Raw genomic sequence first — 72089 nt, 5'->3', positions numbered from 1 at the left:
AAAGCATCCAATTCATAGATCTGGGGTCCTAGGACTGATTTCACACGTAAAGTTTCTAACTTTACGTTCATGCATGCTCATGATAAGCTAAAATGCCCAATAAGGAGCTAAAAGAGGAGATCTAGGTTTGGAATGGGTACTTAGCTCAATAAAGGTGGCAACCTTGAGCTTAAGGAGTCCTGAAGTGCTTAGATCTGAAACCCATTCGTCTTAACTACCCATAAATCGACCTCAAAGTCTACAAAAGGCTCAAAAGCAAGACTAGCAAGCTTTTATGGAGATCTACATGATGACAAGCAAAGATTCGAGCTTTATACCTTGATGGCAGCTGGAAAGACACACTAAACTCAGATCTTCTTTGCTCCTCTTGAGAACCTCTCTTCTCTCTTCTTCTTCTAACTTCAAAATGCACCAAAATTCTCCACAAAATGAGAAATATTCCAAGAATGCTTAAAGGGAGGCTAGGGTTTAGTAAGGGACGTTCTGAGGGTGATGGAGGCTGGTTTGAGGCGCATAATGATGTTTAAATAGGGTGCAAACCCTTGAAATTAGGGTTTCATTCAGACTGGCAGACTCGCCGAGTCCGAGGATATGGACTCGTCGAGTTTCCAACTTAAACCGCGTGCAATTCCCGTCTCTACTCGACGAGTCGGGCTACTGACTCGTCGAGTACCCCTTAAGAAATGAAAAATTACATTATTTAGATCACATACCAGAAATGGGGCGTTACATTAACAAAAAAAAACAAAAAAGAAAAAGAAAATAAAAGTGTGGCACCACCCCCTTGGTGTGGCAAGAAACCACACTTGTGTGGTAAAAAATGACATGACGCTTATGCGGCGGGGGAGGGAGTGCAGTTTCGGTGGCACCACTCCCTCCAGCCAAATACAAACGAAACGAGAATTTACTATATTAGAAAATGTGTCTAACATCAAACCATATGAACTAACTTCATAAAAAACGGAAATCGAACAGTACAACTAGAATTATATTTTTAGCGTAGCATGGCTAAAAACGATTACAAGTTCAAAACTAAAATCAAAATGTGAATGAAACTTACAAAGGATTAAACAATTGTTTCCAAAATGAGCATCCTAGTCAAACTAATCATCAAAATCCCCTCTCTCTCTCTCTCTCTCTCTCTCTCTTTCTGAGAGAGAGAAAGAGAGATTCTCTTTTTACAAAATAAAAAAAACAACTCAATAACTGCTATAGGCAAAATACACAGAACATATTTTTCAACTGGTGAATTACATGGCTCATGAATCATGTTTTAAAGTGGTGAATTACACAACCCATATAATCTTCAAAGTACGATGCCTTATCTCCAAACTTTTTCAAAGTACAATGTCTTTTCAGCTTAAAATCAAAAAAATATACAAACCATGTTTTTCATGCGGTAAAATAGGGATAATGACTTAAAAGAGTAATATATTTTTAGATTTGTACACATTTGGTCACTGAGTTTTTGTTTTTTTCGTCCACATTTACCCCTTCAACTTGTTAAACTGTATACATTCAGTCTTTATGACCGGTTAGTCCAGGTTAGCCGGTAAAATGACTTAATAGGGTAATATATTTCTCACTTTGTACACATTTAGTCCTTAATATTTTTGTACACATTTAGTCCTTTTTTTTTTGCAAAATAAGTCATTTTTGTTTTTGTACTCATTCAGTACTTATGAATGATTTCTTAAGTTTTTTTCACGACATCTTACATGGTACAATCATTAATGAGGCGTTTGGGGCTTTTGATGCTTATGTCCATCGTGATCTCGACTCCTTGGTTGTTTAGGTCATGTGTTCTGAACGCCAAAACTTCTTTATACGATCCCTGATTTTAACAATCTTTATATCCATGCGTTCGTATTTTAGTTTACTACAACTTTCGTTTGGATTACTCCCGTTAAAAAGTAATATATTTTTACTTACGATTTTTATATCTATACGTTTTTTTATGAATGCATGTATGGATGTTTTTTTTTATAAAACCGTAAGTAAAAATATATTACATTTTAACGGGAGTAATCTTAACGAAAGTTGTAGTTGACTCAAAAAACGAACACGTGGATATACAGATCATTAAAATATGATATCGTATGAAGAAGTTACGACGTTCAGAACACAAGACCTAAGCCAAACCACAAGACCTACGCAACCAAGTAGTAGAGATCAGGATAGAAATAAGCATCAACAACTTCAATCACCTCATCAATGATTGTCCCACATAAGATGTCATGAGAAAAACCTAAAGAAATCATTCATAAGTATTGAATGAGTACAAAAACAAAAAATGCTTATTTTGAAACAAAAAAAATATTAAAGACTAAATGTGTACAAAAATAATAAGGACTGAATGTGTACAAAATGATAAATATATTACCATATTAAGTCATTTTTCCCAGCTAACCTGGAGTAACCGGTCATAGTGACTGAATATGCACAATTTAACATGTTGAAGGGGTAAATGTGGACGAAAAAAAACTCAGTGACCAAATGTGCACAAATCAAAAAATATATTACCCTTTTAAGTCATTATCCCGGTAAAATATGACCCGTTTTTTTTTCAAAACCATTGATGCAATCTCAAAGTCTTCAAATACATTAATGTGTGTTTTCCGTGACTAAAATACATGGGTCGTATAAGCCTTCTGTTTCACTGGGTACTATTTTCTTCAAGACCATTCATTCTGTAACGCCCCGACTCTCAGGTAATAATTTTATGGCTTTAATTTTCATAAATTGCAAGGTCTACTAGACGAGTTGGATGCCCTGACTCGTCGAGTAGAAGCGGATTCGGCCACGTGTTTAAGTGACATACTTGTCGAGTCCAAGATAGGACTCGACGAGTAGGAGCTGGAGGATGAAACCCTAATTTCCGAGGTTTTGCACCCTATTTAAAGGATCAATAGCCTCCTTTAGCCCCCTTACAGCCTCTTGAGAGTCCAACAAACCCTAATCCGTGTGTGTGCTCCATTCTTGTGTGTTTTAAGCTTTGGAAGGTGGATCTTAGTGAAAAGAGCTTGGAGAGCAAGTGGCTAGAAGCAAGGAACGTGTGGGGATCTGAAATCTACCTCAGTTAGCATCTTCTGGAAGGTATCTAGTCGTTACCTTAACCTCATTTCCTTCTAGATCTCATTTGGTTGAAGATTAGGGCTTTTCTAGCATATTAAGAAGCTATTCTTGGGTATGAGCTAAGATCTGAAGTTGTAACTTCAGATCTGAACTCTCTTTGGTCTCGAAGTCCATAAAGCTTTCAGCTTTAGCAAGTATGAACCTCTCCTTAAGTGTAAAACTCCATTGCAAGCTTGGTTTTGACATTATGAGCCTTGCATGCACGTAAAGTTTGCAACTTTACGTGATAAACATTCCTTGGGAAACTGGATCTGCAGTATGGAACCTTAAAATGGCTTAAAAAGCATCTGAATGGATAATGGACTGAAGGGACTCGGCGAGTTGCACGGTCAACTCGGCGAGTCTGATGAAGATTGTCGTGCAAGGACTTCTACATGGACTCGGCGAGTCAGAGGGGGGACTCGGCGAGTCAAATAGGGTTTTCCCGATATTTGGACACGCTTGAACTCGGCGAGTTGCATGAAACTCGACGAGTCAGTGGGGGGATTTCACGACTACTCGGGTTCTGGAAGGACTCGACAAGTCAGTGACTGCACTCGACGAGTCGGGTCAACATGGACTGTTGACCTTGACCGTTGACTTTGACCTTGACCAAGGGTTGGCTAATTGACTTCTGGGGCATTTTGGGAAATTGGAAATTTATGAGTATGGTTCTATGGTGAATATAGGTGGTGGAGTTTGTGGCGGTAATCCGAGAGTTTGAGCTTATCTTTCGAGTCGACAGTTGCGAAGTGAGTTGTCCTCACTATACTAAGGGGTCTAAGGCACCAAGGTCGGACCATTGGATTCGATATCCTAGTAGTTGATTACGTGTCGAATAGGAGATGATTATGCATGCTAGTTGCTATGCTAGTTAGGTAGATCTGTAGGACTACCTCTGTTACTGTTTGATTATCAGTCTGTGTTATTAGTTGTATATATGGACACGTGGTGTGGGTAGGGTTGAGGTTGCACTGTCTCGTGTAGTGAGCAACAAACCCTGGAGTATGCCAGATATGAGTTGAGGGCCGGGAAGGCATACCTGACTTATAATGAGGACTCATTGCCATACCAGATACAAGTTGAGGACCAAGTGGTATGCCAGACTCGTACTGAGGGCAGATCAAATATGTTCCAGTTGTAGGAGTGCAGGGGGTAAGCCAGTTATAAGTTGTGGGCTTGAAAGCAAACCAGACTTATGTTGTGGGCTCGGAGGCAAGCCAGATGTGAGCTGTGGGCCAGAAGGCAAGCCAGACTCACACTGTGGGCTCAGGGGGTAATCCAGTCTATAGAGTTGTGGACCCAGTACATGCTGTTAATTGTATATGTATTTATGTGCAGTGTATCAGTATTTTGGGGGAACTCACAAAGCTTTCAGGCTTACAGTTTTAGTTTATTGTTTCGGGTACATCAAGGGATCGCGTTAAGGCAAAGGCATGATCGTACAGCTCCTCATGTTTTGTTTATGTTTCTGGGAAAACTCTGATATTATACATTTTGAAAACAAGTTTGTAATGATTTAATGGTTTTGAAATGTTCTTAAAAGTTCAAATTTGGCATGATTTTATGGGTGTTACACATTCTTCGTCCATTTTGCTTGAAACTTTGCCTGAACTCACTTCATCATGCCAAGATCAACCATGTCTTCAAAAAGCCCTACACATCAACGAAACTGCACAACTCAAAGTAATACACCAAAATACCACAAAATGTCCCAAAGATAAATATAATGCATGAAATAGGACTAAAGTTCTATACAAATATAAAGAAATAAAAGTGCTAAAAGATACATCAAATGCATCTAACAAGCAACAATTAAATAAGATTATGTTTATCATTTCAATACTTCTATTTAGTGATATATAAATACGTGAATAAATGTAAAAAACTTTTAAATAATAAGCAATCATTTAGTGTGTTGTTTATAATCGAATAATGCAAAAGAAAAACAAAAGTTAGGCTTTTTGTCCCCAGTACTACTTAGGCAAAACCTACAGGTCTAAACGACCTTGATTTTTGTTGGTGATTTTGTATCATCAATGTGTATTTAAGTGTAATGGATTGACTTGTTGACCAAAAATCAATCTTGATGAATATTAAACAAGTAAGGAAGGTGCGGAGTGCACACTTGTTTAACTTTATTCAAGATTCAAAGTAGATTGTCATTTAGGGGCGAAACCCCTAAACGAACAGGGGTCCGGGGGCAGCCTCCCTGGGAGCGGAGTCCAAGGGGCGGCAGCCCCTGGCGGGGTCCAAGGGGCAAAGCCCCTGACTGGTTTTGACAGTTGGAGTAGTTTTTGGACAAAGAAAACTGCCTTGACAGTTTTCAGACAAATGAAGTAATTAATCATTTTGGTCATCATTTTCCTAGTACAATAACAATCACAAAAATATCATCAAAACATTATATATTCTTGAAACTATTTTGAGTCTTATCCGATTAAAGATTGAGAGTACCACCCAAATACTTTAATCTGAAAGTGTACACACGATTTTCAGAATTTCAAAGCCTTTTCTATACCCCAAATTTCTAACAATTTTCACGTGAAAATCTTGGACCGACGCTTTCCTTCCTGACCGAGCTTTAATCGAGGTTGGCCTTTTGTGCCTGCGGCAAGGCCAAACACCCATTTGTGTAGTTCTTGTTTCCACATTGTTATCACCGAGGTCTTGATGGTAGGCCTAGGATTTTTTATTTTTTTTATTATTATTATTATTTTTTGAACAAGCATTTTATTAACAAAAAAAAAAGCTTAAACGAGATGCTTAAGACAAATGTACATGAAAAATAAGATAAAGGAGAATTACACCACATATGTCAATTAAGAACATTAAATTTAGACATATTCTTAATTCAATTGAGATTTGTTCTTTACTTTTTAGGGTACCATTGCGTGTATGTGTACCGTACTAGTTGAGTAATTTGTTTTAGTTAGCTAGTTTAGTTTAATAATAGTCTAAACGAGGAGACAATTTTGAGATTGAATAAATTTGATGTTAGATTTTAATCTAGCAAAATATGAGTTCATGTGAATTTGTAAAACTAATATAAAATGGTTTAAGTCATTTAATCTTTAGCGGCTTAAAATGTTATTTAATGTTTATATGATATATTTTATGTGAATTGATATATTTAATAAAAAATGGTTTTATAGATTCTTGATTTTTCTTATGTTTTTGGGGAAATTAAGTTGTTGGTGTTCGCAATGCCCCCTGATAGGATTCTAGGGGCAATGCTCGTAGTAGCGTCCAAAGGATAGAGACTCTGGCTACGGTCCAATGGTCCAAGGGACAAAACCCCTTGCGGGGCGAGAGGAAGCACCTCGGCCCCAAATCAGATCTGTATACAATTTACAACTTGATATAACATGTAGTTATTTTTCCACAAAAAATCTATAGTTGCGTTGATAATCAACATACACAAGTTCCCACAAAAACTTACCCATTTTAACCACTAATTGTTTATACAAACATATTGGTTGTTGCAGAAGAGTATGATTGATGATTGTAATATTACCAATGTTCCAAATAATGTTAGGCTTGATTTGACGTAAATGTCAAGCCTCAAGCTTTTTCGAGACGTGGCGAGCCATGTCGTTGGTATGACGTGACTTAAGGTGACAATTTTGTATATATTTAGTAATTTTATATATTTTTTCTACTATTATTCATTTTTATATACATACATGACTTAAGACGACATTTTGTTAAAACTTAGTGGCAAGTACAAGCTTTCGAGCCATGTTGAGATTTTTAGAACCTTGAATATTACTCTACAACTATTGTAACAAAGAATACGATATAAAGCAAAAGTATTTTGGGCTTTTGCAATCTTGGATTTCCCTGAATATTACTCTACAACTATTGTAACAAATTAAGAATACGATATAAAGCAAAAGTATTTTTGCAAATTGTTTTCTTGGATTATTTAGAAGTTTGAATTCGCGTAACCTAGGTAATACGGTCAAATTACACATTTCGAAAAGTATTTCGAACACAATTCTTGAAATTATACCATTTGTATTGATGTTCCGAACCTACTATTCCTAACATAAGTTTAAGCTAGATTGATGTAATATTTAGTTTAAGGCTCTTGGTTGTTATATCTTAATTATGTTCCTAATAAGCTATATTGATTATCTTGGTTGACATTCTTATTAAGTTATTATGTCGAAATCGTAGATGTAATAAATTTATGAATGATGTTACGTCTTATATTACTCTTAAATCTTATCTTTACGGACATAATATAAAAGATCAGTAAATTATATAATTAAAAATTGTCATGGGCCATAACAGAAAAACTTTACCTAGATAGGCGTGACATAATATAAAGATGGTAAGTTGTAGTTCTTATCTAGCTGTTTCAATTTTTTGCATTTGGCAACAATAGAGCACTCGAACATATTCTTACTTAAGATATGGATACCATAGGATAGGAAATTTCTACGAAATTTCATAAATTTGTCATAATAAGAAAAGTTTCAATATAAAGTTGACCCAAACATCATTGCGATAAGGACAATTTATGGAAAAGAGGGATAACGAAATAACAAGTTGAATGAAATGGCTTAATGCGCATAAATTGGTTGAAACTTGAAAGTTACATTTTTATTCGCAACTTGAATATCTAACTTGTGGTTGTCATTGTCAAGAAAGAAAACGTACCATAACACAATTGTCACAACATAGGTTTATTATTTTTATTTTATAAAATTTGTCATTTAACGTAAGTTTTAATCTTATAGTTACTTATTTATTTATAAATATTGTTACTAATATAAACGAACTGCTATTCCTCTTATTAAAAAAGTATAATATTAAGTATTTATAACATAATAAATCTTTCTATCATTAGTCAAATATATGATATGCTTTCAATATAAAAAAGAGAAAGTCATAAAAAATACCAATATTATATATATATATATATATATATATATATATATATATATATATATATATATATATATATATATATATATATATATATATAGAGAGAGAGAGAGAGAGAGAGGAATGATCATTTGAGAACTCAAAGTTTCCCGAGAATCCGAGAACTAAAAATGGAACGTTGGATCAATTTTTTGGACGGATTATATGATTAGTGGCATACTTTGTAAATATAAGTAAATTTAATGGTAACTAAAAATGGAACGTTGGATCACAGGGGTAAATATGGTATAAAAAAATTTAAAAAAAAATCAAATTACTTATTAATTGAAATATCAATCAGTATCTTCTCTCTCTCTCTCTCTCTATATATATATATATATATATATATATATATATATATATCTCAATGTATCGTGTTCTTCCCCTCTCCGTTGACCACCTCCCTCCGCCCTCCAACAACCACTGTACCTTTGTCAACAATCGACGCCTTACACTGCCACCGTAGATCCATAATCAAAATCCCTTTCGTTGATCCATTGTATCGTAAACCTATCTCCACTGAAGATCCTCGCAGATTGATAGATTGAACAACTCGGTGGCGACATCCTTCTTCCCTCTCGAAGTTCCGTGCCCTAATAAATCAACGAGTGGTCTGATCGCTCCGGACTCCCGATTTGTATCTTGTTATCTTTGATTACCAACAGACTAAACAGTGTCGCGGTAGAATTCCCCTTCGCCTTCGAGCTTCCGGTCTTGAGGACATGAATTAGAGGTTTAATCGCGTAGGCGTCCTTCTTCACCAGAGTTTCGATTTTAGTGAGATCAAGTCTTTCTTTAGTAGCAGAGTAAAACAACTCTCAGCCCAAAAGAACATTTCCGCCATATTTTATTTATTGACCTATTTCCAAATCGTATTTTGTGTTAATCTAGACTCGAATCAATCTCCGAAGGTACATCTTAATGCCTCCTCTGTTTATATCCAATCAAATTTTGTTCATCGTTAAGCCCAAGGATAAATTTACAGGTTTTAGTTTATTAAATAAGATGTTGATGGTGTTACATGGTATTGAATTTGTTCAACGATTATTGTAATCACGATTTTATTTAGTCAATAGATTTTCAACAATTGCATTATGATTTGCTGTTTGATTCGTTTCAAAATGGCATTGAATTTGATTATCTTCAAACTGAATATGTATAGGGGCTAGGGAGTGTGATGATAATGATGATATAGTATCGAGTTAGCAATAAGAAAACCCCTAGAAATTGTTATGGTGTGATTACTGATAAGTGTGATCTAAGCTTTAAGTCTACAAAAACCATTGAACAATAAGGCTAACAAAACGTTCATGCATTAGTTACATATGAACTCAACAAAGACATACAAAAGAATTTCAATGTGATTAATACATATTAAAGAAAAATGACAACTGTTTTTTTTTACAGGATCAAAAGCCATGGATGATGCATTTACCATTCAAATAAATGGAAACTTAGTCAAACAGCTAGCAGACAGCACCAACAAGGTAAAGAAAAAAAATAAGAAAACCAAAACCCAAAACTCAACTCCCAATCCCTCCACCACCACCACCACCACCACCAACTGCCGTTACATGGCCGCCATAACACAAAGCATTTCATTAGATATAGGATTCCTTCAAACATTTGAAAAGTAGTTTGTATCTTTTTTGCAGTTGTACTTGGGATACCTATTACTCTTGTCCCTGTAAACTTCTTCCAATCATGTAAAATTACGTTATTTCCCATCCCTAGTCCTTGCATTTTCTTAAATCTTACCACATGAAGCATCATCACTTGTTCCAGGTGCAATTACTTTGGGTTGATTTGGTTACCGATGGATTACCAGCTACAACTATTGGCTTCAATAAACAAGATTCACATGTTATGAAGGAAGGCTAAACCTCGAAAGGTATTTTTTCTTTTACTTATTTTTTATTCAGACCATTTGGTAACTTAATGCTGTTAAGGTCATAAAATCCAGGTGGCAATCTCTCTGCCATATCTTTAAGCTACAATATATAATAACAAATTCAATCATAAAAGTTTTTTTTCAAATTATTAACTGTAAGAAAATACCTGTGATGTAAGAGACTTTATCACGTCTTTAGCAGCATTACATTTAGTAGATTCCTTTGCAGCCAATACCATTGCTTCCTGGGATTGTTTTCTTGATTTTTGAAGTTCTGCTTCTTGAATTTCACATTGATGTATGAGGCTATCAACCTCATAAGATTCATAAAAAGTAAAAAACAAAACATTGTAATTTTAAAAAACTTTGGGAATCTACCTGCCCACGTAATTTAAGAACTTCTTGATTCAACAAATCATTAGTCCTCTTCAAACTATTCGCACATTTTTCGAGAAAGAAAGCCCCGATGTTGAGGAGGATGCTAAACTAAGATGTTGATGGTGTTATTTTATTTTTACACTAAAATCTGCAACATTTACATATTAATATTACGTATAAAATGTTGATCAACTTATACAGGAATATGATAAAAATTGCAGCTCATTTGTTAATAACATTATATTTTATATATTAGCTAATTAACCACTTCTGATTTGTGGTAATTGCTTCTATATTGAGCTTTATGAATCACTTGTGATTCACATGTGAATCACTTGTGATTCACATGTGAATCACTTGTGATTCACATATGAATCACTTGTGATACATGTGAATCATTTGTGATTTATATGTGAATCACATGTACTTCACATGTAAATCATCTTAATTATTTATTTTTTCTAACCATATAGTTTATTTTAATTGCTTCTATATTGAGCTTCATGAATCACTTGTGATTTACATGTGAATCACTTGTGACACATGTGAATCATTTGTGATTTATATGTGAATCACATGTAATTCACATATAAATCATCTTAATTATTTATTTTTTCTAACCATATAGTTTGTTTTAATTTGTTTAATTTTAGCAATATATCACAAGTGAATCACATATGAATTAAATGTGATTCACATGTAAATCACAAGTGAATCACATGTAATTCACAAGTAAATCACAAGTGATTCACATATGAATTACATATTATGCACATGTAATTCACATGTAAATCACATATGAGTTACATGTAATTCATATGTAATTTACATATAAATCACATGTAATTTACACGTAAATCACAAGTGATTCATATATGAATTACATGTGATTCACATGTAATTCACATATGAATCATATGTAACTCACAAGTAAACCTCATATGAATTACATGTGATTCACATATAAATCACAAATGAATCACATATTAATTACGTCTATATGCACACATGTATTTTTGTGAGTTTTCTTGCATTAATCAATTTTTTTTATTTTTCTTGTAGATTTGGAAGAATTTGTGGAAAATATTGAAGAGGTGAAAACTGATAAATTAAAGAAAATATGGAAATCTTGACACGAAGACATGAAAACGCTTTGAATTTTTGTAGTATTTTTTGTTTTTTTGTATTTTATTTTGTATCGAATAAACTACTTGTACTATTGTGTTTATAGATTATTAAATAAAAATGGATTTTTGTTATGATTACTTACGAATATTATAGTATAAGAAAGATCCATATATGTACTTGAAAAATATTCATATATATATACTCCTAAAACGTTGATTTTTTTTGTTTAAAAAATTAGAGTTTTTTTTTTATTGATTTTTAAAAATTTAGTTTTTAAAAAAACGCAGTTTTCAAAAAAAAATTAGAGTTTTTTTGAAAAAACTGTAGTTTTTTTTTATAAAATTGCAGTTTTTTTAAAAAAATTGTAGTTTTTTTTAAAAAAATAATGCAGTTTTTTTAAAAAAATATTTTTTGTCAATTTTTATAAAAAATTCATGTTTTCTGAAAAAAATTAAAAAATCTCCATTTAAAAAAAATCGAAAATTATTTTTGAAAAATAAATCCGAAATTTGATTTATTATGTTAATTTTTAGAACTTTTTATTAATAATCTCAATAACTAAAAAAATAAACATTAAATGAGATCGGTAAGATGACGATCATGCCCTTAATGAGTTAATTTTGATCTAACGCTCCACCTTTAGTTCTCAGGTTATCGGGAAACTATGAGTTCTCAACGGATTTCAACCTTATATATATATATATATATATATATATATATATATATATATATATATATATATATATATATATAGAGAGAGAGAGAGAGGTAGTTCATTTGTTTAAACTAATTATTGTGTTCTTGTCTGCATAAATGTGGGCCAATCAAAATTAAATAATTAAATAAATAAATAAGGGTAATTTAGTAATTTGTTTAGTAACTTCCAATAATAATTCCTATAATCATGGTAATGACTTTTAACCTAAATAATTAAGCTAGTCGTCGTTACTTCCGAATTCATCTCACTCAATATACAAACAAATCTCCATACAAGTTTCCCCTTTTACTTATCTAGAAATCGATCTGTTTTTTCTGCTAGGTTTAGGATTTGTTGATTTCCGATGTACGATTTAGTCTTTCATCTCGTGGTAATCAGTAGCTTTTTAATCTTGGTAGAAGTTTCTGTCTGATTTTGTTTACGTTTTCCGATCGCGAATTGGTATTTTAGGGTTTTAAAATTTTCGTTATAGTGAATCTTCATCGGAGTTCGGAGTGGAGATGAACGATCAAGCTCAGATGATGAATCAGTTGCAGCAGCTTCCGATAATGCAATCCCATCGGTTGATGAATAATCAGAACTCCCAGATGTTGATGAATCAGTTAATTAATCATTCTCATATGATGATGAATCAGTCACAGTCGCAGGGGATGTTGAACAATCGAGGTGGTCGTTACGGGATGTGGTCGTCGGCGCAACCAGAGCAGCTCAAGTTCTAGATCCGAACACGAAGCCTTCAGGTTTTGTTCCGTCTTCGATGTTTGGTTAGATTCGATTTTTTATATAATGAAGTAACATGAAGCTCTTTTCGAGTTAATTTTCACTTAGGGTTTTTTCCTTCCGTTATTGTTTGTTACAGGAATCGATAACTCAGCTTTATAATTCCAATTCAAGTGGAATTTGGGGGTTTTGAGTGATATGGAGATCATCTGTGTTTATTTCAAATGGTCTGATTGATGCAGCAAAGGGACTGATTCAAATGGTCTGATTCATATTTCAATTTATGTTTTTTTTATTTTTTTTATTTTTTTTTTATTTTTCTGATTTAACACTTCATTTATGTGACAAGGTTGAATTCTGAAAAGGTATCAAGTATGTTTATGTAGATGATTCAATGGATGATATTGGTGAGATTCCAATTCTATTGGAAGGGAATCATGTATTCCAATTCTGTTGGAATGGAATCACGAATTCCAATTCTGTTGGAATCACAGAAGTTGATGCTTGAAGAACGAACCACAAAATTGAAAAGGATCACATTATTCTTTTAGAATGTATTAGTCTTTTTTAGATTTTGATGTTTTCTTTCCCGTTTTGAAAGTTTTTTTTAGTTTTATTCTTTAACAATAAATGTAATTCTTAACAATTGTTACCCGTATTCTATAAAAAATAATGTATTTTTTGTTTTTATTCTTCAATTGATTGTTCAAGAATTTGTTATTCTACAAGAAGTTCTTAAAGTCATGATCAAAAAATAGGTTCAAGAATATTTTTATTATTTATTGTTCAATAATATTTTTATTTTTGAGTAAATAATTAAATAAATAAACATATTCTGTCAGAATGTCCGAATTAAAATAGTTACAATTCGTACAATTGGATTTTTAAAATTAATAGAATCTATGATCCCTTAAAATATGCAGTTTTCCTTTATTAAATCTATATTAATTGACTAAAATACCCTTGTAATTAAATTAGATGATATTTTTCAATTACATTTAATTCAATAATATATATTAATCACTTTCTTAAAATAAGTAAAATTGATTGGACCACAGTTATGCATACAATAACACAATAATTACTTTGAATAGAATAACCTAGGCCTATATATATATATATATATATATATATATATATATATATATATATATATATATATATATATATATATATATATATCATGGTTGCAGAAATCGCTAATCGGTCGTTAATCGGTGGACTAGCGATTAGGGATTAATCGGCTAGGCGGAGATTAATCGGGAGATTAATCGGTGACCATTAATTGTTAAGAAAATTATTCAAAAATTTATAAATATAATTTTAATCCTACAAAAAAAGCGATTAATCGGCGATTAGGTCCGATTAGGGCCGATTAGGTCCGACTTTGACTAGGCCCGATTAGGTCCGATTAACTCCGACTTTGACCTGTATTGACCAAACCCGATTATAGTGACCGATTAGCAATAAATCTCATCGGTGGAGGTCCGATTAGCGATTAATCGGCCGATTAGGCCGATTTCTGCAACACTGATATATATATATATATATATATATATATATATATATATATATATATATATATATATATATATATATATATATATATATATATAGAGAGAGAGAGAGAGATAGGTTCAAATATTCTAACTAATTATTGTATAGATGTAGGGTTAAATATGAGCCAATCATTTTGAAAACATGGATTAGGGTAAAATTGTAATCTTAACTTTTAATTAATTTTGGTAATTAAATATTTAAATCATTAACCCCTTTAATTTAGGCAAAATCGTTTACTGCTTTAAAACCCTACACAGAAGAAACATCGACCTTTAACAATCAAGCAGCTCTCGGTTGTTTCTCTTCCGGTTTCGGCATAGTGTGTGAAGGGAAGAGAGGTGGGTGGTTCAATCAACGGGATGAAGAGGCGGCAGTTAGTTCGAAGGAAGCAAAACAAACTGGAGAGGTGAATTCCACCGATCGATCTCAGCTTTTGATTTTTGAGAAGGGGTGTTCTGTGAGTTTTCTTTACAGTGGAACCAAATAATCGCGCGCTTCTCCTTAAAGTCTACCTCCTTCTCAATCTCAATTTGGCTTTCTCTGATCCTTAGCTTTTGTATGTTAGCCTTAAATCTCACCCTATGCCTTTCTCGCATCCTTATTTTACAACTCCCAAATCGTTAAAGCTTGAATCAATAGGATAAAGATGTTAATCAGGCTTAAGATGTTAAGAACCCAAGATTATTGTGGATGAAACTTATCTTCAGGTTCATCTATTTATCATTAAGAAATAATGCTTTTGTTTTCATTTTCATTACAAATTTCTATTCGTCTGCTGCTTCTACTTTCTTTCTGAAAAACAGTAAGAAAATATTGATTGCCATTGTTGTTTACGTTCAAATAAGTTGACACATGTTGCTTTTAAGAAACATTATGGTAAACAACATTTGGGTGATTGTTGATTGAGAGAAGGTTCTGTTGTAAAAAAATTATGCTTTTGAATATTATAACAAAACTTTAACCATATCGGTCAATAAACCACAAACTTGGTCATTGATTTTGTCACTAAGATGAGTTTCTTAAATGTAGGTTTTATCTCAGTTAAAATAAGAGGTCATGCTTACCATGATATCCTTTTATTATGCTCCAACAACAACTTCTATAACTTGTCTATATGCATCAACTTTCCTTTCTTTGCATCTTAAATTTTGACTCATTGTGTGTATTTTAAGATACTCATCAATCGACCAATTTCAGTTTTATATAATTATGAAAGCAACAACACTTATTTTGACTATAAATTCTGAAAGAAATAACATCAAGTAAAGAAAAAGAAGCTTCGTGAAGAAAGGAAACTCGGTTTGAAGTGTGGTGAAGAATGGAAAGTAAGCAACAATATTCGTTAAGAATGGATTAGCATTTTTGTATGTCCGAATTATTAACAACAATATTATATCAGAATGTATTAGTGTTTTACTTAGATTTCAATGTTTTTATTTGATTTTTAATCATTCACAGTTTTATTCTTTCAGAATAAATATAATTCTTAACCATTGTTATGTATATTCTTTCAGATTGAATATCATTTTATGTATGTTCATAGTTGTATTTGTTAAGAATGAATGTAATCATTGATTTTAAGATAGTAATATTCTTTTCATATAAAAGTTGTATTCATTTAAAATTATTAATCTTGATAATATATGTTTATAGTATTATGTCAGAATTTAATGTTTTTTTTCAAGATAATCATAAACACATTCTTTTAGAATGTCCGAATTAATATATTTATTATATAAAAAATCAGATTTTTAAAGTTTAGAGAATTAATTATTCCTTAAAATCTGTAATTTTCCTTTTTTAAATTTATGTTAATTGACTAAAATAACCTTAGAATGAAATTAGATGGTATTTTTTTAATTATCTTTAATTTAATAATATGTATTATTCACTTTCTTAAAATAAGTAAAATGATTGGTCCACAATCAATTCTACATCCACACAATACTTAGTTAGAATACAATAACCTAAGCTTATATATATATATATATATATATATATATATATATATATATATATATATATATATAGAGAGAGAGAGAGAGAGAGAGAGAGAGAGAGAAAAGAGAGAGGTTCATTTGAGACAACTATAATTTATAAAACATGGGACGCAATTCTAGTCAGTCATTTTGGAAATTAAAAAAAATATTTTTAAAATGAAAAATAAATAAATTTTCGATTTTTTTTAAATATTATTTTCGTCATTTACATTTAAAAAAAATTAAAATAATAATAATAATAAATAAATAAAATTATGGAAACCCTAATATTCTTGCAGAATTTATAGCGGAACAATTAAAAAATAGAGTTTCTTTTCGCAAAGAATGATAAAAGGCTATAGAAATAACTAAACAAGCAAATACAAAAGGAATTCAAGTGCACTTTGCAAAGCGTATCGACGGAAAAGAAATCGTGCGTGTTGAATGGATCAGAGAGGGTAGGGTTCCACTACAAACCATTCAAGCTAAAATTGATGATTGTTCCTATACAGTTCGAACGATCTATGGGGTATTAGGCATCAGAATTTGGATATTGATAGACGGGGAATAATAAACTTTTATTCCCTTTGCATTCTATCCAACGATGGCAACAAAAAAAATGAGAAATTCGTTTTTTCCTTTTTCTTTTGTGTTAAATAAAAAAATGAACAATTATAATTTTATAGGGTTGAATAAAAATTCAATTAATCTTTTTATAAAATTGTTATGCTTAGTGTGTGACTCTTTGGTTTTTTGAGGGTTAGTATAAAAAACCAGCCACACGACATAAACAAATAACTATAGAAGTAATAACCAAATTTTCCAAATATCTGTGAAATATTCTAATAGAATATTCTAGTATAAAAATTACAACAAAATTGTTAGAATACTCACATGTTCTATTAGAATATTTGTAACACTCGGTTTCGGATAGCTTCATTATTTGGGGTTGTGGCCCAATCATCAGTTATCATGAGGCTTGGGACCTTAGGTAAGAAAGGATTTGGCCCTTTTGGATGTGGGTGCTATAGTTTAAGTGAACCGAGTGTTCGATAGCGTTTTGGAGCCCAAGGGTATAATCGTAATTTGCTAGTTCGGGCCTTTATGAATTTTAGGTTCTGGTTCGGGAAGTTTTAAGGCAGTGGTGAGTTGTTAAAAGCATAGAGCTTCTCGTCACCTTTCCGTAGATATAAAGTTCGTTGGAAACGGACTTGGGACGAAGTAGTTATGGCCGAATGAAGTTTGAGTGGTTTGGAGGGCCATCTAGTATGCGGGGCGTACTAGATATGTACGCAGGGTGTACTGAGTAGAGTAGTCACGGGTGGTCTTCGAGTACGCGGGGTGTACTCCTTTCAGCCATGAAACCCTAAATTGTGACCCTTGACCTATTTAAACCTTATTTCTTTAATGAGCCTAATCTTTTATCGATCTCTAAGCATCCTAAACCCTATAAGTCGACCCTTAACCTATATCTTGGATCTTTTAAGCCATGGTGAAGGATCTTGGAGTATTTTTGTGCACTTTGAAGATCTTGGAGCTTCTTGAAGAATCGCCACCTGGAAAGGAGCTTGTAGATCCAGAAGTTTGCCATCTTTTGCAATCTATTGAAGATAAAAAGCTTTAATCTTGCTCACTCTTTGGTTAGATCGTCTTATTGGGTATGCTCATAGTCCTTTGATCTTGTGGATCCAGACATTTTAGGTGTCCCAAAGGCATAAAAATGTGATCTTTATGGTTTATTTCGACTCATGCATGTGTTAAGACCTTTCATTTAGCTCTTTTGAGCTCTAGAGTCCCATTAAACCATGTATGCAAGTAAAGTTGCCAACCTTACGTGATAAGTCATCCATGGGAAGCAGATCTGAGAATTTAAAGCAAGGACTTAAGTGGTTAAGTGCTTAATGGAGAAGGTTGGGGTTTAGGGGAGTACGTCGGGCGTACCTATCTGGTACGCTGCGCGTATTGGCCCCAAAGGGTGTACGTTGGGCGTACCAGTTGAGTACGCGGGGCGTACTCGGCCTGTTGGGCTTTTCTTGTTTTGTTGACTTGTTATCCATGGAGTGTTGACCAGGTTTAACCATTGGTTATTTTGAGCCTTTTTGGATGTTGGGCCTCCTCGGGTTAGGCCCATGATGGGCATGGGCCCAATTTGGATATTTGGGCCTTAGTGAGTCTTAAGGTGTCATTTTGGGTTTGGGCTATCGTTCGAACTTGGATTGCTTCGGGCTTTGTTGGTCCATAAGTGGGCTTTGGATGAGTATTTGGTTTGTGATCCTTTGATTGTGAGTTTGGGCCGTAGTCTTGGACCAAACTAGGTAAGGGGTAAAATGGTCTTTTTACCCCATATATGAATTATTGGATTGGGTATTGGAACCCAAATGTTAATTGAATGTCTTCATGTTAATTAGCGTTGGGATTCTAGCGGATCTGCAGTCAGAGATATGTTCGTGGGTTCAGCAATCGAGGTGAGTCTCCCTTCGTATAATCTGTGGGTCGAAGGCACCAAGGTCGGTGTAACATCCCAAAATTCAGGACCAAAATTTTTGTTTTTAAATAAGTTATTTTAAAACCAACAGTATAAGAAAACATCCATAATGTCATGTCATGTCAAAACCAAAGTAGAAATAATAAAAACATGTTATCATAAACAATATCAGAGTGTAATCCCAAAGATCTCATGTGCGGAAAACCATAGTGTGATGCGCTGCAATCGAACCGACTCCTTTTCCTTTGAAAATGAAGTACCTGAAACCAAAACTGAAAACCCTAAGCACGAAGCTTAGTGAGTTCCCCCATCATACCACATACCATACAATCACATATTGCCAGGCATATCTGGGTGCCCGACCTACCCTGATGAGCATACTGGGATGCTCAACCTACCCCACTGTCAGGCATACCGGGGTGCCCGACCTACCCCATGTCAGACATATCTGGGTGCCCGACCTACCCCTTCGGTATCTTTCAACCGGTAACAGGGAGCTTGCCTCCCTTATGGAACATCCCCCTCTGGCACGTATCACAATATTGTCCGCTTTGGGCTCCCGGCGTGAAAACTTCCCAGGGGGTCACCCATCCCTGGATGGCTCTCGCCCGGGCACGCTTAACTGCAGAGTTCTTATGGGATCTGCTGCCCTCACGGTTTAAAACGCGTTGTGACAAGGAAGGTATCCACACCCCTTATAAGGAAATGTTTCGTTCTCCTTCCAAGCCGATGTGGGATCAAGTGCAACCCACCTTCACCCCCCATTATAGGGTTCGACGTCCCTGTCGAACACATCGACTCATACCCTAGCTCTGATACCATACTGTAACATCCCAAAATCCAGGCCACCACCGGCCACCATAAGGTGGTTGTGTGTGTGTCTATTTTGTTTAGTGTGTGTTTATTTTGAGATTTAGCATTGTAAAGTGTAAATTACAAATTGGAATAATGAAAAGAAAACTGAAAACCACCACCGTAGGGTGGTGGCTGCCGCCACCGGCCGCCGTGTTGGGTGGCGGTGTGCCTCGTTTGTGTTATGACTCGTTTGGGATGTTTGGACAAGGAACTAAAACCCTAATGGGCCCAATGAAGCCCTAGTTGACCAAAAAGCCCAAACATGTGACTAATGGGCCTAATGAACCTTAATTGATCAAAAGACCTAGCTATTGGGCCTATTGGGCTAAGATGGGGTTGGAAACCCTAATTAGGGTTTAGAAAACCCTAATATTGGATTTATGGGCTTGGACTTATCGGGACCCACATTTGGGTCATTGGAATGAAAGTGTGTATTAAGCCCAATCACACCATATGATTTATTTGGAAGAGTGATGGACTTAATGGATTAAGTCCTTAATGGGGTAAGTAGGGACACTTAACCCTAATCATCATTTTATGTGAAACCCTAATTTTACTTGGGCCTTTATATTGGGCTTTGGTGATTGGGCCAATAATGGGCCATCCAAGAACAATCACTGGACTAAAATAATTAGATGGGCTTTAGGGTAAGGCCCATATGAAGGTTTGGGCCCAATTTGGAAAATTGGGCCATAGATGGGCCATAGTTCGGGCCTTAATGGTTATATGATATTGGGCCATTAGAATGTCAAATGTTGGACTGGACTTTTGGTTGGGCTTTAGAATTGAGACCATGTAAAGGTTGGGCCTAATTTGGAAAATTGGGCCATGTGTTGGGCTTTGAGCCATAGATGGACTTTTGGGCCTTTGGATCGGGCCTTAGGCTTGAATCAAGCCAAGTTAGGGGTAGAGTAGTCTTTTACCCCAAGCATGGATTTATGATTATGAGTTGGAACCCAATTATGAATTGGGTGTTGTTTTGATGTTGACAGTTCGGGAACCTGTCATCCAGCAGCTGGGGTTGGGTCTGCGGGACTTCAGCAGTGTGAGGTGAGTTACCTTCTAGTAGCGGTGGGTCTACGGCCACAATGTCGGCCCACTAGTATGAGTTGTATGTTAGATGATTGTCTCTGTAATATTCATCTAGGTTTGCGGCTACCTGTTATGTTTTATGTGCTAGCATGATATGATGTTATGTGATAGTGGTAGTAGTAGGGGTGAAATAGTCCCCGGTTACCGGTCGATAGGACCGAAGGGGTAGAATAGTACCCAGCTATGCTAGACAGATTATGATATATGTGATATGATATTATGTGGTAGTGGTAGGGGTGAAATAGTCCCCGGTTACCGGTTGAAAGATACCGAAGGGGAGGCAAGCTCCCGGTTACCGGTTGAAAGATACCGAAGGGGTAGGTCGGGCACCCAGATATGCCTGACATGGGGTAGGTCGGGCACCCCGGTATGCCTGACAGTGGGATAGGTTGAGCACCCCGGTATGCTCAGCATGGTAGGTCAGGCACCCATATATGCCTGGCAGTATGTGATTGTATGGTTTGTGGTATGATAGGGGAACTCACTAAGCTTCGTGCTTACGGTTTTCAGTTTTGGTTTCAGGTACTTCATTTTCAAAGGAAAAGGAGCCGGTTCGATTGCAGCGCATCACACTATGGTTTTCCGCACATGAGATCTTTGGGATTACACTCTGATATTGTTTATGATAACATGTTTTGATTATTTCTACTTTGGTTTTGACATGACATGACATTATGGATGTTTTCTTATACTGTTGGTTGTATAATATCTTATTTTAAAACAAAATTTTTGGTCCTGGATTTTGGGATGTTACAGTCGGCCTACTAGTTATGTTATAGTATGATGATTGTCTTTGTGATAATTGTCAGTTGTACATGTTTTGCTTGATGATTTATGTATGATATTATGTGGTAGTGGTAGGGGTGAAATAGACCCGGTATCCGGTTGAAATAGACCGAATGGGCAGGTCGAGCACCCAGATATGCTCGGCAGTATCCGGTTGAAATAGACTGAAGGGGTAGGCCAGCATCCGGATATGCTTGGCAGTATTTTTGTTATGTTTGGTATGTGGTATTTGGGCAACTCACTAAGCTTTGTGCTTACAGTTTGTGGTTTATGGTTTTATGTACTTCCGGTTCGAAAGGGAAGGGCCCGGTTTGATCGCAGCGCATACACCCGTATTTTTCCGCAATTCGTAATTTTGGGATTTTACTCTGATAATTGTTTTACTCTGGAATACTTTTAAAGGTTTGAATAAAGATAAATGAATGTTTGAATATATATTAAAAATGAAATTTTAACCCTATGATTTTCGGAACGTTACAAGTTGGTATCAGAGCCTTGGTTTGAGGGATTCGGGTATACTCTTGGGTATGCCTGAACTCAAACTGAGGGTTTGGTGAAAATTTTCATAAAATAAATGTTTTATCAAAAAGGATTTCTAATCAAAGAAAGGGGTGTGATGCGTGTAATCGGTCGAGCTCAACTAAGTGGTTCCCAGAATACCAATACATGTTTATTATGATATATGATATGATGTTGATAATTGCATGCTATATTAGGGCTAAGGATCTGCTCGGTATTATATGATAGGAGATATGCCTTTATATGCATGATTGTATGAGCTTTAGAATTGCATGCTAGTATGGATTCCAGATAAGTGGATAGAATGGCTTGTTTAGTGTATGCTAGTTAGGTTTTCCGTTGCCTGAATGCTACTTGCTTTGTGCTTTGTGGGGCTCTTAGCAGTGTGGATCAACTACTAAGTGAATATGCTAAGTCACATGTGGCATGGGTTAAATAATCTCAGAGTGGTGGATCTGACCCTATTGCACAGCTCTTGTTCGAGTCCAACCATTCTAGGGTTAAGTCTTCTACTCGAAGGATTATTGTATTTCTGTTGCATGTGACTGTGTTCATGAGGTAGTTATTTGACACCGGTGGGAGCTTTTCAGCAGCTGAGGGCAGGGTGAGGTCGGGAACCTAGGAGAGCCTAGGATATGTTTCAGTGGGTTTAGTGGCATTGTTTAGTGAGTTTGGTGCATCAGTTTGAGAAGGTGACTTAGAGGATTCGAGATGATTCCTGAGGAAAGTATGCATAGGTATGGAAGGTAGTATTGGGCCCGTACTACTGAAAGCATAGGATCCATACTCGAATCAAGGAGAGTCTTGGAGAATCTAAGAAGCTTATGGGAGGAGGTTCAGGTTCCGGCTCAGGTGCAGGTACTGAGCCGATTATGTAACGCCCGCAGATATGGGCTAGTCAATTTAGAGACAATAAGTGTCGAAAACGAATTTTCGACAAAATATTATTTAGAATAAATAATCTTAACCAAGTTGTAGAATATGTCACAAGGGTTTCGTACATATAAAGAACGCCGAAATCCGAGTTATAACGAAAAAGTTATGGCCCGTCGAAGTTTTATGGCAAAACCGGCACGGCACCGGGAGACGTAAATAGTGAATTTACGATAGAGGAATTTTTAGCCTTAGTGATCTAAAAAAAAGTTGCAGTATACGTTAAACCGAGAACATACAAAAAAAGAACGCCAAAATCTGACTTCGTATGAGGAAGTTATGAATTTTCTAAGATTTGGCATAGCAGTGCACGACCCGAAACTCGAATTTTAGTTGAAGATCTCATTAATAGGAACTCAACGATAAAAAGACAGACGAAAACGGAGTCCGTATGTAGAAGTTATGAATTTTACGCGGACATTTAACAGTATAATCTCCTCCTACTATTAAATTTAAGATCGGTCGAGAATTAGCCAACGGAGTCTAAATGAAAGTTGTAGATCTTGTTTTTACCTACGCGTGGATATAGAGAACGTTAAAAACGGAGCTCGTATGCGAGAGTTATGATTTTTCTAAGTCGGGAGGCTGTTGTGCGAAATCGGGTGACGTGGCGAAATCCTGGCCGTTGCTTCCTCCCCAAGGCTAGCCACCAGAAGGTGACATGTGGCATGGACTCGACGAGTAGAGCTGCCAGCCTCACTATAAATAGAGGTGTCGGGTTCCCTTCATTCTCACACCTTCCCAAACTCACTTTCTCTTTCTACTTTCTCTCTCTAGCCTCCCTTAAGCCCCCTAAAGTCTAGGTAAACACCCTAGCACCCGAAGGAAGCCCCGAGGCTCCCGAAGCCCCGAGAAAAGAGCATTTCGGCTCGGGAACGCTGCTCCAGCGAAGCCCGGTTTTCGAGAAAACTCGTTGTAAGTGAGCTACGTCTAACCTATCTTTAGTATAGCTTATGTTTCAATATAATAATGTTATTAGGAACTTATAATGAGTATTTGGGCTATTATTATGAGTTATATAAGTGTCGTTGTAATATCTTTTTAACCACTCGCGGTACGGGGAATCAGGTTTGGAGGGCCGCTTGGGTTGCTGGATTCAGAAGTGCTATATGCCAAAATGATCCTGCCCTCCGGTGTTTCATGTCTGGCCCCTGTCTGTACATAGTGGGTGAAGAGTATTGTTTAACGCTTATATAACAGTAATAATAGCAAGACTATTAATTAGTCTCGTCAAACATTAGACTAAACTCTAGTGGTAATGATACTAGGTTTTGTCCGAGGGAAATTGTTTTAAGATTAACGAAGCGCTGTCCGAGTACCGAGTGACCACCTTATCAGGTGAGTGCATAGTTACTTTCATCTTACACATAGATATGAAGTATTTTATATAAACTACGTGCTATGTGTGCATATTATCTGTATACTTGCTATCTATGCTGGATGAACGATTTTATACAAGTTTTATATGATTTAAACTGTATATGTATTTATATCTACGTAATATGTTGGGTAAAACATGGGCAGATGAAATATGAGTTGGATGATGAATTGAGAGGTGATATAGACCATGAGGTAAGGGTGAGAGGTGGACGATGTGAGAAGCCTTGTTCCCAAATGTTGGCCCCGTCATCTAGCAGAGTATGGATGACAACCACGGACTATTCTAGACAGTCAAGTGGAACACTAGCAGGCTCGCAACCTGTAGGTGTTGTGAACGATGTGTTCACCGGTGTACTGTAAAAACCCATTGACATGTATTGCGAGTGGACTCTCGAAAACGATACTTTCAATAAACGAGATAAACCCGGGCGACTATGCAGACTTAGTGCCCGAATCCTGGCGACTATGCAGACTTAGTGCCTAAACCCTGGTGACTATGCAGACTTAGTACCTAAACCCTGGCGACTATGCGGAGTTAGTGCCTGTTGTATAAACCCTGGCGACTATGCAGATTTAGTGCCTAAACCCGGTGACGATGGACTTCGTGTCAATTCCTTAGGATGATCCTTAGGAATGAATGAACGAGGAATAGTTGATTCTTAGGGTAAATCCTTAAGTGTAAATACGATAATGGGGATGAGTAATTGGGTTAATTGTTTGATGAATAAACATAATAATTATATTATTATGGGTTGAAAATCCTATGTACTCACCGGGTTTCCCAACCTGACCCACTCCAACTTAGTTTATATCACAAGTGTTGATATGAAGTCACATTACACTGAGAGATTAAGGAGATATAAATCACTAGTGATAATGAATGTAAGTTCTGTTTATGCTTATCTTTCTGTCTTGACGATGACATCTCAAATGTTTTAAAATGAATAAAAATACTTTTCTTCGGAAATGCTTTGACAACGTATTTATCATGTTTTACTGGGAACAAATTCCGCAACATTTTTATTAAAAGAGGTACTCTGATTTTTATAAAGCATAAACAAAATCGGTCTTTTCTGGCCGTGAAAATGGGGATGTCACACTTGGTATCAGAGCATTAGTTTAAGCGAACTAGGAATAAGGATTTATTTCTAGACTTAAACTTAGAATGCTAAGCGATGATTGTGAGGAGTGTGTCTAATATATTTTAGGTAGTACACCTAAATAGACGCAAGCAATAGCTTATTTAGGGAAAATGCCTAACATGCTTTTATGTGCTAAATGATTAGTGATGCTTTATGCTATCGTTTGATCGGATCTATGGTCTATTGCCGACCGGATCTAGAAACTTTATGTGTTCAGATTTCTAAACGTATAATTACGGTATTAGAACTGGCATGTAACTTTTCAGAGTAATAGGGAAATTTACACGTCGATCGTATATAAAATCTTTCCCATCTTAATTTTCGTCATTACACACCGAACGTCTGAATTGGTGTATAGATCGAAATGGCAAGAACCCGAAGTGGAGTCGGGAACGCAAACGGAAATAGGAATCAACAGCCCCCAGTGATTGAACAAATACCTATTGTAGTAGAAGCTGCACCTGAACCAATCACCATGGCTGGAGTACAAGCCATGATTCGGGCTATGTTAGCAGAACAAAGGGAAGAAATGAGGAGGATGTTGCATGAAAATAGGGACGAACCTACCATGCCCATTGAGCAACTTGGGCTGATTCCCGAGCAATCGGAGGAAGGGAACTATAGCCGCCCTGTGAGTCAAGTTGGGACTCAAGGAGAACGAAGTAATGGCCCGGAAAGGGGAAACGACAAGGATGGACGAACGTATAAGAACTTCTTAAGTGAAAAACCATCGAGTCTCTCAGGAAGCCCGAAGCCTATTGAGATTATGGACTGGATCTCCGAAATGGAGATGGTGTTTGAGAGTTGCGACTGTAGCAACAAGCAGAAAGCCGTCTTTGCGGTCAGACAACTGAAGACCGGAGTATTGAGCTGGTGGAAATTATTGGCAGATACGATGCCCAAAGGAGAAGCAAGCAAGATGTCTTGGGAAGATTTCATGGAGCAGCTGAAAATGCAATACTGCTCAGAGATAGATCTGATAGACCTAAACAACGAGTTTCGATACCTGAAGAAAGAGAATATGAGTGTCGATGAGTATGCCACCGCATTCACCGAGAGGATGAAGATGTTTCCCTACTTGGTGCCTACAGAAATCTCCAAGATAGATAGGTTTGCTAACGGACTGCCAATAGACTTTGGCCCAACGGTTAAAATGGCAACTACTTTAAAAACAACCATTAGAGCAGCTAAGAATGTAGAGACCCAGATAAGAGAAAAGGGTCTAGAAAAGGATAAGGCAGGAGAAAAGAGGAAATTTGAAGGATCTTCAAAATCCAACAAAGAAAGAAAATTCTCAAAGTCTGAAGGAGGAGGAGGAGGTGAAGCTAAGTGGTGCGAGAAGTGTAAAAAGAAACACTTCGGGAAATGTAGCGAGGAAGTGACTTGCTACAAATGTGGAAAGACAGTGCATTACGCCTGCAAGTGCGCGTCCAACAAGAAGGTGTGCTACGGATGTAACAAAGAAGGGCATATTTCTAGAGACTGCCCAAAGAAAAACGAGGCAGCAAGGCCAAACACACCACCAAGGCCAAGGGCATTCCACATGATCCTCAACGAAGCAGAAAAAACACGGGGAATCGAGGATGAGGACTTCATATCCAAAGATCGAGTTATGCAGTAGCCGTGTGGATAGTATCGTATGGTGTAGCCTATTAGAGGCATAGTCTAGGGTGAACTTGAACACCTATGTAATCGTTTCAAGGAATAATATAAAACCTTCGTTTTGTTATCTGGTGTGTTAAGTTGTTATGTGATTTTCTTGTATGATGACTTGGAAAACTACGAGACAATACTTGGGACGAGTATGAGTAGGTGTGAATGGTAGTAGAGGCCTATACTACCGGAAGCACAGGACTCACGCTTGGATCAGGGAAAGTCACAAGGTTACCAAGGCACTAGTAACTGATTCTGTTTTGTTCATGTCTGTCATTACCATCGTTTCGGTAATAACTAAGAAGATGATTGTTATTCCGACCTTAGTGGTCATATCAAATTGAGTCCGACTACGATGAGTATGTTACGTAGTTCAGAGAACCAAGTTCGATGTGGCATCTGACTTAAGCCGAAAGATTGAAATAAAAGATATCAAAGCGATTGGTAGAGGTATCGCGATAGTTGCTTATAGCTAGAAATGCTACCTTTTAAGATATAATTAGAACATGAAGGAAGGTATAGTATGTTCTGGAATTTGACTCTAAGAGACCCGAGTCTAAGCGTTGCAACATTCGATGAGAGGTCATTAGAATGTGACCCATCGGTATATTGTGGAAATCAAAATAAATTATATTAAGTTTGTTAAAAAGAAGAAGGAGTCTCTGATAAAGATCGGGATTTTGACATGAAGGTCATGATCGAAAGTCTAACATGAGATAGAGAGCGGGTGCAAGATCAAGCACCGCCTGCAGTCGAGAAGTCCAACAATTAGATACTTATTCGAAGGAACATAGAAGTTACGATTATTACCTAGGATAAAGAGATAACGTACGTAGTCATTATACAGCCCTGTTTCGTTGATGATTACAGGACGTAATCAACCTAAGGGGGAGATAATTGTAATGCCCGCACATCTGGGCTAGTCAATTTAGAGACAATTAGTGTCGAAAACGACTTTTCGACAAAAGATTATTTAGAATAAATAAACTTAACCAAGTTGTAGAATATGTCACAAGGGTTTCGTACATATAAATAACGCATTAATCCGAGTTATAACGAAGAAGTTATGGCCCATCGAAGTTTTACGGCAAAACCGGCACGACACCGGGAGACGTAAATAGTGAATTTACGATAGAGGACTTTTAGCCTTAGTGATCTAAACAAAAGTTGTAGTATACGTTAAACCGAGAACATACAAATAAAGAACGCCCAAATCTGACTTCGTATGAGGAAGTTATGAATTTTCTAAGATTTGGCATAGCAGTGCACGCCCCGAAACTCGAATTTTAGTTCGAACAGTTTTTGGCCTACGCGACCTAAATGAGAGTTGAAGATCTCATTAATAGGAACTCAACGATAAAAAGACAGACGAAAACGGAGTCCGTATGTAGAAGTTATGAATTTTACGCGGACATTTAACATTATAATCGCCTCCTACTGTTAAATTTAAGATCGGTCAAGAATTAGCCAACGGAGTCTAAATTAAAGTTGTAGATCTTGTTTTTACCTACGCGTGGATATAAAGAACGTCAAAAACGGAGCTCGTATGCGAGAGTTATGATTTTTCTAAGTCGGGAGGCTGTTGTGCGAAATCGGGTGACGTGGCGAAATCCTGGCCGTTGCTTCCTCCCCAAGGCTAGCCACCAGAAGGTGACATGTGGCATGGACTCGACGAGTAGGTCCCCCTACTCGACGAGTAGAGCTGCCAGCCTCACTATAAATAGAGGTGTCGGGTTCCCTTCATTCTCACACCTTCCCAAACTCACTTTCTCTTTCTACTTTCTCTCTCTAGCCTCCCTTAAGCCCCCTAAAGTGTAGGTAAACCCCGTAGCACCCGAAGGAAGCCCCAAGGCTCCCAAATCCTCAAGAAAAGAGCCTTTCGGCTCGAGAACGCTGCTCCAGTGAAGCCCGGTTTTCGAGAAAACTCGTTGTAAGTGAGCTACGCCTAACCTATCTTTAGTATAGCTTATGTTTCAATATAGTAAGGTTACTAGAAACTTATAATGAGTATTTGGGCTATTATTATGAGTTACATAAGTGTTGTTATAATATCTTTTTAACCACTCGCGGTACGGGGAATCAGGTTTGGAGGGCCGCTTGGGTTGCTGGATTCAGAAGTGTTATATGCCAAAATGATCCTGCCCTCCGGTGTTTCATGTCTGGCCCCTGTCTGTACATAGTGGGTGAAGAGTATTGTTTAACGCTTATATAACAGTAATAATAGCAAGACTATTAATTAGTCTCGTCAAACATTAGACTAAACTCTAGTGGTAATGATACTAGGTTTTGTCCGAGGGAAATTGTTTTAAGATTAACGAAGCGTTGTCCGAGTACCGAGTGACCACCTTATCAGGTGAGTGCATAGTTACTTTCATCTTACACATAGATATGAAGTATTTTATATAAACTACGTGCTATGTGTGCATATTATATGTATACTTGCTATCTATGATGGATGAACGATTTTATACAAGTTTTATATGATTTAAACTGTATATGTATTTATATCTACGTAATATGTTGGGTAAAACATGGGCAGGTGAAATATGAGTTGGATGATGAATTGAGAGGTGATATAGACCATGAGGTAAGGGTGAGAGGTGGACGATGTGAGAAGCCTTGTTCCCAAATGCTGGCCCCGTCATCTAGCAGAGTATGGATGACAACCACGGACTATTCTAGACAGTCAAGTGGAACACTAGCAGGCTCGCAACCTGTAGGTGTTGTGAACGATGTGTTCACCGGTGTACTGTAAAAACCTATTGACATGTATTGCGAGTGGACTCTCGAAAACGATACTTTCAATAAACGAGATAAACCCGGGCGACTATGCAGACTTAGTGCCCGAATCCTGGCGACTATGCAGACTTAGTGCCTAAACCCTGGTGACTATGCAGACTTAGTACCTAAACCCTGGCGACTATGCGGAGTTAGTGCCTGTTGTATAAACCCTGGCGACTATGCAGATTTAGTGCCTAAACCCGGTGACGATGGACTTCGTGTCAATTCCTTAGGATGATCCTTAGGAATGAATGAACGAGGAATAGCTGATTCTTAGGGTAAATCCTTAAGTGTAAATACGATAATGGGGATGAGTAATTGGGTTAATTGTTTGATGAATAAACATAATAATTATATTATTGTGGGTTGAAAACCCTATGTACTCACCAGGTTTCCCAACCTGACCCACTCCAGCTTATTTATATCACAGGTGTTGATATGAAGTCAGATTACACTGAGAGATTAAGGAGATATAAATCACTAGTGATAATGAATGTAAGTTCTGTTTATGCTTATGTTTCTGTATTGACGATGACATCCCAAATGTTTTAAAATGAATAAAAATACTTTTCTTCGGAAATACTTTGATAATGTATTTATCATGTTTTACTGGGAACAAATTCCGCAACATTTTTATTAAAAGAGGTACTCTGATTTTTTATAAAGCATAAACAAAATCGGTCTTTTCTGGCCGTGAAAATGGGGATGTCATAAAGATGAGTGTAACGCTCGTGTTTCAGGGCTAAGCAGTAGTAGATGATGTAATAGTCTAGGTCAACTATTGTAACTATTTTTGAAGTAATAAAGATCAATTATTGGAGTATTATGTGAATTATGTGAAATTATGTGCTTTATACTTAATTATAAAGATATAATTAATAAAGAATAAAAATAAGCGTCAAAATTAAAGTGTGAGATAAACCCAATATCTTTACATAAAGTTTTAGTGGTCGAAACAAGGATTTCGGAGATATAAAGAACGCCGAAATCCGAGTTATAACGAAGAAGTTATAATCCGTCGAAGTTTCGCGACGGAACCGACACAGCACCGGGAGCGTAAATAGTGGATTTACGATAGAGCAACTTTTAGCCTTAGCAATCTAAACGAGAGTCGTAGAATATGTTAAACCGAGAGCGTCCATAAAAAGAACGCCCAAATCTGACTTTGCATAAGGAAGTTATGATTTTTCGAAGTTTCGGCTTAGTAGTACACAATCTGGAGTTCGAATAGTAGATCGGTCGATTGTTGGCCGACACAACCCAAACGAGAATCGAAAATCTCGTTAATAGTAGCGCAACGGTAAAAAGACAAACGAAAACGGACATCGGATGAAGAAGTTATGAATTTTTAACGGACCAATCCTGTCCCGAACTGTTAACAATATAACTTGTAAAATAAAGTCAAAATTAGCCGACGGAGTCTAAACGAAAGTTGTAGAGTACATTCCCGCCTACGCGTGGATATAAAGAACGTTGAAAACGGAGCTCATATGCGAGAGTTACGAATTTTTAAAGTTTAGACTCGGATTTGAGAAGCCTATTGCTCGATTGATGACGTGGCCGAACCCCAGTCGTCTGATGAGCTCGCTTCACATGACGACACGTCGCCTTTCTCATTATGCCCCGCGTCCGAAACCAGGTACGCCCAGCGTACTTCGGCCTTGTGTGGTCCTAGAGAGGGCCGCGTAGCACCACCCGAAGCTCGCCACGTAGCAGTCTTATCCGAACTACGCCCCGCGTAGAGCTGCTGAACGCCCAGCGTTCGGAGGAGGCTCGCGCCTATAAAAGGCAGCGAAGGCTGCCGAGTTCCATGCACCATTTCCTCTTCTCTCTAGTTTCTTTCTCTTTCTAAGGTTTCTAACCCCCCCCCCCCCCTAAGCCTAGGTAAACCCCCTAGCACCCGAAGGAAGCCCCGAGGCTCCCGGAGTCCAGAGAAAAAGGGTCCTTCGGTTCAGAAACGCTGCTCCAAGCGAAGCCCGGTTTTCGAGAAAACCCGCTGTAAGTGAGCTACGCCTACGCTATTTTTAATATAGCTTCTAATTAATTATAGTAACATTATTAGGACCTTAAAATAATTATTTGGGCTATTATTATTAGTTATATAAGAGTGTTGCTTAACGCTTATATAATAGTAATAATAGCCAGACTATTAATTAGTCGCGGTTAACGTTAGACTAAACCCTAGTGGTATTGATACTAGGTTTTGTCAAGGGAAAATTGTTTTGAGATAACGAAGTGCTGCCCGAGTACCGAGTCACCACCTTACCAGGTGAGTGCATAGTCACTTTTATCTTACACATAGATATGAAGTATTTAATATAAATTACGTGCTATGTGTGCATATTGTCTGAATACTTGCTGTCTATGCTGATGAAAGATTTTTATACATGTTTTAAATGATTTAAACTGTATAAGTTTTTTATATCTACAAAAATGTTGGGGTAAAACATGGGTAGATGTAATAGACGGTGTGTGATAAAATGATGAGAGGCCTCGATGTTGTTGTTGTTGATTCTGTCATCTAGCGGAGTATGAATGACGACCACAGACTCTTCTAGACAGTCCAGTGGAACGCTAGCAGGCTCGCAACCTGTAGGTGTTTTTGAATGATGTGTTCACCGGTGTACTCCATCCCCCTCATGGTTGCCTTTAGGACATTTATTGATGAGGAACCCCCTTAGCAGTAGTGTCCATCCCGATGATGATCCTTAGTCTAGGTCCCTTATAATAGGTGTATAGGGACGTAATGTGAGGATAACGAGAATGGGTAATCGGGTTATTGTTGGTTGATGAAATTAATAACTTATTTATTGTGGGTTAAAAACCCTATGTGCTCACCAGGCTCCCAAGCCTGACCCACTCAGTTTCATGTATTACAGGTAGTGGCGCTCGAGCATAGATGTGATGTTTTGGATGAGGTATTACGGATATAGGCCTGTAGATATGAAATAATGTAGTAAGACTTATATTGTACTGTTTATGCTTTTGATCCGTATCGAACATGACATCCCGGGTCTTTTTAATGAAATACATTTCTATGGAAATGCTTTGATACATCTTTATCATATTTTTTATTTATTTTGGGAACAAATTCTGCAACACTTTTATGTAAAATGTTACTCTGATTTTCAAACAAGCTTAAACAAAATCGGTCTTTTCTGGCCATGAAAATGGGGATGTCACAACAAGTCAGAGTGATTTTAGTGATTTGGGATTCGTGTGTGGAGTCGCTTGTTATTCGGGGCATATGCTAAGTCATTTACAGTTTGGATTAAATAATCTCAGAGTAATTGATTTGACCATGTTGCACAGCTCTCGTTTGAGTCTAACCGTTGTAAGTATGAATCTTCTACTCGAAGGATTATCTGAGCCTTCTGTCAAGTATAAGTGTTTTGCAGCTGTTTATGGTCAGTTACTTTGTTCCCAATGGTAGCATTAAGATAATCAGGGGTGAAAGTGTTCTGTTTAGTCTAGTATTCAATGTGGAATTTTCATGGTAATGGCTCAGTGTAGGCGGTTTGTCAGGGAGTCAGACCAAATTGAGACTTCAAGTTTCGGAAAGGTAGAAGTGGTTATGTGCATGGGTTTATGGATTCGTCTTCGTCAGGTCGAAGAGTCCTGCCATGGTTCGGTTCGGTTGCTTTGGGAAAGTCGTTGTATGCTCAGGGTTTTCGGTTGCGCTCCTCGGGTTGCTTGGTATGATCTGAGTGTTAGCGAAGAGTGATTTCGAGGACGAAATCTAATTTAAATGGGGGAGAGTTGTAACACTCGGTTTCAGATTACTTCATTATTCGGGGTTGTGGCCCAATCATCAGTTATCATGAGGCTTAGGGCCTTGGGGAAGAAAGGATTTGAGCCTTTTTGGATGTGGGTGCTACATTTTAAGTTATTCGAGTGTTCGATGGCGTTTCGGAGCCCAAGGGTATAATCGTAAATTTGCTAGTTCGGGCCTTTATGAATTTTGAGCTCTGGTTTGGGAAGTTTTAAGGTGATGGTGAGTTGTTATAAGCATAGAGTTTCTCGTCACCTTTCCGTGGATATAAAGTTCGTTGGAAACGGACTTGGGACGAAGGAGTTATGGCCGAATGAAGTTTGAGTGGTTTGGAGGGCCATCTAGTATGCGGGGCGTACTAGATATATACGCAGGGCGTACTAGATATGTACGTAGGGCGTACTGAGTAGAGTAGTCATGAGTGGTCTTCGAGTACGCCGAGCGTACCAAGGGGTATGTGGGGCGTACTCCTTTCAGCCATGAACCCCGAAATTGTGACCCTTGACCCTATTTAAACCTCATTTCTTTCATGAGCCTCATCTTTAATCAACCTCTAAGCCTACTAAACCCTATAAGTCGACCCTGAACCTATATCTTGGATCTTTTAAGCCATGGTGAAGAATCACCACCTGGAAAGGAGCTTGTAGATCCAGAAGTTTGCCATCTTTTGCAATCTATTGAAGGTAAAAATCTTTGATCTTGCTCACTCTTTGGTTAGATCTTCTTATTGGGTTTGTTCATAGTCCTTTTAGCTTCTTTTGGTGGCCCTTGTGAGATATGGTTGTTTCAGAGGTTTGATCTTGTGGATCTGGACGTTTTAGGTGTCCCAAAGGCATACAAATGTGATTTTTATGGTTTATTTAGAGTCATGCATGTGTTAAGACCTTTCATTTAGCTCTTTTGAGCTCTAGAGTCCCATTAAGCCATGTATGCAAGTAAAGTTACCAACTTTACATCATAAGTTATCCATGGGAAGTAGATCTGAGAATTTGAAGCAAGGACATAAGTGGTTAAGTGCTTAATGGAGAAGGTTGGGGTTCAGGGGAGTACGTTGGGCGTACCCATCTGGTACGCTGCACGTACTGGCCCCAAAGGGTGTACGCTGGGCGTACCAGCTGAGTACACGGGGCGTACTCGGCCTGTTGGGTTTTTCTTGTTATGTTGACTTGTTGTCCATGGAGCGTTGACCAGAAGTTTGACCAGGTTTGACCATTGGTTATTTTGAGCCTTTTTGAATGTTGGGCCTCGTCGGGTTAGGCTCATGATAGGTTTGGGCCCAATTTAGATATTTGGGCCTTGGTGAGTCTTATGGTGTCATTTCGGGTTTGGGCTATCGTTCGGGCTTGGATTGCTTAGGGCTTTGTTAGGCCATAAGTGGGCTTTGGATGAGTATTTGGTTTGTGAGCCTTTGATTGTGAGTTTGGGCCGTAGTCTTGGACCAAACTAGGTGAGGGGTAAAATGGTTTTTTTACCCCATATATGAATTATTGGATTGGGTATTGGAACCCAAATGTTAATTGAATGTCTTCATGTTTATTAGCGCGTGGATTCTAGCGGATCTGCAGTCAGAGATATGTTCGTAGGTTCAGCTATCGATGTGAGTCTCCTTTCGTAGAATTCGTGGGTCGAAGGCACCAAGGCCGGCATACTAGTTATGTTATAGTATGATGATTGTCTTTGTGATAATTGTCAGTTGTTTGTTATGTTTGGTATGTGGTATTTGGGGAACTCACCAAGCTTTGTGCTTACAATTTGTGGTTTATGGTTTCAGGTACTTCCGGTTCGAAAGGAAATGACCCGGTTTGATCACAGTGCATACACCCGTGTTTTTCAGCAATTCGTGATCTTGGGATTCTACTCTGATAATTGTTTTACTATGGAATACTTTTAAATGTTTGAATAAAGATAAATGAATGTTTAAATATATATTAAAAATGAAAATTTTACCCTATGATTTTTGGGACGTTACAATATTAGAATACAAATATTCAAATAATTTTTATACAATATTAGAATATTCTATAAATTCTAATAGTTTTAGTAAAATATAAGAATATTTTAACATATCAAACAACTCTAGTAAAATACTGGAATATTTTAATATTCTAAAAAATTACATTTGAATATTTATAGTTTAATATTTTACTAAAATATTTCTCGTATATTTAAAAAAAACGGTAATTATTTATTTTTATTTTTTATTTTTTGATCTCCAAGATGAGTGACTAGGATCGTGTCCACATGTATCACAAATTTAACATGGTCTCAAATGAATTCGTTAAAAGAAAACTGATTATTTTTCAAATGTAAGGGACCACTTGGGTAAATATTTGAAAGCTGGAGGTGAATACGTTAAAATTGGAAGGGTCCAATGGTAATTTCCTCAAAAAAAAAAGCACGCGCACCCACTCTCGCAAACTCGCCTAACGCGTGACACGCTCTCCCCAAGACACGTGCCGCATTGTGGTTTGTTGGGTATTTTTCTATTTCCACATAATATGTATTTCGCTTATAACTTTTTTTTTCGTTAAATTTTTTTTAAATACCAACGTTCTTAAAATTTAATTTTCTACAAAATAACATAATTATAAAATTTTGAAAAAAAAATAATTTTTTTAATTTTTAATATTTATAAAAACCTCAGAATAAAAAATTTCCAAAAATTATAAAAATTTCCACTATATTAGTGACTTTGTAAAAAGAATTTTTAAAAAATAAGGTGTTTTAAATGTCAAACTTGATTTTAAAAGATTAAAAGTTTAATTAAAATATTTAATTAGTCTTAATTATTATATTTTTTATCATTCAAAATTAAATTATTCAAAAAATATAATGATCCAAATGTTGTATTGAATAAATTTTTTATTTAATTCAATATATTATGATCCAAAAATATATGATGCATAATATCGTTGAGTTGCTTATGTATCAATGACCTTGGGGAGTGTGAGAGGATTAGTTGTAGAATTTGAAGCTTAGATGGAGCAGGAGCGCTGCTTCAATTAGTTTCAACACATTCACTTATGTAGCAATGAATTTTATCGTTCCAAATTTGTTCATATGTTATCAGCTTCTGAACCCTAACCGAGGCGGTGGAGATTAGGGTATATGGTGGTGGAGACGGTGGTGTTCGCACTATGCTTATCGGAGAAGATTAAGGCATATGGTGGTGCGATTGATGGTTGATAGGCAGCAGCAAAGTGGTGGTGGGGCGTAGATGGTGCTGCTGCGATGGTATACATTAAAATAGACGTTCAATAGCGCTTTCATTTCGTAAACAAATGAAAAACTATGCATATACCCTCGACTTTTGTGGGAAATATTAGCAATTACAATCACATAATGAATGAAAGATATTTTCTGGGAAATATTAGCAATTACAATCACATAATAACATATACTTTAGTACAAGTCTTTGTATGCACACTTCAGTTACGTACAATCTACATTTCTTGTAAAAATTAGTATAATTTTTTGTATAAACGTTCTATGGAATTCATTGTTCTCATTTTCTCATCAGAAATATATAAATAGTTATTTTAGTTTGCTCTGTTTACGATAAACTATTTATTGTCACGACGATTCTTTCTCCATTCCCATGGTTTTTCAGGATGTGCTGAAGCCCACAACCCAATTCTCTTAGCTCTCGCATCTTTCTCCCACTGTTTATAGAACCAATTTTCAGAAATAAGATCGTTCACGTTTCAATCAAATAACACAAAAAAAGAGTTAATTTTACCTTTTCTAATTCGGGTCGTTTGTCATAAGCTGTGTAGTGCCACACAAGTCCTTTCTTCAACATCATTTCCTGTTTGTTTAAAAACATTCGAGTTTACATCTCACATTTTCAACTGTATAATCTTCCATAAAATTTCATATGTTTAATTTAAGTTCTACCTGAACAAAAACTCCATTGCAGTAAATATCACCAACACAACGACCATAACGATCTTCATCAAAGATATAAACTTTCAAACACTTTCCCAGAACCATCTTGCTAAGTTCTTCTTTTGCCTCTTTCCCATATGGCATAGCACTTTCTGGAGCATCGATTCCCCTGTTCCATTATTACACGATTTTTTTAACTTACTAAAAAAGAAAATACTTTTATAATAATCTGTATTTTACCTTAGTCTTATACGATACTTGCGGGCTAGAATTTCGTTGTTTTGGTTATCAATCATTCTGCATTATTTAACAATTAATAATTATGCAAGTTACATGATTCTATCACTAGAGATAATGAAATGGTGGAAAGGTGAGTTACCGATATCCAGCACTTATAATTTGCTTGTGGAGTGCATCTGCCTTGGTGTAATTCCTCTCTGCACGTGCTCTCGCGCGTTCTGCTGCTGCCACATGTACGTCTCGAGGAACATTTGCGGCCTCCCGAGGATCCAAGGTACTAACATAAACCGTAACCGTATCCCCATCTGCCACACTCTTTGGATCCACCTAGTTTTTGTCACGTAAGATAAAAATAATTTCAAATAAAAAATTATGGCCTGTTTGTTATGCAAGACATGACATGACAGGACAGGTCTGCATTTGCTGTGCAGTAGACTAGATTGGGACAAGACATGTATGCAGTTGACTGGATTGAGACAAATGTTAATGAGACAAAATTGTAATTTGGAAAGGAAAGTAAGATGTATAGAAGTTCTTACGGGAAGCGAGTTTAATTCATACTTGAGTCCATGGGGAACTGGCGGAGCTTGGCTGGCAGTAGTGACCTCAGCCGTGGAATGAGGTAGAGGGAGACCATAATAAGATAACAAGCCCTTCACAAAGTTGGTCAAAAATACTAAATTTAGAGTTCATGTTGCATACATCTATATACACAAGTTATATATACTTTTATGAAAGAAACGGCAACGTACTTATCTTAATTTTTCATTTCTTTCTATTACAACGTTTTACTTTGAAAGTGTACCGAATAATTGCAATGTCATCCAAATAGAAAGCAATTTTCACTATTATAATTGAGTGGAGTTTCCAAAGTAAAATGTCTAAATAAGAAAAAATAAATAAAAGTACAAATGCTCTAAGTGGGTAGATTTGTCAAACAGCAATGCAATCATGAAAAAACCGTGTAATATTATAAATGAAAGTAAAATGTTATAATAAACAAATAGATATACATATACATATATATATATATATACCTCAACATCGGCTTTTTTGTGATTTTTTAAGGTGTAAACTATGAGCTTGGAAACCTCTTCGGGTGAGTTTGGAGGAGGGTGTGATTGTTGGAAAGCCTCGGAAAGTTTGCTAAACCTTCAATACATCATTTGTAAATAGATTCAAAAAAAAGTCAACCATAGAACAATGGATGGTTACATTTATACTAGTGAGGTTTTTTAGAGGAAGGTGTGGGTAAAACTGTAAAAATGATACCAGTTAGACTGAGCTTTCTTGGATGAAACGACATGCTTACTCAAACCTTCAGGTACCTGCAACACAAACCCACAATTGGGTTAATTTGTTGAAAAACGAATTAAGATCTTTTAGTGAGTGTGAATTATCTTGAAAAGAAGTAAATTCGCGAATCCGAAGTTACAGGTGAGCTGAATTTTGTGGATGGGTGATCTTGTTATTAAATTGGTACCTGGGAAGTCATTTCAAAGTGATGGATATCACGACCGAGGGCTGAGACACCCGCGGAGGTCGGAGAAACGCCGTGGTAGCCATGTGATTGCTGTTGATAGCCCTGTGCTTGCTGTTGATAACCCTGTGCTTGCTGTTGATAGCCATGTGCTTGCTGTTGATTCACCCAATTACCACCACCACCACCACCACCGGTAGTTGGCTTGGAAAAACATTCACCAATCAAAAACCTCACTGCGTTTCCCATACCTTGTAATGTACAATTATACCCTCTCCTTTAGATTTTTCTGATAAATTTCTGGAGAGAGAGAGAGAGAGAGAGAGAGAGAGAGAGATCTGGTTTGTTGGGTAATGATAAAGGGAACGTTGCTTTGGAAATTGAAGAGGGGCGTTTTGGGAAGAAAGGTATCATGTCCAAATGATATTTTGCCACGTGGTGGTCTATGATTTGTCGAAAAGTGCCAGCTCGGATAGTGGGGTTAGTCGACTATTTTATCCATTTATGAGGTTCGTTAAAGTCAGTGATCAACCAAATACGGCAACAAGAAGCGTAGCTTGCCAAATATTACAACACACGGCTTCTCCACATTTTAAGTGAAAAGACATAATTACCCTCGATTTCTGAACCTTAAGGAAGATTTGAAGAACCCACATGGACTACCGACATGTTAGCTTGAATTATGCAGTGAAGGTCAACACACATGCCCAAAGTTAATGTCTTAATCTGATTTAACTGTCCTTATGGTTTATTAATCCAGAAAGTCAACATATGGTATACAAATATCAAATATGAAATACATTTGGGTCTGATAAGTGATAGAATAATTAATCTATTAGGCTCATTTTATTACGAATAACAAAACGGATTATACTATCTTTCACATTCATACGATTGAAAATGGAACTAATGTTTTTGAGAATAAATTACAATTTTTATCTTTTCCTTAAATTTACAATATTTTTATTTTTACTTTTTCTGAATAACCACCGTCTACCAAAACCAAAATGATGACAATGGGCCAAAGCCCAACAAGAGAGCCAAGAAAGATAATTGGGGTGTGGGGGCCACACCGGAGTGAGGATAAGAGAAGAAAAAAGAAAAAACAGAGCCAAAAAAGAAAACCGAAAGATTTATGATTTGGTCGTCCCATTTAATTCATTGTCACCCATCTTTTACTTGGTTTTAACGATATAAAGTACATTAAAATAAAAGCTAAAATGGTTAAAACATGAGTGACATATATAAGTTTGATATTAAGTTTAGGTGATATTCACGTGTATTTGTTCTTTAATGTCGTAAACCTACTTTATATTATCTCCTAAATTCATAAAAGCTTAAATAAATTATCTAAGTTAAGATTGATACTAATTTAACACGAAGGTTTAGATAACAACTATATTTATTTTATTTTATTTTCATTCTTACTTTTATAGCAACATTTTGCTGGTATCATACACTTTTTGTATACCGTATATCCATAGCAATATGTAAAATTGGTCAAGTCGCATAAAACAGATATGACATCGCGATGCCTATCTAGTTGGTAATAGTGTTTTATAAATATAAACTCATATATAAAATTTTGATGTTTAGTTAATTTAAATTTTTTATTGACTATATTGTCCTTATCATTTTTATGTATCATTTATTTATTATTTATAATTTAGAAAACACAAACTCTTCCAAAAGTCTAAACCTAATTTAACTCTCTCCTTTTCACTGCTTTAATAAGATTATCTAAAGTACCATAATCCATGCATAGCCACTATCACCGGGCCGCCGCTAGAAACCTCTAGATGCCTTTGTAGCACCATCTTCTACGATGAACAACTCCTACTGTTGCAGGTTTGCATTCAAAATGAACAACCAATCTAAACTCTAAAGTCACCATCAAACGTCATTGGAAACCTGTACACCATCGCCTTTGCACAACCACTTTCTTTGATAAACAACTCACACCATTGCGGATTTCTATTCTAAAGTCACCATCGACTGCCAACCACCCACCACCTCTCTATCTACTATGCCTCTCTCTAACGTTCTTGAAGCCACCTATAAACAAACATCCACCACCGTTGCTCGACTGCATCAAAGGTTGGCTTGATTTTTGCAACACTCATGAAGCCGTCAAGGAACAACCATCCACCACTTGTTGATTAGATTCCACATGAAAATTATGCTCGATTGCCCTGAAAAACAAAATGCATATTTGATTCGATCTTAGTGGGGATTTATGTATAAATTTGATTTTGAGGTTTGATTTTCATGTTTGATGTTTGAGTTTGATTTTGATTTCAGCCTTAAGTTTTGGTTTCATATGATTTTTTGTTGGTGGTGACAGGTGGTGGTTGTCGGATGGGAATAGGGGTGTCAATGGTGACTAGTAATATTTTTCGTAAGTGAACGTTTATGTGAGTGGTGATTGTCAGATATTTGAACAAGGATGAGATGGGGGTAAAGAATTTAGGTCGCAATAAAATAAATTACCAATAAAAGATATAAATAATCTATAAAAACTAAAAAATGATACAAAATGATATTTAACAAGGACAATTTAATGATTTCATATCTAAAAAAATGAAAACCGTAACAAAATCATATGGTTTGACCAAATTCACATTTAATTAACATGATGATTGTGATCGTCTAATTAAATGATTATCGATCATCATCATCGTTGACTTTAATTTAAATAAGAAACAAATAGTCGTCTCCCAAATACCGATAAATTATATGTTACATATATTTTTTCAGTTACTAGTACTCAAAAGATTTAAGACAAGAAAAAAATTGAATTGTAGTTATTAACATCAAAACTCAATGAATAAATCAAATATCATAAATAAAAATCTTTTTAATTATAATAATTTTAAATAATATGATTTCAAATTAATATAATTTAATATAATGGATTAACATTCATCTGGATATTAAATGACTATTTATTATAAAAAAAAAGTTATTTGAATGACTATTATTGTTAATGTTAATTTCTTACGGATTATCGCTTATCCACTATAAAAATGAGCAATTTCCACACAATTTCTCTAGTTCTTCTTACCGGTGGTAAACTTCAACACGACCTACCACATAAACATGTGGATTTGTTTAAAAATATTCAATTTGTTTAATTTAACTGACTGGACAACATTACATAAAAACTAGACAAATAAAATTAGGATCTAAACTTTTAATACGAAAAATGACATAGAAAATATTAGTTTATTTATATACAACTTTTTTTTAATGTTTTAGATAAACCGAATATATATGTCTAAAAGAAAAACAAAATAGTGAAGAAAACTTTAGGTTGTAAGTTGTTTCGCCTTTAATGTAGTATCTACTAATTAACCTCTAAATCAATGTTCATTTTTAGTTTTTCATTTTTGCATTAATATCTCATAAACCATAAGTTCACTTCGGCCTTTCCCTCTTTAAAACTTATTTTGAATATTGCACTTAGGCTAAAATGTGTTTGTAAATTTTTTATCTATGAAAAGGAGTATCACATAGACAACATGTAAGTATTTGTATTTCTTAACAATCGAGTTGTGATTTTTTTACCGATGAAAAAAAAATAAAAATCTTAAGTTTGCATGTGACCAATCAACAGCCACAATGGAAACAAAAGTCTAATTTATCAACACTGGAAGTATACCGACGTCATAATACAACAATACAACAAGCAAAAAAAGAAGTGGGGCGGTGTTTACCACCGACAAAACATGCAAAACCAGATAACCAACGGTAATATTGTTACCACTCCATGCACTCGTATACATGCTAAACTACTCCTCCTTGTTTTTCAAATTTTTCAGCAAAATTTTCAACCTATTCTAATGTTTCACCTCTCAAGACATTAGTTTAGCCGTTTTCAATCATGACATTAATATTGCCCTTAGCTCTCGTAAACTATTACTCCTTGTTTTTTATGTGAGATGTTAGAAATTTGGGATAATAATAGCCTTGGAAATTCTGAGAATTGTGTATACACTTTCAGATTAAAGTATTTGGGTGGTACTCCCACCCTTTAATCGGATAAAACTCAGAAATGAGAACAAGAACAGAAAATTTGGGTGTTATGAATTTCGTGTGTTGTTGTACCAGGAAACATGATGACCAAAATGATTAAGTAGTTTATTTGTCTGAAAACTGTCAAGGCAGTTTTCTTTGTCCAAAAAACTACTTCAACTGTCAAAACCAATAACAGTCACTAAAAACGGATTCTTAATAAAGGTCAAAATGAAGTAAAAAATCGGGTTCATTTACAGAAAATTCAGATTTCTAACCTCATCCAGGGGCTTTGCCCCTTGGACCCCGCCAGGGGCTGCCGCCCCTTAGACCTCGCTCCCAGGGGCGTTGCCCCCGGACCCTCGTTCGTTTACGGGCTTCTCCCCTAAATGACAGTCTACTTTGAATCTTGAAAAAACTTAAACAAGTGTGCACTCTGCACCTTCCTTACTTGTTTAATATTCATCAAGATTGAATTTTGGTCAACAAGTCAATCCATTACACTTAAATACACTTGATGATACAAAATCACCAACAAACTGTTGGATTAGGTGTCTAAGCCCATAACTATAATTGGTATGTACTTGAATTGATAGCAGCACAGTCCTTTTAGGTTGCCCTCAACCTAGCAACTGGACAAGGAAATTATGAAAGGAGAGATATTAATTTATAAGATTAATAAATTAATATATAAATGATTTATTAATATGTTAAAAGATTAATATATTAATTAGAAATCATTATGTTTAATTAATAGTTAGCCAGAAATTAATCAGAATTAATTTTGGGGTTAAAAGAATTAATTATAAAGTGCAGGGACTAGTTTGTAATTAACTAATAGTTGAGTGGAAGGATCCAGAACCCCCTTGGAAGGAGGTGGACGAAATTCATAGGGGAAATCCTAGAGATTTCGTCCAACGGGTCCAGATAAGGCCCTTGGATCTTGCTTAGGCCCTAAGCAAAGGATAACTAAGGTTTTCCCTAAACCCTAGATCCCTCAGCTATTTAAGGAGCCTCCTGGCTCACATTTGAGGACACTGATTTCTTTGGAAGAAACCCTAAGGCCGAAATTGCATACTCTCTCCATCCTCTCTCCTCCAAGTTTCCTTCTTGCTAGTTCTTGGGTGTGATTCCATTAGAGACATTACATTTGTGGTGCTAAGCTTCCAAGAAGATCAAGATCAAGATCAAGAGGATTATCAATTATTTGCTATAACAATTGAAAGGTATGTAACTCCTAAACCCTAGTTTGTTAATTTCGAAATTAGCCTCTCTCCTCTAGGGTTCTTGTTTTGCAATTCAAAGTTATATGTTCAATAGTTAAAACATAGATCCAAAGTAGGTTGCATGTGAACTTAGGAATTGTTTTCTAGTTTATTTGTTTTACCTAAAACCCATCAGTGGTATCAGAGCCATTGTTTGTTTTAAATTGAATTGCTATAATTGTTGAATTGCAAATTAGGGTTTATAGTTATTAAACCCTAAAGGCCAAATTTTAGATTTCTAGGGTTTTGGATAAAAGGGTTTTTTCGAAAACCCTAGCCTCCAAAGAACCCTAATCGAAATTAGGGTTAGGGTTTTGAAAACCCTAGCCTCCTCCCTTGTAAATTTCGAAATTGCTAGAAGTTTTAGGGTTTCTTGTTTTGGATAATTGTTACTTAATTAGATTAATTGGATAATTATCCTTACCCTATTTTTCGAAATTTAGAGGGATAAGGATTATGATTAAATTAATTGATTAATTTAATTAGATAATCCTTACAAGATTTAATAATTTGATTAATAGTTAATTAAAAGATAAATATTAAATCTAGTTAATTAGTTTATTTAAATTTAAATTTAATAGTTTGAATTTCGAAATTTATATAAACCCTTGAAGTTTTAAAATGTTTTAAAACACACCCTATATATGTATTATGATTAAAAGTTTAATATTATATATGTATAAGAATATGGTCAGTCAAATCGCTAGTATGCCTCATTCACGAAGCTAATCTATAAGGGGGTATAAGGAAACTGCCTATAAAATGGTAGTTGAATGGGTGTCCACTCTCACCCACCGCTTCCTTGATTAGTGGAGGGTCGTTAGCAGAACGGATTTGATAGGACAACTACTTCTCATTAAAAGTATAATGACATTAAAGAAAGTACTAGAACATTATTTTTTAAATCCCAACTCTAGTTACTTTAGGAAAAATGTGAAAAGTATGCTAATCCATGAAATTGCACATTATGCTTTATTGGTCGTTAGTGGAGCGTGTGTGGTTAACCAGCACACTAAAGGGCACTAATAAAGAGTAGTAATGGGTATCTCATAATTGTCATTTTGATGGAGCGTGTGTGGTTTACCAGCACATCAATAGTTGATGATAAAGACAATGAGGTTACCAAGCACATTTGCATGGTTATTCACATCTTGTTTGTGATCCTCGGCATCCCAGTCACAAATAGAAGAGCATAATCTGAGATTAAAACATGTCATTGAATAGTTTCAATGTATCTCAAAAGAATTAGGAATTTCACTTCGTTTGTTTCGTCTAATGGTGGAATTGGTGAATCGTCATTCACCTACCTTTATGAAATTTACACTTGGATCTCGGCATCCCATTTCTAAGTTGTGAATCTTCATAGTTGGATCCTAACCTTGATATTTTATCTTTGGGTTATTATATTGAGGTATCTTGAAATCTAACTAAAACTTTCTTTCTTTTCAGATGTCTACTCCTGGAAACACTTCTGATTCATCCTCCTCCAACCAAAACTTCTCTTTGCTCAATATCTGCTCCAAAGTCGTTATGGATGGCTCTAACTATAACGATTGGATGCGTAACATCAAGATGGTGCTTCGTTTTGAGAACAAAGAATATGTTCTTGAAAAGGAGCTCAAAGAGCTTGATGAGTCTGAAGCTACTGCTGAAGAATATGCTGCCTACAAGAAACATTATGATGATGCTACCAAAGTGGCATGCATCATGGTGGCAACTATGTCCCCAGAATTGCAAAGGTACTATGAGGACTACTGGCCTTTTGAGATGAACAAGGACCTTATGGAAAAGTACCATAAGCGAGCTCGTCAAAAAAAATTTGAAGTAGTCAAGTCACTCATGGCTTGCAAGATGAAAGAAGGGGAATCGGTTGTGTCACATGTGCAAAGAATGCAATGCTACATAGAGCGTTTGGTCAAGCTCAACATTCACTTTGATGAGGAATTGGCCATTGACATGGTCTTGAACTCACTACCTGATTGTTATGGTCAGTTTATTCTAACTTACCATTTGAACAATACTGAGCAGACCTTGGCCCAATTGCACAACTTGTTGCAGACAGCTGAGGCAGGAATGAAGGGTAAAAGTATACCCTCCACGCCTACAAGTGCCCCTGTGTTGGCTATTGGACAGGGAAAGGGGAAAAAGAGGAAAGGTCCTCCCAAGCAAAACTGGAAGAGCAAGTCTCAAGTTGGGTCGTCTAGTAATGGCCCAAAGGCTAAGCCCAATGGTTCCACTCCCCATGTTTCTGATCCAAAAGAGGCCGTTTGCTTTTACTGCAATCAAAAGGGGCATTGGAAGAGATCTTGCCCACAATATCTGCAAGATATCAAGGATGGCAAAGTGAAGCCATCTTCGGCAGGTATTTACACTATTTCTGCTAATAACTCATTATCTTCTCGTTCATGGGTCCTTGATACAGGATGTGGTTTTCATATCTGTTCTGATTTGCAGGGACTAAAGGAAAGTGAGGAGATAGAGCGAGGAAGGATAAACTTGATCATGGGAAACAGAAAGTCTTCACCAGTGACCAAGATCGGAGTTTATCAGCTTCTGCTTAGCAATGATGTTAGATTAGATTTAATAAATTGTTGTTATTCGTCTGAGATGACGAGAAACATTATTTCATTTCATGCATTGTTCAGACAAGGTTTCAAATATTCTTTTAATGATTTGAATGGTTCAATTTCTGTTTATAAGAATGGTGTTTTTATGTTTGAAGCTTTACCTTGTGATGGTGTGTATGAAACAGTGACTTGTGTTGATAGCTTAGGAAATAGTGTACTTAATATTGACTTGTCTAATAGTGTAGACAAGGCATGCTTGTGGCATTGTCGTCTTGGACACATTAACAAGAAACGCATAGCCCAACTCCAAAAGGATGGAGTGTTGGAATCATTTGACCTAAAATCAGATGATATGTGTGAATCTTGTCTTTTGGGAAAGATGACAAAATCACCATTCATAGGGTCTTGTGAAAGAGGTGAAGGTCTGTTGGATCTCATACACACAGATGTGTGTGGTCCCTTCAGATCAACTACAAGAGATGCTAATCGATTCTATGTGACTTTCACTGACGATTATAGCAGATATGGATATATCTACTTGATCAAGCATAAGTCAGAAACTTTTGAAAAGTTCAAAGAGTTTAAGCATGAAGTCGAAAATCAATTGGACAGAAAGATAAAGATACTTAGATCCGATAGAGGCGGGGAGTATCTTAGTATCGAGTTTAACGACTATCTGAAAGAATGTGGGATAGTCTCACATTTGACTCCTCCTAGGACACCACAGTTAAATGGTGTAGCTGAGAGGCGTAATCGAACCTTGTTAGACATGGTTCGTTCTATGATGAGTCGGGCTTCGCTTCCCATTCACTTCTGGGGGTATGCCTTAGAGACAGCCGCCCACATCCTCAATCTTGTCCCTACAAAGAAGGTTGCCAAAACACCTCACGAAATGTGGACAGGGAAAGTTCCCTCGTTAGCACATATTAAAGTCTGGGGTTGTGAAGCTTTCGTAAGACGAGAGACTCACGACAAGCTAGCAGCTAGAAGTGAGAAATGTGTTTTCATTGGTTACCCAAAGCAGTCTTTTGGATATTTGTTCTACAGGCCTAGTGAGAACGTGGTCTTTGTAGCACGAAGAGGAGTCTTTATTGAAAGAGAGCTCATATCCAAAGAGGACAGTGGGAGCACTATTGACCTTGAAGAAATTCAAGAGTCAGCCAATGAAGGAACCTTAGATGACACTAGCACTCAACCAGAGGAAACAGTTCCTGTTGAACCAATCGATAACTCATTACCTCTTAGAAGATCCACTAGGGTGAGTGTGCCACCTGAGTTGTATGGTTTTCATATTACTTCAGATGGTGACACATGTTAGGATCGAGACACTTAACACACCACTCTAAACACAAGAACAACAAAGATTTAAGGTGGTTCGGTCTATTTCTGACCTACGTCCACACGAGGGTAACTAGGAGTGTATATATTTTTTCTGTGAAGTTTGTGATGGATACATCCTTACAAATACAGAGCAATCTCATTTATAGAGATTGAAATTGAGAAAGTATATTAAAAAAGAAAAAAAAACATTCGGGTCTTCATCCACTACCTCAAAACATGGATGTCCCCTTTTTCTTTCTCCATGTTTTCTGGCTTTCCTTGTTTCCTGCCACTTCTTTTGACTAGCCCAATGGCATCACACTCAACAATCTCCCACTTGAAGCCACGAAACAATCTTCACCATAGCTTCAATTGTGTATCTGTATTTCTGTAAAAACTTTTGATCTTGACTCCTTCCTAGTTACCCTGGCCTTCTCTTCAATTGACCTGAAGGCTAGTTGAAGCTTCCGTTAGCTCCAACACATCAGTCATGGCTAAGTCTGCCACTGACCTGTTCTCTGTCTCCACCGGCTCCCACTGAAATGAACTGCCCGATCCTGGAACATCCTGAGAACAAACGACACTCTCTATGTGAAACAGATAATCTGGAGAGACTTTTACAGATGGAATACTGGTTCTCTTAACCCACTGTGTTCTGGGTATTCTAGCTGAAACAAAGCCCATGCTCCCACTGCTATGAATGCCCTTGACTGGTTTTTCTGAACTGTTCCAAACACGTTCAACCTGAATCTGACCTGTGATTCTGGGTTTGCCATCTGCAAAGCAAACCTTCTTCTGTCCACGAGACTCTATGAACCGGATTTTGTTTTTCTTCTGAACTGGGACGGTTACTCCCTCAGATGGTAATCTGACCATATATAATGAACCCCTATTATGTCTACGAGCTATCACAAGATTTCCTTTGACAACCTTCCACTGCCCATTCCTGAACTTAACCTCGTGCCCCTGTTCATCCAACTGCCCAACAGAAATCAGCTGTTTCTTCAGACTTGGAATTACCCGGACATCCTTCAAAGTCCATGGACCAACTGGATGATGGGTTTTAGGTACAACAAATAAACTAGAAAACAATTCCTAAGTTCACATGCAACCTACTTTGGATCTATGTTTTAACTATTGAACATACAACTTTGAATTGCAATACAAGAACCCTAGAGGAGAGAGGCTATTATCGAAAATAGTAAACTAGGGTTTAGGGTTTACATACCTTTCAATTGTTATAGCAAACAATTGATATTCCCTTGATCTTGATCTTGATCTTCTTGGAAGCTTTAGCACCACAAGTGTAATGCCTCTAATGGAGTCACACCCAAACTAGCAAGAAGGAAAGTAGAAGAGAGAGGAGAGGGAGTATGCAATTTCGGCCAAGGTATTCTTCCAAAGAATCAGTACTCTAAAATGTGAGCCAGGAGGCTCCTTAAATAGTTGAGGGAACTAGGGTTTAGGGAAAAACCTAGTTATCCTTTGCTTAGGGCCTAAGCAAGACCCAAGGGCCTTATCCAAGCCCCTATGGACGAAATTATTAGGGTTTCCCCTAAAGATTTCGTCCACCCTCTTCCAAGGGGGTTCTAGAGCCTTCCACTCAACTATTAGATAATTGCAAACTAGTCCCTGCACCTTATAATTAATTCTTTTAACCCCAAAATCAATTCTGATTAATTTCTGGCTAACAATTAATTAAACATAATGATTTCTAATTAATATATTAATCCATTAACATATTAATAAATCATTTATATATATATATATATATATATATATATATATATATATTAATTTATTAATCTTATAAATTAATATCTCTCCTTTCATAATTTCCTTGTCCAGTTGCTAGGTTGAGGGCAACCCAAAATGACTGTGCTGCTATCAATTCAAGTACATACCAATTATAGTTATGGGCTTAGACACCTAATCCAACAGTCTCCCACTTGGATAAGTCTGTAACTATAATTGCTAGTATGCCTTCTAAATTTGACCAGCAAATTGTAGCTTCCAAAAGCTGCTGCCGAACTCTGACCCAGTCAGTTACGTGTCCTAAGATAAGTGATCATATAACCCTTCGTTCTGCTTGATATCCCCAGACAAAAGACATGGAATGTAATCAATCTGTTTGTCCAGAATCTATGTTTCCCGATTCCTGATTTGTGATGATGTAGGACTTCTAATCGAACACATCAATTTAGTCCTGGCTGGGCCCAGCACATAAGTCAACACCAAATCATCGAGGGGCCCACAGATATCGCTTTTCCTGTTAGGGCAAAAGGAACGAATAAACGTTGACTCATATGCTTGTATCTTTTACTCATCAAATTATGCATGACAATACGTTTTATAACACCAAGTTACTGATGCGTTTTCGTATCACCAATGCACAACCGACTTGTAAATTACAACTCATATATCTTCGTTTCAAGATTATAAGATATTATCGTCTCAGTATTACTCGTGATGAATTCCATGAAGTAATACTCTGAGCGTGGGTTTATCCAATACTCAAATCTCAATTTCTGAGTACTCATGAACATTGCAGCAATTCTATTGCCATGTCTATCCTTAGACAATCTGCAATCCAATTCATGACAGTCTTAATTCACTACTTACTTCCAAGAGTACGAGCGACTGTGGAGTTTGAATAATCTCATTATTCAGGAAGTAAAACATGCAAAATATGAAACACAATAATAAACAATTGACAAAAGGTAGTAGCCAAACTTATAAATAATACTTTATTATTTAATCACCAAAAGTCAATTACATTTACTTTGTTACAAGTTTCAAAAACTAATCTAACTACTAAAACTAATATCATCTTTCAGTCCTATGCTCCGAGCATGCTGAATATGCTTAGCCCTACTCAGACCCTTTGTGAGAGGATCTGCTGGGTTATCTTCAGATGACACCCTCTTTACTATAAGATGGCCTTCTTCTACTCTATGTCTGATGAAATGGTACTTTCTGTCGATATGTCTGGTCTTACCATGATCTCTTGGTTCCTTTGTCAAGGCAACCGCTCCTTCATTATCGCAGAAAAGTTCCATAGGCTCCTGGATGGTTGGAACAACTCCGAGATCCCCGATGAAGTTCCTCAACCAAGCTGCTTCTTTCGACGCTTCACTTGCTGCTATGTACTCTGATTCACAAGTAGAATCAGCCACCGTATTTTGCTTGGAACTCTGCCAAGTAACTGCTCCTCCATTCAGTAAAAACACCCAGCCTGACTGAGAACGGAAGTTATCTCTATCCGTCTGAAAGCTGGCATCACTGTAACCATCTACTCTCAAAGTATCACTGCCACCAAGCACAAGGACCCAGTCCTTTGTCCTTCGCAAATACTTGAGTATATTCTTAACTGCTATCCAATGAGCTCTACCTGGGTTTCCCTGATAGCGACTGACCATGCTCAAAGCAAATGCCACATCAGGGCGAGTACATGTCATAGCGTACATGATCGATCCGACAGCGGAAGCATAAGGTACACGACTCATGTCATCTATTTCAACATCTGTACTCGGGCATTGAGTCTTACTCAATTTGGTATTGCTCTGGATAGGTAGCTCTCCCTTCTTGGAATTTTCCATACTAAACCTCTTTAGTACCTTATCCAAGTATGTGCTCTGACTAAGTCCAATTAGTCTCTTCTTTCTATCTCTCAATATTCTAATCCCAAGAATATAGGCAGCTTCTCCAAGGTCTTTCATTGCAAAACACTTTCCAAGCCAAGACTTAACCTCTTTCAAGGTTGGAACGTCGTTACCAATGAGTAATATGTCATCGACATATAACACCAGAAAAGTTACTATACTCCCACTAGCCTTGATATACACACAAAACTCATCTTCACTTCTAGAGAAACCAAACTCTTTGACTTTCTCATGGAAGCAAAGATTCCAACTGCGAGATGCTTGTTTCAATCCATAAATGGATTTCTCAAGCTTGCACACTCTATTGGGAAACTTTGCATCAACAAAACCCTCTGGCTGACTCATGTAAACATCTTCAGCCAACTTCCCATTAAGGAAAGCAGTTTTGACATCCATCTGCCAGATTTCATAATCATGAAAGGCAGCTATGGCGAGCAATATCCTAATAGATTTAATCTTAGCCACTGGCGAAAAAGTCTCATCATAGTCAACCCCTGGGGTTTGAGTAAAACCTTTTGCAACCAGTCGAGCCTTGAATGTATGCACATTTCCATCCATGTATGTCTTCTTCTTGAAGATCCATTTGCACCCAACTGTCTTACGACCTGGTGCACTATCAACCAAATTCCAAACTTGGTTGTCATACATGGACTTAATCTCGCTGTCCATTGCCTCTTTCCACTTGGAAGCCTCTGGGCCTGCCATTGCTTCCTTATAAGTGACTGGTTCATCTAAGTTTACCAGTGTTCTGTCACTTATGAATGTGTCACCATCTGAAGTAATATGAAAACCATACAACTCAGGTGGCACACTCACCCTAGTGGATCTTCTAAGAGGTAATGAGTTATCGATTGGTTCAACAGGAACTGTTTCCTCTGGTTGAGTGCTAGTGTCATCTAAGGTTCCTTCATTGGCTGACTCTTGAATTTCTTCAAGATCAATAGTGCTCCCACTGTCCTCTTTGAATATGAGCTCTCTTTCAAGAAAGACTCCTCTTCGTGCTACAAAGACCACGTTCTCACTAGGCCTGTAGAACAAATATCCAAAAGACTGCTTTGGGTAACCAATGAAAACACATTTCTCACTTCTAGCTGCTAGCTTGTCGTGAGTCTCTCGTCTTACGAAAGCTTCACAACCCCAGACTTTAACATGTGCTAACGAGGGAACTTTCCCTGTCCACATTTCGTGAGGTGTTTTGGCAACCTTCTTTGTAGGGACAAGATTGAGGATGTGGGCGGCTGTCTCTAAGGCATACCCCCAGAAGTGAATAGGAAGCGAAGCCCGACTCATCATAGAACGAACCATGTCTAACAAGGTTCGATTGCGCCTCTCAGCTACACCATTTAACTGTGGTGTCCTAGGAGGAGTCAATTGTGAGACTATCCCACATTCTTTCAGATAGTCGTTAAACTCGATACTAAGATACTCCCCGCCTCTATCGGATCTAAGTATCTTTATATTTCTGCCCAATTGATTTTCGACTTCATGTTTAAACTCTTTGAACTTTTCAAAAGTTTCTGACTTATGCTTGATCAAGTAGATATATCCATATCTGCTATAATCGTCAGTGAAAGTCACATAGAATCGATTAGCATCTCTTGTAGTTGATCTGAAGGGCCCACACACATCCGTGTGTATGAGATCCAACAGACCTTCACCTCTTTCACAAGACCCTGTGAATGGTGATTTTGTCATCTTTCCCAAAAGACAAGATTCACACATATCATCTGACTTTAGGTCAAATGATTCCAACACTCCATCCTTTTGGAGTTGGGCTATGCGTTTCTTGTTAATGTGTCCAAGACGACAATGCCACAAGCATGCCTTGTCTACACTATTAGACAAGTCAATATTAAGTACACTATTTCCTAAGCTATCAACACAAGTCACTGTTTCATACACACCATTACAAGGCAAAGCTTCAAACATAAAAACACCATTCTTATAAACAGAAATTGAACCATTCAAATCATTAAAAGAATATGTAAAACCTTGTCTGAACAATGCATGAAATGAAATAATGTTTCTCGTCATCTCAGACGAATAGCAACAATTTATTAAATCTAATCTAACATCATTACTAAGCAGAAGCTGATAAACTCCGATCTTGGTTACTGGTGAAGACTTTCTGTTTCCCATGATCAGGTTTATCCTTCCTCGCTCTATCTCCTCACTTTCCTTTAGACCCTGCAAATCAGAACAGATATGAAAACCACATCCTGTGTCAAGGACCCATGAACGAGAAGATAATGAGTTATTAGCAGAAATAGTGTAAATACCTGCCGAAGATGGCTTCACTTTGCCATCCTTGATATCTTGCAGATATTGTGGGCAATATATCTTCCAATGCCCTTTTTGGTTGCAGTAAAAGCAAACTGCCTCTTTTGGATCAGAAACATGGGGAGTGGAACCATTGGGCTTAGCCTTTGGGCCATTACTAGATGACCCAGCTTGAGCCTTGCTCTTCCAGTTTTGCTTGGGAGGACCTTTCCTTTTTTCCCCTTTCCCTGTCCAATAGCCAAAACAGGGGCACTAGCAGGTGTGGAGGGTATACTTTTACCTTTCATCCCTGCCTCAGCTGTCTGCAACAAGTTGTGCAATTGGGCCAAGGTCTGCTCAGTATTGTTCAAATGGTAAGTTAGAATAAACTGACCATAACATTCAGGAAGTGAGTTCAAGACCATGTCAATGGCCAATTCCTCATCAAAGTGAATATTGAGCTTGACCAAACGCTCTATGTAGCGTTGCATTCTTTGCACATGTGACACAACTGACTCCCCATCTTTCATCTTGCAAGCCATGAGTGACTTGACTACTTCGAACTTTTCTTGACGAGCTCGCTTATGGTACTTTTCCATAAGGTCCTTGTTCATCTCGAAAGGCCAGTAGTCCTCATAGTACCTCTGCAGTTCTGGGGACATAGTTGCCACCATGATGCATGCCACTTTGGTAGCATCATCGTAATGTTTCTTGTAGGCAGCAAGATCTTCAGGAGTAGCTTCATTCTCATCAAGCTCTTTGAGCTCCTTTTCAAGAACATATTCTTTGTTCTCGAAACAAAGAGCCATCTTGATGTTGCGCATCCAATCGTTATAGTTTGAGCCATCCATAACGACTTTGGAGCATATATTGAGCAAGGAGAAGTTCTGGTTGGAGGAGGATGAAGTAGAAGTGTTTCCAGGAGTAGACATCTGAAAAGAAAGAAAGTTTTAGTTAGATTTCAAGATACCTTAATAGAATAACCCAAAGATATAATATCAAGGTTAGGATCCAACTATGAAGATTCACAACTTAGAAATGGGATGCCGAGATCCAAGTGCAAATTTCATAAAGGTAGGTGAATGACGATTCACCAATTCCACCATTAGACGAAACAAACGAAGTGAAATTCCTAATTCTTTTGAGATACATTGAAACTATTCAATGGCATGTTTTATTCTCAGATTATGCTCTTCTATTTGTGACTGGGATGCCGAGGATCACAAACAAGATGTGAATAACCATGCAAATGTGCTTGGTAACCTCATTGTCTTTATCATTAACTATTGATGTGCTGGTAAACCACACACGCTCCATCAAAATGACAATTATGAGATACCCATTGCTACTCTTTATTAGTGCCTTTTAGTGTGCTGGTTAACCACACACGCTCCACTAACGACCAATAAAGCATAATGTGCAATTTCATGGATTAGCATACTTTTCACATTTTTCCTAAAGTAACTAGAGTTGGGATTTTGAAAATAATGTTCTAGTACTTTCTTTAATATCATTATACTTTTAATGAGAAGTAGTTGTCCTATCAAATCCGTTCTGCTAACGACCCTCCACTAATCAAGGAAGCGGTGGGTGAGAGTGGACACCCATTCAACTACCATTTTATAGGCAGTTTCCTTATACCCCCCTTATAGATTAGCTTCGTGAATGAGGCATACTAGCGATTTGACTGACCATATTCTTATACATATAATATTAAACCTTTAATTATAATATATATATAAGGTGTGTTTTAAAACTTTTTAAAACTTCAAGGGTTTATATAAATTTCGAAATTTAAGCTGTTAAATTCAAATTTAAATAAACCAATTCACTAGATTTAATATTTATCTATTAATTAACTATTAATCAAATTATTAAATCTTGTAAGGATTATCTAATTAAATTAATCAATTAATTTAATCCTAATCCTTATCCCTCTAATTTCGAAAAATAGGGTAAGGATAATTATCCAATTAATCTAATTAAGTAACAATTATCCAAAAAACAAGAAACCCTAGTTATCCTCTAGCATATTTCGAAATTTACAAGGGAGGAGGCTAGGGTTTTCAAAACCCTAACCCTAATTTCGATTAGGGTTCTTTAGAGGCTAGGGTTTTCGAAAAAACCCTTTGATCCAAAACCCTAGAAATCGAAAATTTGGCCTTTAGGGTTTAATAGCTATAAACCCTAATTTGCAATTCAACAATTGTAGCAATTCAATTTAAAACAACAATGGCTCTGATACCACTGATGGGTTTTAGGTACAACAAATAAACTAGAAAACAATTCCTAAGTTCACATGCAACCTACTTTGGATCTATGTTTTAACTATTGAACATACAACTTTGAATTGCAATACAAGAACCCTAGAGGAGAGATGCTATTATCGAAAATAGTAAACTAGGGTTTAGGGTTTACATACCTTTCAATTGTTATAGCAAACAATTGATATTCCCTTGATCTTGATCTTGATCTTCTTGGAAGCTTTAGCACCACAAGTGTAATGCCTCTAATGGAGTCACACTCAAACTAGCAAGAAGGAAAGTAGAAGAGAGAGGAGAGGGAGTATGCAATTTCGGCCAAGGTATTCTTCCAAAGAATCAGTACTCTAAAATGTGAGCCAGGAGGCTCCTTAAATAGTTGAGGGAACTAGGGTTTAGGGAAAAACCTAGTTATCCTTTGCTTAGGGCCTAAGCAAGACCCAAGGGCCTTATCCAAGCCCCTATGGACGAAATTATTAGGGTTTCCCCTAAAGATTTCGTCCACCCTCTTCCAAGGGGGTTCTAGAGCCTTCCACTCAACTATTAGATAATTGCAAACTAGTCCCTGCACCTTATAATTAATTCTTTTAACCCCAAAATCAATTCTGATTAATTTCTGGCTAACAATTAATTAAACATAATGATTTCTAATTAATATATTAATCCATTAACATATTAATAAATCATTTATATATATATATATATATATATATATTAATTTATTAATCTTATAAATTAATATCTCTCCTTTCATAATTTCCTTGTCCAGTTGCTAGGTTGAGGGTAACCCAAAAGGACTGTGCTGCTATCAATTCAAGTACATACCAATTATAGTTATGGGCTTAGACACCTAATCCAACACTGGAGTCTTCAAATCTAAGTCACCTATGCTCGTCACATCAAGAACCTCATCGTTCGCCAGTCTTACCTTACCAAAATCTCCTTCTTTTAGATTCTGTAGTGCTTCACGGCTGTGGGTAGCGTGAAATGAAGCACCCGAATCCATAACCCAGGAATCCACATTGCTCTCCACACTACAGATCAAAACATCATCATCTGAATGGTCTACTGCAGCGTTAACTTCTTTCTTGTCTTTTGGACATTGATTCCTGAAATGTCCAACCTCTTTACAGTTCCAACAAGTCACATCATTTCGAGTCCTCGACTGACTCCTTCTCCTGTTCCCGCTCCCACTACCTCTGTTATTTCTTCTACCTCTGACCGCATTCAATTGTTCACTTGATGATTCCCCGGAATTTCTTCGTCTGACGTCTTCGCCTAGAATTAAATCCCGAATTCCTTCAAAAGTGAGCCCTTTCGATCCTGTGGAACTAGTAACGGCTGTAACTGTTCCAGACCAACTGTCAGGTAATGATGATAACAATAGTAAAGCTTGAATTTCATCCTCGAACTTTATTCCCACTGACCCAAGTCTAGATAAAATCGAGTTTAAATTGTTGATGTGCACTGTAACTGAACTTCATTCCCTCATCCTCGTGTTGACTAGCTCCCGAATCAGGAAGACTTTATTTGCTGCCGACGGCTTCTCGTACATATTAGACAATGCCTCCATGATTCCCTTTGCCGAGGTCTCCTTCAAAATGTTGAAGGCAACATCCTTTGACAACGTCAGTCTAATAAATGCCTTGGCCTTCTTATCCAAAGTCTCCCAGTTTGCCTGTGTCATCGCCTCTGGTTTTTCACTTAAAACTGCGTCCAAGTCTTTCTGCACGAGCAAATCTTCAATTTGCATCTTCCACCAACCAAAATCTTTCCCATCAAACTTCTCAATCTGAAGCTTACTGCTTTCTGCCATTTTCTGAAAGAATAATGACCTATCTTGCAATTTTCTGGAAATTCAGGGGCCAAATTGCAAATTTTCAAATCTGCTACAGTGTTGCTACAGTGTTGCTACATTTTCTGCTGACGTCACCGCTGACGTCGTGCTACAGTGTCTGCTGACGTCGCCGCTGACGTCGTGCTACAGTTCCTGCTACAGTGTCGTCTTCTCCGGCAGAACTTCGATGCTACAGTGTCGTCTTCTCCGGCGGGTTCAGGTGCTACAGTGTCGTCTTCTCCGGCGGAACTTCGGTGCTACAGTGTCGTCTTCTTCGGCGAGTTCAGGTGCTACAGTGTCGTCTTCTCCGGCGAACTGGTTTTTTCGGTAACTATTCCGGCAAACCTTTGACCGGCGATTTGGACGTCTTCCGGTGGTCAAAAAATTCAGAAAAAAATATTTTCGGAATCTTCGGAACGAGACCTTTCCAACGGTATACACCAAAATTGTTTTTGACGAAAAAAAATTTCGACCAAAAAACTGAAAATCACCTTCTGGAGCTAAAACCTTGCTCTGATACCACTTGTTAGGATCGAGACACTTAACACACCACTCTAAACACAAGAACAACAAAGATTTAACGTGGTTCGGTCTATTTCTGACCTACGTCCACACGAGGGTAACTAGGAGTGTATATATTTTTTCTGTGAAGTTTGTGATGGATACATCCTTACAAATACAGAGCAATCTCATTTATAGAGATTGAAATTGAGAAAGTATATTAAAAAAGAAAAAAAACATCCGGGTCTTCATCCACTACCTCAAAACATGGATGTCCCCTTTTTCTTTCTCCATGTTTTCTGGCTTTCCTTGTTTCCTGCCACTTCTTTTGACTAGCCCAATGGCTTCACACTCAACAACACATTCATAAGTGACAGAACACTGGTAAACTTAGATGAACCAGTCACTTATAAGGAAGCAATGGCAGGCCCAGAGGCTTCCAAGTGGAAAGAGGCAATGGACAGCGAGATTAAGTCCATGTATGACAACCAAGTTTGGAATTTGGTTGATAGTGCACCAGGTCGTAAGACAGTTGGGTGCAAATGGATCTTCAAGAAGAAGACAGACATGGATGGAAATGTGCACACATTCAAGGCTCGACTGGTTGCAAAAGGTTTCACTCAAACCCCAGGGGTTGACTATGATGAGACCTTCTCGCCAGTGGCTAAGATTAAATCTATTAGGATATTGCTCGCCATAGCTGCCTTTCATGATTATGAAATCTGGCAGATGGATGTCAAAACTGCTTTCCTTAATAGGAAGTTGGCTAAAGATGTTTACATGAGTCAGCCAGAGGGTTTTGTTGATGCAAAGTTCCCCAATAGAGTGTGCAAGCTTGAGAAATCCATTTATGGATTGAAACAAGCATCTCGCAGTTAGAATCTTTGCTTCCATGAGAAAGTCAAAGAGTTTGGTTTCTCTAGAAGTGAAGATGAGTTCTGTGTGTATATCAAGGCTAGTGGGAGTATAGTAACTTTTCTGGTGTTGTATGTCGATGACATATTACTCATTGGTAACGACGTTCCAACCTTGAAAGAAGTTAAGTCTTGGCTTGGAAAGTGTTTTGCCATGAAAGACCTTGGAGAAGCTGCCTATATTCTTGGGATTAGAATATTGAGAGATAGAAAGAAGAGACTAATTGGACTTAGTCAGAGCACATACTTGGATAAGGTACTAAAGAGGTTTAGTATGGAAAATTCCAAGAAGGGAGATCTACCTATCCAAAGCAATACCAAATTGAGTAAGACTCAATGCCCGAGTACAGATGTTGAAATAGATGACATGAGTCGTGTAGCTTATGCTTCCGCTGTCGGATCGATCATGTACGCTATGACATGTACTCGCCCTGATGTGGCATTTGCTTTGAGCATGGTCAGTCGCTATTAGGGAAACCCAGGTAGAGCTCATTGGATAGCAGTTAAGAATATACTCAAGTATTTGCGAAGGACAAAGGACTGGGTCCTTGTGCTTGGTGGCAGTGATACTTTGAGAGTAGATGGTTACAGTGATGCCAGCTTTCAGACGGATAGAGATAACTTCCGTTCTCAGTCGGGCTGGGTGTTTTTACTGAATGGAGGAGCAGTTACTTGGAAGAGTTCCAAGCAAAATACGGTGGCTGATTCTACTTGTGAATCAGAGTACATAGCAGCAAGTGAAGCGTCGAAAGAAGCAGCTTGGTTGAGGAACTTCATCGGGGATCTCGGAGTTGTTCCAACCATCCAGGAGCCTATGGAACTGTTCTGCGATAATGAAGGAGCGGTTGCCTTGACAAAGGAACCGAGAGATCATGGTAAGACCAGACATATCGACAGAAAGTACCATTTCATCAAACATAGAGTTGAAGAAGGCCATCTTATAGTAAAGAGGGTGTCATCTGAAGATAACCCAGCAGATCCCCTCACAAAGGGTCTGAGTAGGGCTAAGCATATTCAGCATGCTCGGAGCATAGGACTGAAAGATGATATTAGTTTTAATAGTTAGATTAGTTTTATTCTGAAACTTGTAACAAAGTAAATATAATTGACTTTTGGTGATTAAATAATAAAGTATTATTTATAAGTTTGGTTTCTGCCTTTTGTCAATTGTTTATTATTGTGTTTCATTTTTGCATGTTTTTACTTCCCGAATAATAAGATTATTCAAACTCCACAGTCACTCATACTTTTGGAAGTAAGTAGTGAATTAAGACTGTCATGAACTGGATTGTAGATTGTCTAAGGATAGACATGGCAATAGAATTGCTGCAACGTTCATGAGTACTCAGAAATTGAGATTTGAGTATTGGATAAACCCTCGCTCAGAGTATCACTTCATGGAATTCATCACGAGTAATACTGAGACGATAATATCTTATAATCTTGAAACGAAGATATATGAGTTGTAATTTACAAGTCGGTCATGCATTGGTGATACGAAAACGCATCAGTAACTTGGTGTTATAAAACGTATTGTCATGTATAATTTGATGAGTAAAAGATACAAGCATATGAGTCAACGTTTATTCGTTCCTTTTGCCCTAACAGGAAAAGCGATATATGTGGGCCCCTCGATGATTTGGTGTTGACTTATGTGTTGGGCCCAACCAGGACTAGATTGATGTGTTCGATTAGAAGTCCTACATCATCACAAATCAGAAATCGGGAAACATAGATTCTGGACAAAGAGATTGATTACATCCCATGTCTTTTGTCTAGGATATCTGGCAGAACGAAGGATTATATGATCACTTATCTTAGGACACGTAACTGACTGGGTCAGAGTTCGGCAGCAGCTTTTTGGAAGCTACAATTTGCTTGTCAAATTTAGAAGGCATACTAGCAATTATAGTTACAGACTTATCCAAGTGGGAGACTGTTGGATTAGGTGTCTAAGCCCATAACTATAATTGGTATGTACTTGAATTGATAGCAGCACAGTCATTTTGGGTTGCCCTCAACCTAGCAACTGGACAAGGAAATTATGAAAGGAGAGATATTAATTTATAAGATTAATAAATTAATATATAAATGATTTATTAATATGTTAAAAGATTAATATATTAATTAGAAATCATTATGTTTAATTAACAGTTAGCCAGAAATTAATCAGAATTAATTTTGGGGTTAAAAGAATTAATTATAAAGTGCAGGGACTAGTTTGCAATTAACTAATAGTTGAGTGGAAGGATCCAGAACCCCCTTGGAAGGAGGTGGACGAAATCCATAGGGGAAACCCTAGAGATTTCGTCCAAGGGGTCCAGATAAGACCCTTGGATCTTGCTTAGGCCCTAAGCAAAGGATAACTAGGGTTTTCCCTAAACCCTAGATCCCTCAGCTATTTAAGGAGCCTCCTAGCTCACATTTGAGGACACTGATTTCTTTGGAAGAAACCCTAAGGCCGAAATTGCCTACTCTCTCCATCCTCTCTCCTCTAAGTTTCCTTCTTGCTAGTTCTTGGGTGTGATTCCATTAGAGGCATTACATTTGTGGTGCTAAGCTTCCAAGAAGATCAAGATCAAGATCAAGAGGATTATCAATTGTTTGCTATAACAATTGAAAGGTATGTAACTCCTAAACCCTAGTTTGTTAATTACGAAATTAGCCTCTCTCCTCTAGGGTTCTTGTTTTTCAATTTAAAGTTATATGTTCAATAGTTAAAACATAGATCCAAAGTAGGTTGCATGTGAACGTAGGAATTGTTTTCTAGTTTATTTGTTTTACCTAAAACCCATCACAAACCTCCCCCATTTAAGTGTAATCTTGATTAACTAAAAACAAAACATAACAACAACAAACTGATGCATAAATGAAATGTCATGACGATTGAATTTCACATTAGTATATTATTCATTACAAATATTCGAATATCAGGGTGTCACTAATGATTGAACCATGTCTATTCATAGTGAATACATGAAGATAATACACACAACAGTTTATATTTTCATAAGTTCTAACTTGACACTATATTTTACTAGCTTGTCCCCCATCCTTCAATAAGCATATCAAAGCCAAGTCCTAACTTCTTGAAGTAGCTAAACTTCATGCTTATATAGGTAGTCCTTTTATTCTTGCACCTGCAAATGCAATTTTTCAAAAGAACTATTAAGAATATAAATTCAACCTCCTTAACTTGCAGTACTGAACACATACCTTGGGATGATGATAATAATGTGTTCCAATCTTCAAATATCAAGCTTTCCACATTGAATTCAGCATCTAATATTACATTAGATGGGAATTGGGTATCTCAATATAAAAGATTTTAAGTAGACTTTAAACCCATCCCTACAGCCGCCTTGTGCACAAGATCTCTTGCTAACCCTTTGGTTACATGATCGGCTAAATTCAACTGAGTTCTTACAAACTCCACAGATATCACACCAGTCATGATGAGCTCACGAATCATGCTATGTCTAACACCTAAATGTCTAGACTTTCCATTATACACTTGACTATAAGCCTTAGCCAAGGTTGCAACACTATCACATTTGATAGAAATGGTAGATATCGGTTTGGGCCATAATGGAATTTCATAAATCAAATTCCTTAGCCACTCAGCTTCTTTACCAGCAGCAGACAATGCAACAAACTCAGACTCCATGGTTGAGTTAGTAATACAAGTATGTTTCTTAGATGCCCAAGAAATGGCACCTCCTCCAAGAAAAAACACCCAACCACTTGTAGAGGAGTGATCCTCTAAGTTGTTAATCCAGCTGGCATCTGAATAACCTTCTAAAATCGAAGGATATCCACTATAAGTTAAACCATAATTCATGGTCCCTTTCAAATACTTGAATACTCTACTCACAGCTTGCCAATGATGTGAACTAGGATTTGTAGTATATCTACTAAGCCTTCCCACAACATATGCTATATCAGGCCTAGTACTAATCATGGCATACATTAGACAACCAATAGCCCTTGAGTATTCAAGTTGAGACACTGGAGATCCTTTATTAGGTAGAAGCTTAAGAGTATGATCTATAGGAGTGCTAACAGGAGAACAATTCTCAAAGTTAAACTTTTTCAATATCTTCTCAATGTAATGAGATTGAGAAATGGAAATCCCGTTATTTCCTTTTTTAATTGTTATACCAAGAATTACCTCAGCCTCCCCCATGTCTTTCATGTCAAAACTAGATGATAAGAATTTCTTGGTTTTATCAACTTCATCTTGATCAATACCAAAGATTAACATATCATCAACATATAGACAAATTATAACTCCTTTACCAGAAGAATCAAATTTGCTATATACACATTTGTCAGCCTGGTTTAATGCAAAACCATTAGACAATATCACATCATCAAACTTTTGATGCCATTGTTTTGGTGTTTGTTTCAAACCATATAATGATTTCTTCAACTTACACACCTTATGTTCATTACCAGGCATCACAAACCCTTCAGGTTGTTTCATGTAAATTTCCTCATCTAAGTCACCATTCAAGAATGCAGTTTTCACATCCATTTGGTGAATCACACGATTATGTATAGCTGCAAGAGCTAACAATAATCTAATTGTGGAAATTCTAGCAACAGGGGCATAAGTATCAAAGAAATCAATGCCTACCTTTTGCCTAAAGCCTTGGATAACCAATCCGGCTTTATACTTATCAATTGTGCCATCCACCTTCATTTTCCTTTTGAGGATCCACTTACTTCCCAATGCCTTGCAACCAGGAGGTAAATCAGACAATTCCCAAGTATTGTTATGCATGATAGATCAATTTCATCCTGAATTGCTTCTTTCCAGAAATGAACATCCCTAGAAGCCATAGCTTCACTAAAAGTCTTTGGATCCTCCTCAATATTAAAACAATATTGATCTTGACGTATAGTCTTATTCCTTGTTCCTTTAACCAGATAAAGTTGAAAATCAGATCCAAAAGACTTAGCTTTCCTAGCTCTTGTGCTTTTCCTAGGTTCAGGTACAGAACTTGCACCACCAGAAACATCTTCAACTTGAGTAGTACTCTTGCTGGAAGATTGATGAATCATGTCCCTTGGTCTAGGTATAGATGTAAATCTTTCTTCATCAAAGATAGCATCTCTTGACTCTATCACTGTGTTTACAGACACAGAGTCATTAGATTCTAAAACATAGAATCTATATGCTTTGGAATGCTCAGCATATCCAATAAAGATACAATCTACACCTCTCTCACCCAATGTTTTCCTTTTGGGTTCAGTGAGCCTTACAGCTGCTCTACAACCCCAAACTTTGAGATAACTCAAATTTGGTACCTTTTTACACCAATGTTCATAAGGAGTATTCTTACTCCTTTTATTTGGAGTTCTGTTCAAGATGTAACATGTAGTTAACATTGCCTCACCCCAAAACCCTTCACTTAATCCAGAATAGGACAACATGGAATTAACCATTTCTTTCAAAGTCCTATTTTTCCTTTCAGCTACACTATTTTGTTGTGGTGTATAAGGAGCTGTGGTTTGATGTATTATTCTAGTTGATTCAAAATAAACTTGATCATAATACTCACCACCTCTATCAGTACACAAGACTTTTATTAATTCATTTTTATGAAGCTCAACTTGTTGTTTATAAATTTTAAATTTATCAAGTGCTTCATCCTTAGAATGTAGCAAATAGACATAACAATATCTAGATGCATCATCAATAAAACTAACAACATAATTTTTGTTTCCAAGGGAAGGTGTTGCATGGAAATCACATAAATCACTATGTATAAGATCCAACACCTTAATTTTCCTAACAACATCTTTAGAAGGTTGTCTAGTGATTTTAGTTAACATGCATGTTTTACATTTTTCATTATTTTGCATATCAAAAGCAGGAATTAAACTCATTTTAGACATGTCTTTTAATCTCTTGTAATGAATGTGTCCTAGTCTAGCATGCCATAATTCAGATTTATGAAAATTATAGCTAGTACTACTAGAAGCCATGCAAACAGAATTATCACTAGAAGGATAATTAATATTAAGCCTAATCATTTCATTACATACATAACCAAATCCCATAAAAGAACCATGTCTTGACAAGATATACTTGTCACTTTCTAACACTTGTTTGTAACCACAATTATTTAATACAATTTCAGACACGAGATTCTTACGAATCCCTGGAACATATAAAACATTGTTCAAACATAAACATTTTCCAGAAGTAAAGTAAAGTAAAATAGATCCTAAACCCTTGATTGGTTCAGTTGCAACATTTCCCATTTTCACCACAGATTCATCTTCAAATGGTTGAAAGTCCTTGAACCAATATAGATCTTTGCAACATGACTTGTTGCTCCCGAATCAACCCACCATGCAACATTATCATCATGCACATAAAATGCTTCAGAAATCACAGAAATATAATTCTGAATATATTTAGAATTCTGCATGAAAACAGAAATATGGCCTTGTTGCTTTTCTGGATCCTTGGATACACTTGGTCCAGCACCATCCTTGTTCACTTTGCGAAGACGACAATCTTTCTTGAAGTGACCCGGTTCGTTACAATTCCAACAAACCAACTTAGCCTTCTTGTTGGAAGACTTGTCATCCTTTCCTTTAAACTTCCTTTTTCCATTAGACTTCTTGGGATTCTTTGAATTTTCTCCTTCCACCATGTTCACAGAAAAGGAACCAACTTGGTTCTTTCCTTTAGGATTGTTGTCAAGTTCTTGAGTCCTTATGGACTCTTCAATCCTTAAATGACTTCCAAGTTGAGTCAAAGTCAATTCCTCTTTGTTATGTTTCAGATTGTGTTTAAAATCCTTTCAAGAAGGGGGCAGTTTGTCAATGATCACAGCCACAGAAATGGCTTCATCCATTTTTAAATTGTGTTGAGCAAACTGTCCCAGAATCCTTAACATTTCATGGAATTGTTCCATAACAGGCCTGGAGTCAATCATCTTGTAACCCATAAAGTTACTAACAAGAAAATTCTTACTAGAAGCATCTTCAGCCATGTACTTGGATTCAAGAGAATCCCACAATTCTTTTGCAGATTCGAAATTTTGATAGATATCAAAAAGAGAGTCAGACATACCATTGAGAATATGACCACGACATATGTTACAATTCCAACAAACCAACTTAGCCTTCTTGTTGGAAGACTTGTCATCCTTTCCTTTAAACTTCCTTTTTCCATTAAACTTCTTGGGATTCTTTGAACTTTCTCCTTCCACCATGTTCACAGAAAAGGAACCAACTTGGTTCTTGCCTTTAGGATTGTTGTCAAGTTCTTGAGTCCTTATGGACTCTTCAATCCTTAAATGACTTCCAAGTTGAGTCAAAGTCAATTCCTCTTTGTTATGTTTCAGATTGTGTTTAAAATCCTTCCAGGAAGGGGGCAGTTTGTCAATGATCACAGCCACAGAAATGGCTTCATCCATTTTCAAATTGTGTTGAGCAAACTGTCCCAGAATCCTTAACATTTCATGGAATTGTTCCATAACAGGCCTGGAGTCAATCGTCTTGTAACCCATAAAGTTACTAACAAGAAAATTCTTACTAGAAGCATCTTCAGCCATGTACTTGGATTCAAGAGAATCCCACAATTCTTTTGCAGATTCGAAATTTTGATAGATATCAAAAAGAGAGTCAGACATACCATTGATAATATGACCACGACATATGTAATCATCATTATCCCACTTTGATCTTCTTCTTGTTGCCTCCAAAGGTTCCTCTTCAACAGATTCTGGTAAGACAGGCATGGGTGTACTCAGAACATACACCACTTTCAGAGTGGTAAGGAGAAACTTCATCTTCTTCTGCCATCTACGAAAATCTTGCCCTTCAAACTTGTTCGATTTTTCAAACTTACTTTTCATTTCCTTCAAAGAATCACCACTTGCCATGATCACAGAATACTTTAATGTTTGTTAGAAATTTGGGATAATAATAGCCTTGAAATTCTGAGAATTGTGTATACACTTTCAGATTGAAGTATTTGGGTGGTACTCCCACCCTTTAATCGGATAAGACTCAGAAATGAGAACAAGAACAGAAAATCTGGGTGTTATGAATTTCGTGTGTTGTTGTACCAGGAAAAATGATGACCAAAATGATTAAGTGGTTCATTTGTCTGAAAACTGACAAGGCAGTTTTCTTTGTCCAAAAAACTACTTCAACTCTCAAAACCAATAACAGTCACTAAAAACGGATTCTTAATATAGGTCAAAATGAAGTAAAAAATCGGGTTCATTTACAGAAAATTCAGATTTCTAACCCAGCCAGGGGCTCAGCCCCTTGGACCCTGCCAGGGGCTGCCGCCCCTTGGACCCCGCTCCCAGGGGCGCTGCCTCCGGACCCCCGTTCGTTTAGGGGCTTCACCCCTAAATGACAGTCTACTTTGAATCTTGAATAAACTTAAACAAGTGTGCACTCCGCACCTTCCTTACTTGTTTAATATTCATCAAGATTGAATTTTGGTCAACGGGTCAATCCATTACACTTAAATACACATTGATGATACAAAATCACCAACATGAGAAAGCAAATATCCTTCTATATTTTATTAATATTAATATTTCTATTTATTAGGTCAAAATAAGTGTCGAATATAAAATATGAGATAGAAAAAAAATTAATGATACCCGTACATCCTAACTCCTAATTTTTCTATTTATTACGATGTCTAAACCATTAACTCACCAACCCAACACATAGCTTGACACAAAATCACGTCACGAAAATAAACAGATTGACACCATAGAATGATTAAACTGTAAGATTGACAAGACATAATAATTTAACGCATTAGATTAGGATTTAGATTATGATCAATTTATCTTGTCCAAAGTCTTAATTTTCAACAAAACACCAATTTATATTGTTCAAGTCTTAAGTCTCAACCCGACAAGTTTGCCACCTCGACTACTCTTGATGTGTTGTATTTGGCTACTTTATCTTGTTTATGTGAACGTTTCTCATTAGGAGGGTGTTTAGGATTTCATTTAAAACAACTTACTGATTTATTAGTTTTTTGAAAAAGCAATAAATTAAAAAAAAAATTGATATTGTGAGAAGGACTATTAAAATAATTTCTTATCAATCTTTAAAGAAGAGATTTCGATAAGTTAAGATTTTCAACTTTTCAAAATTCCTTATGACTTTTGAGTTGTAAAAAACAAAAGTCTTTAAAACATGTATAAGCTTAAACAAATATTTTTTTAATAAATAAAAAAAACTTATTAATTTGTTAATAGTTCAAATATTTTTTTTAAATCACCACATAAGTCATTTTGACTAAAAAGACTTCGTTTTGCCAAAAAAATCTACCACCATCCGGTTAAAAAGAGTGGTAACACTCATAACACCTTGTCATGACAAATTTTTGAGTGTCACTTCAATTTTTACCATTTTCCACCTAATCTTAGCATTTGATATGGAGTGGTAACACTCCTAGCATTCCTTTTTTTTTTCTTTTCCTAATTTAATTAAATTACTCTATTTTAATATATAAACATTCTTGTGCATAAATATTAAACACATTTTTTTAAACCACAAACAATTAATATAATATAAATTATTTTTTAAAACACAAACATTTCATATTAAATTAAAAAAGTTACAATAAATTAAAACTTAAAATACTTAAAAACACGATTTAATAATTCAAATTACGAAAAACATGGCTTAACACTGACATACACGCCTTAATACATACGGCTTATCCCAGTTGTATTCTTTAGCAAGATCCTGTTTTGCATTGTTAAAAATCCGACGATCCTCCTTGGACAAGTTTATTATCCCAATTCCAAAAAAACTCTCAAGCTTAGCATCCAACGCTTTGATGTCGCTCAGTATCTCTTCCACGTCAGTTGATGAACCTTGTGCTCCTTTTTTTGTGCTTTTGGTTCGACTTCGGGCTCTTGAAATGATTTTTGAACGGGATCTTCAACGACACCTTCAACGGAAGAATCGGTTGACTCCTCGAGTAGGCGCGTTGTTGTGATTGAAAGTTAGTTTGCGGTTGAGGTTGAGAAAAGAATTGAGTTTCTTGAACCGTTTCAAACGGATCCACATTCATACGAGGTATTCGTTGAGATTGGTTGTGGTAAAATCTCATTGGTTGAGAAGAGAACGGTTTAAATGGATACATTTGCGGAGCCATTGTAAGAAAGTAGCAGCTAGCATGAGAGTGAATTTGTTGATCAAAAGATGGTCGACATGGTGGTGATGGAAGATTTGGGGATGAAAGGTTTGATGATTGAGTGTCCGGAGGTAGAAGGTTTAGTGATTGAAGGTTTGAAGTTTTATTCTTATTGGTTCTTTGGGGTTTTTTTGGTGGAGTTGAAGACATTTTTGTGTTTGTAAAATGTTGAGGCTGTAAAATGTTGAGAGTGTTTGTGAGAAAGGTAATGATATTTTGTGTGTTTGAAAGGTTGAGGGTGTAGTGTAATTTATAGTAGATAAATTGTAATTGAAAATTATAAAAAAGAAAAATAAAAAAAAGGTTTTTTTTTATTAAATTATATGTTAGTTGGTGGGAAATAAATGAAAACATTAAATTGGAGTAAAAACCGAATTTATTAATAAAAAAAGAGGTCGGTAAAAAGTTAGAGTTTTTAATTGTTTGAATTGTTGTCAAAAAGGATTGCAATCCACTTAAATGGGTCCACCAATCACAAGCAAGATCTCTCTCTCCTCTCTCATCAACTTTTTGACGAATTATTCTTAGGCTATCCGGAGTGGGTGTAAATCCACGCGTGAGTTTCCTATGTGGCACACCAACTCACCGGTGAACACCGCCCCGTGTACCGGTGGTTTGGGTGTGGAGTGATGTCTGGTGGATGAGAAGACGAGCCTTTTGATTGGTGCATTCATTTTTCCCTCACATTTTCTCTCCTTCTCTCTCCTCTTTTTTGGCCCATGACTACCAACCACCGGTGAACACCATTTTCACAACCCAGTGGGTTGGTTGTGGAATGGTAAAATACCTAAGTGGGTTGGTTGTGGAATGGTAAAATACCTACGTGGCGCTGAGTTGGCTGGTGGTTTGGTTATGACCACTACCCACAGCTAGCCTTAGCGACCCCTAGCGCGCGCTAGCGGGTAGTGTGCGTTTGGGCTTAGCGAGCGTTCTTAACATCTGACTCCCGTTATCCTAAATCATGTCATTTTTTACTAAAATGACTTATTTTGCCTAAAAAACTTTTTTAAGTTCAAAAACACACTCAAAAAATCTCAAAGACACTCGATCAATGAGTCGATCTCATTTTGATTAAAAAGACTTCATTCTGCCTAAAAAGTTAAGTTCAATGCCTTAAAAGTCTTCTAAGTTCAAAATAAAATCTCAAATCACACTTCGGTTGGCTGACAACTTCAAGATCTCAGTTATCATGCTCGCAATGCTTTAATTATGATGAACGAATCAATGGATAAGTGAAAAAAAACAAAATTGAAGACTCGATCTATGTTGTTCTGGATGAAGTTCATCGACAACCAGGATTTATAACAATTGTTTTCCATGTTTTTATAGTTTGGCTTTCTCGACTGATGACTGAGAATGAGGACTCAGTTCCTTTTAATACATCTTTTTAAAGACAGATTCTTGCAAACATCCGTCGAAATATGAACCCTAGTTGTTATGGTTTTGGTTTCACACAATAAATGATACTCTTAACGGCCTCTTGAATCTATTCATTTTTATTGGTATTTACAATCGGTTTACAGAACAACTAAAGAGACGTACACTAGAAATCTGACTCGGTCTGCCGTTAAATCGGTATGTGACTCGATGATCTATCGCGGTTGATGAATCGGCCTCGGATTCACTTTCACATTCACAATCTTCGGCGCCTTCTCGTAGTTCCTCGGCGACTCTATAGCGCGTGCCTTACGCCAGTTCGAAACCCTCGACAAAATCAAATCCTTTCGAACCTCTCTCTGTTCATCTATAGAAAAAAAAGCAACAATAAAGTAAGATCAGATGAACTAACCGCTATTAATCGAAGAGCTAGTGATTTCAATTGATTTACCTTCAGTTCCACGGATCTTACAGTCGAC

General features: G+C 36.8%; 2 protein-coding genes across 2 annotated transcripts in view; both read right to left on the bottom strand.

Annotated features, from left to right (window-relative positions):
- Positions 1–37177: 37177 nt before the first annotated feature.
- Positions 37178–39800, bottom strand: LOC145161438 (staphylococcal-like nuclease CAN1). The gene is made up of 9 exons (XM_079080950.1): positions 39433–39800; positions 39222–39277; positions 38987–39101; positions 38489–38602; positions 38089–38276; positions 37950–38006; positions 37719–37878; positions 37561–37629; positions 37178–37483 (listed from the first exon to the last, which is right to left on the bottom strand). Exons 1-9 carry the CDS (start codon positions 39676–39678, stop codon positions 37385–37387), a joined length of 1104 nt encoding a protein of 367 aa, XP_078937076.1. The 5' UTR covers positions 39679–39800; the 3' UTR covers positions 37178–37384.
- Positions 39801–71825: 32025 nt separating this feature from the next.
- LOC145158663 (protein EARLY RESPONSIVE TO DEHYDRATION 15-like) overlaps positions 71826–72089 on the bottom strand; it is a 516-nt gene continuing 252 nt past the window's right edge. Inside the window, exons 1-2 of the mRNA XM_079077524.1 lie at positions 72062–72089; positions 71826–71977 (exon numbers count right to left, since the gene is read on the bottom strand). The exon at positions 72062–72089 is cut by the window's right edge and continues 252 nt beyond it. Of these exons, the coding sequence (XP_078933650.1) occupies positions 71826–71977; positions 72062–72089 (180 nt within the window). The remainder of the gene's footprint in view (positions 71978–72061) is intronic.

This window comes from Lactuca virosa, chromosome 2 (genome assembly GCF_052849685.1).
Source record: "Lactuca virosa cultivar CGN04683 chromosome 2, Lactuca_virosa_CGN04683_v6, whole genome shotgun sequence".
Lineage (NCBI taxonomy): Eukaryota > Viridiplantae > Streptophyta > Magnoliopsida > Asterales > Asteraceae > Lactuca > Lactuca virosa.
Note: the sequence above shows the minus strand (reverse complement) of the source record. Positions and strands in the feature narration are given on the sequence as shown.

What these genes read in the sequence shown, in the direction of transcription:
- LOC145161438 (XM_079080950.1), bottom strand. Translation starts at nt 39,678, where the DNA reads ATGGGAAACGCAGTGAGGTTTTTGATTGGTGAATGTTTTTCCAAGCCA. An exon ending in AAGAAAGCTCAGTCTAACTG is followed by an intron (nt 39,102 to 39,221) that starts GTATCATTTTTA and finishes GATGTATTGAAG; the next exon opens with GTTTAGCAAACTTTCCGAGG. An exon ending in GCAATGGAGTTTTTGTTCAG is followed by an intron (nt 37,630 to 37,718) that starts GTAGAACTTAAA and finishes TTAAACAAACAG; the next exon opens with GAAATGATGTTGAAGAAAGG.